Below are 72,089 nucleotides of genomic sequence, written 5' to 3'. Positions count from 1 at the left end.
TTTATTTAAGGTCTAACATTGTTCTGTATAATATATATTTGCACTCATACCAAGCTGGGAAAAACTAGAAAAGGCAGGAATTCAATATTCAGTGAAACATTTTTAATTAAAACTATTATTATAGTAAGATAAAATAGATATAGAATAAAAAGGTCATTTAACATTGTACTGTACATTCGAGATATATTTGGACTCGTACCCAGTTAAAACCCATATTGAACTCGCCTAACGGCTCGTCCAATATGGTTTTCTCAGCTGGGTACTCGTCCAAATATATCTCCGTATTGTACAGAACAATGTTAAATAACCTAATAATATTCTTCGTAGACAGACAGACAGACAGACAGACAGACAGACATTTTATTTCAAATCAAATAGGCTAAAAAGCCCATGATGACATACATTTGACACAAATACAATAGCGGACAGTGTACAAAACAAATATAGTATTTCAATGACACGTACTAATATAGTAACATAAACATCTAGCAAAACTGACATTGAGTTTAATGAAACCCTATTTTCTGAGGAAAGTACATATATTCACCCGGAGAAGGCCGGTAAGAAATAGAAATAAGTTATCAAAAATAATGTCATAGCAGAGTGCATTTCGAATGTATTAACCTTACAGCGATTTTAGAATGTCAACATTTCACCTTTTAGTTACGTTCAATGTTTACCGGAAAGAAAGATAATTACGAGACTGGTAAGCCAATTTCAAATAGCAGTTTCACAATCAGTTTAAGGATATTTATGTAACATATTTGAAATCAATTTTAACAGAGACAACAACAACACACTGTCACATTAGCTATATAAATACAAAAGTACATAAACTACATAGTACATTATATTTTTGTGCTACAATATGGATGCAAAGCCTTGTCGAAAATAAAAATACAAGGCTAGCTATCCTACAGATGATTTACATTAAACAACATTTAGCTTAGGAAGACCTTATACGAAATCATCGAAAAATAAGGTCTAATTATTCTTACTCTAAATAAAACTAATATAAATACTTAAAATTTCCTTTACTTTTCGTTTATGCATACTCAATACCTTGCAATGCATATACAAGTCATCTGTGTGATATACATTAAATTATCTATACGTTCTCAAGTTTCTTAATTCAAAGGCATGATATGTATACATACCTAAGTTTTTCAACAGTGTTTTATTCTCGGAAGTTACTAGCTCTACAAACTTATACATACTAGGATTTGTCCAGAACCTTTTTGGTATATACATTTTTCTAATATTTTGGTATAAAATACATTCAATAACAAAATGATACTCATCTTCTAATCTGTTACAAATTTGACATTTTCTATCGTGTAATGGTATTCTTAGTGGTTTATTCCACCTTCCTGCTTCAGTTAGTAATCTATGGGATGATACTCTTAAACGAGACAAAGCTTGACTAAACTTACTGGTATTAAAACTTTCAAGATATGGTTGAAACTTGAATGATGCGACTGATCTATAAAATAATGCTCTACTTGAGTTATTTAATCGATCATTCCAATTTTGCACGAACTGATCATTTAACCTTTGCTTTACTAAAGAAAGAAACATTTTATCATTACCTACTCCTTGGTACACCCACGCTTCTACCAAACCAAGAGAACAAAGCAAATTTTTAAGTAAAGTACACCAGTTAACCTTGTTTGGATATAACTCCATGTCGTTTCTCAATAACTGATAAACAATATACACATATTTGTCTTGCCTTAATGTCAATATTCTTAACCAATACTTTATAACCTGAAGCATTTGAGTAGTTTTATAAGAAACCCGTCCAAATTCCCCATAAATAAAATCATTTTGTGTGGTTTTCTTTACTCCAAGTAATTTCTTACAGAATTGCATATGAACCCTCTCTAAAGACTGACTTTTTGCAAAACATGTAACTTCACAGCAATAATTTAAAATAGGAGAAACAAGTTTGTCAAACAACTCTAATTTATGTGTAGGCGGAATGTAAGTGAATTTATATAAATATTTATCTAGTTTATACATGGCCTTAAGGGCTTGTCCGGCTAATGTATCTTGCGCACTACTAAGAGATCCTCCAGTAGTAAAAACAATACCTAAGTAGCTAAATTTATTCACTATTTCAACCACCTTACCATCATAATAAAACGTTGTGTTTCTGGGAACGGAACCACCCTTTTTAAATATTACTACTTTTGTTTTTGAAACATTTACCTTCAGTTTCCATGTGCAGCAATAATCATATAATAAATATAAACTCCTTCGTAATTCTTCAGCAGTATTAGCAAAAATAACTATGTCATCAGCATAAAGCAGCATGAATACTTTAAACATATTAACGTTAATACCTTCCATGTTACTATTTATAAACATTTCTTCTAGGTCATTTAAACACATAGAAAATAAAAAGGGAGACAAACACTCCCCCTGTCTTACCCCAAGCATACATGTATATTCATTACTTAATTGGTTACAATGCTTAACTCTAGATTTGACTGATTCATACATTGACCTTATGACATTTACAATATTTCCTCTAAGACCTAGCTTAATTAACTTGTACCAGAGATTATCACGTACAACATAATCAAAAGCTTTAGTATAATCCACAAACAATGTATAAAGGGTTTTTCCTTCATTTAATACATGCGTTATTAAACCATTCAATACAAAAACATTATCGACTGTGCTCATTTTTGCTCTAAAACCTGCTTGTGCCTCAATATACACATTATAGTTTTCGGCCCAATCTTTCAGTCTGTTATTTAAAATACGTGTGAACAGCTTACCTAAACAGCTTAAAAGAGTAATACCTCTGTAATTTTCTACATTGCTTATACTTCCCTTTTTATGTAATGGTATCACATAACCTTCAGACCATCTAATAGGAAAATATCCGATTTCAAAAATCTTATTGAATAATACATATAGTACAGGTAATAATATGTCCTTACCAGCAACAAAAAGTTCATTTACAAAAAGGTCAAGACCTCCAGACTTATTATTTTTAACTGATTAATAGCAATGTCAATTTCTTCAAGAGATAGCTTACTATTAAGTTCTTCAAACATGACTTTAAACTCATTATTTTCATACCTATGTACAAAATCTATAATATCATCATCTGGTACAAAATATCTGTCCTCAGGATTATTTACTGCTCGAAAATAATGTTCGAAAGTTGATAATGAAATATTTGACTGTTTGATTCCGGCAGTTTCTTTTAACATTTTCCAATATAGGCGGGCATTTTTACCTCTACTGTCCAAAAGTTTCTTTGTTTTATCATTATCATAATTAAATCTACATTTTCTCAATGTTGTCTTATATTCTGATCTCGCTGACACCATATTTACTCTATTTATATCATTGTTACATTTCCTATAGTTATCTAAACACTTAATACATTTATTTTTCTTTTCATAACAGTCTTCATTAAACCACGGTTGATGATTGCTTGAATGGGAAATTTCACTATTATTTTGTTTATCCGATCGCTCAATAAACGGAGAAGCCGCATTACTTAATATATTTTCAAAATCTAAAATACAACTGTCAACATTTTCATTAACTGTACATAGATTAATTTCGTCTAACAACTCACTTAATAAATTTGAACATTTTCTGCTACTAAGTTTATCTACATATTCTTGTTTATGTTTAGGCTTCCATGAGCATTTATATTCAATTTGAATCGGTTCATTTTCAGTAGGTACACTTGGACTAGATAATGTATGTTCAGCTTCTTTATCAAATGCATATGTAACAGTTATCAAACAATGATCAGATACAATATTTGGATCACCAATATCAAAAGAAACAATGTTATGAAACAAATCAGATTTACAAAGTAAATAATCTACAATGCTACTACCCCTACTGGTTACACAGGTATATTTTCCCAAGTTATAATCAGTACCTTTTCTACCATTTACAATTCTAAAACCAGTTTGCTTGCAAAAGTCTAATAATAACCTGCCGTTATTGTTCACGTGACCTCGATCACATGACGATCTCTTAATCACAGTATCTGTCTCGTAGCCGTCGGGCAATAAATCGATATTACCTGTATTAACACTGTCATGCTCGACAAAATCTGGCAAAGTTGACGTGCGAGAGTTAAAACCGCCAAAAATTGAATAATAAGAATCATCATTTGCTTAGTTCTCCACATATACAACAGACTCTATCAATCTATCAAATACATTGTTATCAACCATTGAGTTCCTGCTACTATCATCCGGAATAACATAGCATAAACCAATGTAGAAATGTTTTTTGATTGATAATTTTTTACCAGAAAGACGTAACCAAATTATATCATCCTGTGACGCAAAAATTTGACATTCTCCATCAACATATTGACTTTTAACATAAATAATAATACCACCCGAGTTACGTTTCGAATTATATTTAATATTTTGCCTATTTAGAACAAAGTATTCAAAACCATCCATCTGTAACTCTGAAAAGGAATCAGACCATGTTTCTGTAAATAATAGTACATCATTTTTACTAAACAAATTCTTCACAAAATCAGTATTTAGTTTATTTGTGCGTCTACTACACAGTCCATTTATATTCATATACGCGCATTTAATCGTGACCTTCTCCTGTATGTCCTAGCTTTTAACTTCACTCCCACGCTCCTGTGAATTCTGCACGTGATTTTCAGATGTTCTATTTTTAGACGTAGGGGAAAACCTATTCCTATTGCGTCCATATGGACTCGAAGAATGCGTGCGCCGTTGAGTTCGATCTCTAGCACGGGAAACGTGCGTTGAAGAATGACTAAAATTATCATTAACAATTTTACTTTTACCAGCAGTTTGTTTATCAGACACCGTATGCTCATTTATTTGTGTAATTGGCTCTGATACAATATTTTGTGATATATCATTTAACGTTGCGTGCACACTAATATCCTCTATCGGACATGATTGTTCAGCAAGAATGTGCGATGAATCACGAAACAGCGTAGAAGTTTCTATGAAACTGCTCTTGTTCATATTTAGCTGATTTTGATGAAGGTTGATATTTGAAGTTTCAATTCCCGACGATGAATTTAACGTGTTCACTGGCGTACTTGTCAGTTTGAGAATTTGTCACGGCTTGCTGAGCTCTAAAATCACTCATTTGAATACGCGCTTCATTATTATCCAAAACGTTCTCTTGATCCATACATAATTGATTTACCGTATTTACCGTGACCGTTTGCTCAGCAGAGGTGTTCAATCTGTTTAGCACATTTTGCTGCCCTACATTTGCAGGTGCTGGTTCGTATCCCGAGAAATCCGGGAGATTTTGTGTTTGATCAATTTGTAATGAATTTACAGCAGTGTTCACTAGGGAGAATCCGGGTGGAGGGCTTACGTATTTCTGGTTTGTCGGCGTATTGCTCGAATTATTACCAAACTGCTGCTGTTGCTGCTTCGTATACAACTCCGTATATTTCCCGTACATGCCGGAAATACGGGACGTATATATCCTGTATATGCTTGGTATACAGCTTCCGTATATGACGGAAATACGGGATTTAAATAATTTATATATTTCGAAAATACGGGTCTAAAATTTCCTGTACATTCTTTGTTTACAACTCCGTATATTTCCCGTATATGCCGGAAACATGGGATTTAATCATTTGTATATTTCGAAAATACGGGATGTATATTTCCCGTATGCGCTTCGTATACAACTCCGTATATTTCCCGTATATTCAGAAGTGTGTATATTTCGAAAGTACGGGACTTATATTTCCTGTATATAATTCGTATACAACCCCGCATATATTCCTTATATGCCAGAAGTACTGTGTTTGAATTTACACGTCTTCTTGGAAAATACAGGAAGTATATTTCTCGTATATTATTCGTATACGATACCGTATATTTTACATATATTCATAGAAATGTAGCTCTGGTTGAAATAAGGGATTCATTTTTGTGAAACATTGTTTACCTTTTTTAAGGATATTTGAGTTTGCCAAAAAAATATCGATTGAATGATTGAGAAAAAGACATTTTAAGATATAACAGTATTTGTTGTTCTTGATATTTCATTTTTTACCATCAGAAACTACTGAAAGATATTTTAAAGCCTTACCTTTAAGGCTTAAGCACAAACAGTTCTAGCATTCTTCTTCTAACCACGTGATGTTCTTGCGCTGGAAAATGCTTTCCAACTGCTATTTCCATCATAGCTTAGATATTTTGGAAGAGTAGCAAATGTTTCTCTATGTCCGGTTCGATTACCATTTGATACTGTTTGTCGTATCCGTGTTTGATTATTATTTGAAACTGTACCTGTTCGTCGATCATCAAAATGTAACTTAGGTTTTGGTTAGCCTTTTACTGCAGATTGTAAAGGTTTGAATGATGCAGTCATTATTTACTAGTAGAACTTGACTGCCCCGAAGATGTATTCTTGACATTGCTAGATGTAGGTGTTTTCGGAACACTGTGTAATTTACTTACCAAGTCTTTACCTACCGCATCATTTTGATGTGTTATCCTTCTTGCAGATGAGTGTCATTGCATAAAATCAGACCCCCATGTAACGTTTTCCCTCTTCTGCTTTTATAGCAGTCAGGAGTCTATTTTGACGTTCTGATGATTCAGGATACTCGCAAGAAGATTCAGGATGTTCACCTGGTGATTTCTGAGAATCATCAAGTTTAGGTTCATGCAAGGTTCTATTAAGAGTGAAGACAATATTGTTCAAGACTTCCTCTGAAAAGGTTCTACGTGCAATAGTTGATAAAATCTCAGGTGTAATATTTCCATTACTTTCCCTAACTGCCACTATAACATTTGCTAGTTTCAGCTTAATGTCTGGAATAGTGTCAAGTACACCCACAGATGCAAACTTAATGCCAACAGGTGTTGTTGATGTCTTTGCGATTCCGCATTTATTTTGAAGAATATATAGCTACTTTTAGTTGATTTATATAGACAGACCAGACCCGCTACACTCCTTCCTCACAAACAGGAAATACCAGTTTTGTCAAAACTGTCGACGTTAATAAAATTGATCTGCAACATAAAAGAATTTATTCTCTTAATTTATAAATGGTTGCTTATTACTTCCAAATGTGTGGCGGATCAAGTATTCTCACTAGGTAAAGTGGAATATTCTATTTTCTCGGTTTGGCCAAATGCTCTCTGTTGTTCTAAAGAAGACAGTAGGTAGATACCAAATAAAGCTATACGTTGATATTTTAGATCTTGGTAACGGTCTAATTCTGTTTCAGGTAAATAACGATTAGTTTCAATTGTTACCCCTCCCACACTTGTTGATTTTTTTAAACCGCTGCCACCCATATAGTGTTTTTCTACTAATAAATATCAATGAGATCTTGATCATAGCGACCCCATGAACAATTCCAGCTTTAGTCTTGACACAAATAACCTACACGTTCAGTTTCATGCTAATATATCAAGCCAAAAACTGAAGTTATTGGCCAGAAACCCCCTTTTTATTTTACATAACAATGAGCTTGACAACAGTGACCCCCAAAATGCAAGCACAGTCTTCGTCTTGATAATATTACATTCGAAATTTCATTACAATATGTTACGCCATACAAAAGTTATTAACTGAAAACACCACTTCAGTAATTGACCGGAGACCCAATTTTGACGCCTCTGCCCTATGCAAGCCCGTCCGACCATTGATTTGATAATCAAGTAACCAGGTTCTAAATCATTTATCAATTTCCACTGTCATTTCTCGCAGGCAATCTCAACATCGAAGAAAATACAAATGTGAGTCCAGCAGACCAAACATTGACAGCATACGTACATGTTAAATACTTGTTTTAAAGCAAGAGGGTCATGATGACCCTATATCGCTCACCTGTTAAATATTGCACATAAAATATATGTAAGGTGCCATGCGGTTCCACAATATTTCAAGTTTACTACTGCATATATCTATGTAACTCCTGGAGTAATGATTTAAATAAACATGATTGTCTCAGTCCATCCGATAAATGAAATTTCAAATCGATATCTTCATTAGTTACTGAGATATCACAATATGCCTAATACTTATATAAGAACAATCTAACTGTCTATAGTTACATAGTAACCAGCGATATTGACTAAAAAAACAAGCTTTATGATTTTAGGCATTTTTCAACAATTATGAATACATTGTGATTAATACTAATGCCACTGCTAGGATGGACCAAGGTGACTTTTGCAGTTTATTATCAAACATGTTCACACATATTATATAACAACATTACCGTTGGTCCGACTTTGCAGATATTAGATTCCAGACTGAACTTTACCCATCAAGGCTAAAAATAGCATAAAACAGGCGAAAAATAAAACATTTTCAATTGTTTCAAAGTCAAGTGTTACAGGTATAAAATTTCAACTTTATCAGTGAACATATTTTATATGATTCTGATCAGTGATCCAGCCAGAATTTTCAGAGAGCATAGTGGAAGAGGTAGAAAGGGCACCTTATAGCCCAAAAGCGGCAAGAGGAGGAGGATGTGGGAGAAGATGACCCCCTCCTGGGGGAGGGGTTTATATTTTAGTAGTTATTCATAAATATAAAATGCATGCAGGCTTAGATCTAATTTCATATTATAGACAAATTGTCACAAAGTCATACAAGAGTTATTCAACCTTAATTGTCTGAGTCCATTTGATGACAATGAATGAAATTTCAAATCAGACCTGTAACTTAGGAGATACATAACAATTATTGTAATTAAGATCTTTCCCCGAATAAAGCTTTTTGTAAATTGAGGCGACCCTTTTGACCAGTGGTCATGATTGAGGTCGACTAGACTATGCTACATATCTAAGCTATTTAACCATGTGGTTTCAAACAAGAAGATCTTTAAACCCTGTGGTCATGATTTAAAAAACTTGGTAGAGGTCCACTAGACAATGCTACATGCCAAATACCTAAACACCATGCCTTGTAATTTCAGACAAATTCTTTTTGATATATTTTTCCCATATATCTCTATGTAAAAGATATTGACCCAAGGGTCATGATTTGTGCTATCTTGGTAGAGCCAGACAATGCTGTATGCCTAATATCTAAGCCCTAGGACTTGTGGTTTTCGAAAAAGAAGATTTTTGAAGTTTTTTAGTTCAGCTAGGAATAAATTCTTTGAAAACTTTGATAGAGGATCACGTATGAACATACCTGTGAAGTTTTTGAGGTCATTTGTGGAAATTGTTGTCACCAGCATGCATGGATAACTGACGAAAGAAAGGTGATCATAAATGCTCGCCTCGTCAGTATGTGACAGCTGAGTTTAAAATTACACGGTCAAAAATCTATCCACATGTTTCTATGCACAAAAAATATTTGATACCTTTCCCAAATAATTCTTCATACTTCTGACACGCTACTAGGAATCCACTGGATTTATCATGGTTGTACAACTTCAGCTTTTTGTTTTATAATACAATTAAAATCAGCAATGGACATCAGACGAAAGGTGATCAAAACTACAATATAAACTACACACAGTCAAAGATTGAAGTCTATTTCATAATATAGTTCATTATTTTATCATTATTTCAGGTAACACAACAATGAATACATGCAAATCTGAGGAAACTAAGGTTGATTAAGGAACGCGCACTCGCCCGTCTTATATAATTGATTCGTCTTCTCCGATAAAACATGAATTGACTATTCCTTTTATTTTCTATTTATACAAATTTTAATTGTATACTATATATATATATATATATATACATATATATATATATATATATATATATATATATATATATATATATAAATAAACGTTACTTGGGAAATGCTCCATAAATTGACGGCGGTTCGGAATAGATGTAGAATGCTTCTGCTTTTTACCACCTGTTGTACAGTGAAGTAAACAATGATGCATTGATGGGGAATTCGTAAATATTTGTTAATATTTATGCAATATGCTGATAGGATAAAATGTATAAAAGCTCAGTTAAGTGATAGATAATCTCTAGATTCATTATTGTCAGGAAAACGATTACTGGACCTCCTGAAACCCCTCGTAGGACTGTCTAGATATCCAGTTACTGGACCACCAGACCCAGGGTCTAGAGGTCGCGTACCGTAACCCTAGACAATACCCAAATAATTATATTTCACCTGTAAAATGATTATTCATACTAAATGAAGTTTTTGTGAACCATAAATACTTCAAGAGAAAAAATGTGAACAGAAAATGCGACTTATTCATAAATGGTATAGCCAAAGACCTTCAGCAAACAGGTTTTATAGTATTGATAGACAGCTTTTAAAGTCGCAAATATTAAAGGAAAGCTAAAGAAAATTTAAATCGCGACATGAAGCCAGAACTATTTCAGCCATGTTTTAATAAAACATGTTTTTAACTCAGCTCTGTTTTGAAGTCAACATAAACATGAATAAAGGGCCGTGAACAAAGCAAGTTATCGAAACCATATCTTTGGCAAGCTTTGGTAGACTTTATATCTACAAATGGCTTCTTCTTGTACAGGGAATGAACTCTCGGAAAACATGATATTTACAAAATGGCACAAAAACATTTTGTTTTGATAAGGTAGCCTGGTATTTCGATCTTCGCAGCACACCCTCAATTAATAGATCCGTACAACTAGCACAAGTGGACAGAGTCCCGCTACATAAACCCTTAGAGACAAACGTTTTGCATGGTTTTGTCTCAAACATTTACAATGTCAATGATCAGATGATCAACGATGATCACATTGGTCTGGAATCGATATCTCAATTATGTTAATTCTTTTTGAAAATATGTATATTACGCATTACCTGTTTCAGTAACATGTTATTTCATGCACAAGGTCATTATAAAACAACGTGAAATGTAGCAAACGTACCAATACAAACTCCATTGCTGACTGACGAATCTGTCATTGTTCAAAGCGTTCCAAATATTTCTATTTTTAGATAAGTAACAAATTTTCACAACTTCTTATGAAAAGACTTATTTTCAAGATCTAGTATCTTTTCGCAAAAAAAATATTTTTGTGAAAACTTTTTGAATTCGTGAAAATGACGTGAGCAGAAGTGGCACTAACGCGAATTTTCTACTTAATATCTATATTTTTTTCCTCGAAAAGTTTTGTTTTTTCGCAAAAACTTTTCTGTTTTTCGTGAAAACTCGAAACATATTCGCAAAACTTATCTAATAATCGTATGCAGAATTATGCCACCATTAAAATCATTCAGATGATCCCTTTCAGAGGTTTACACGAAGGTTTTAACATATTTCTTCTTGTTCATACTTTAATCTTTTTCCTTCAATATTTTTACAACTTGAATTTTACCAGGGCCTTTTTTCATCGACGTTATAAGACAAATATTTGAACTAAAGTTTCAAATTGCCGTAAATTTTCATATCGATGATTTTCATGCCACTTTTCATTTTAATCTGTGCAATATCGATTTATGTAGGGCACCACAAAAAGATTAATTTAATGTCTTACTTTCAAACTTAAAATGTTGATGAATACGAGCCTTGAAATATATTTTCAATTAAGAAAAATAATCTGTAAAAAGATCCTCTGGAAGCAAAGAATGCAACCAAGAAGAATAATAGCAGACTCGGTTTTATTGAGTCTGTTCATGAGCGGTACTTTAAAACAACTGAAAAAAACATTTGGGAAAAACGCTTCTATACGAGTACATAAAATACCTGTATACATTCGGAAAACCCAGAAACTTATTTTCTTTTAACAAAAAAAAATCATTACATTTTTTCTACAAGAATGCATTTATTTAAATGTTGTTTTTTTTATCCTTATTATCATTATTTAAAAAAAAAGTGTTACAAACTCCACATTTCATTTAGAATTTTTAATGTAAACCTTTATGTCTTTGGTTAAACCGACACGATGGCACATTGCTTTTGGAGGAGAAAAAAAAACAGAAACAGATTTTTCTCCCTATAATTTTCCTATAAAAAGAAGCGTGGAATGGAACTTTAGTAATGTAAAAAAAAGAAACAGATTATAATTTTATTTTGTATTCAAGCATAGATTTTGTGTTTGTGTCACCAAAATAGGTTTAATAATGGAACGGCCGTTATGATACCTTTCTGCATAAGTACTGAGCAATTGCAAACCGAACGTGTACTTGTCAGGTTTGTCTGAATATTGTGATATATCAATGTTATATACTTATTATGTTGATCATTTTTCTACAAGAATCACTTCTTTTCCTTTTTTTTTTGAAAAAAAAATTGTTTCAAATGCCACATTTCATTTAGAAAATTTATGGTCAATCTTTATGTCTTTGGTTAACAAACCTACATCTAGGGGAATAAAAAGCAGAAACATATTTTCTTTCCTATGAATTTACTATTGAAAGAACCGTAGAATAGAATATATACAATAATAATTTTAAATAAAAGAAGAAGTTTATAATCTTCTATCTATATTCAAGCCCACATTTTGTGTTTGTGTCACCTGTGCAGGTTCTGTAATGGAACGGCTGGTATCACAACTATTACCATAAGTACTGAGCAATTGCAAACAACTCGAGTACTTCTCAGCATTGTCTTAGTGTTGTGATATATTAGTGTTATATGTTTATTAAGTTGATGTTGAATCTATACTAAATATGAAATACTTACAACGTTTATGTAGAATCGTAAACAATTGTTATAAATACATCAATATCAGAGATTCTGATGGTAAAGCTGTATACAATGCAATGCTATTCAAATCGTGTACTGTCAAAGTGTACTAAAGGATTTAGACTGAGAAACGAAAGGTTCAACATTTGAATTCCACTTGTTTAAACGTGGCTCCCTACTGTCTTTACAAATCTAGGCACCATCTCAGAATTCGATGATTTTTCTGAATAATTGTTTAAATGAATATCTGATTTTGACGACAAAGCCCTCTAGCGACAACAGCAATTTTGCGCCTTTTTGGTGTTAAACGCTTATAACTTTGACAATTGTTATCCAATTTTGGCGGCAAAGCGTTAAGTTTATTTTATAGAAACCATCTTTTATCCCAATATCTACATTTGATCGAAATTTTACAAAATGAAACGATTATTCTGTTCAAAAACCATTAAGAACTCTTTTTTGCGCATTGACACCATTACGTGGAACATAAGCTTTATAAAAGGAAAAAAGTAATGTTTGTACTTATCCAGTTCTTGTACCGATCGAGCTTACCCACTCCAAATTGTAATTTGTTATGTTTAAACAAGAACATTTAAATAGGCATTTGTTTGTACATCTCGGTACAATATTTCGTTTTCTTCAGAACGTACTTGTAAATTCAGTCGTTCAAGCACATATGACACCCTTTCATGTAACAAAGCCGTCCAGCTGGCTTACAGAGGACTCATGGGTCTACCCAGTTGCCTGTCCATGATGAAATATTGCCTTGAAAAAGCTGAGGTAATCCTCTTCCCTTTAAAGGCGCCTCGTGCCTTTTAACTTTTGTAAGCTAAAAAGTAACTACATTGTTTCATCTCTATATATCTCCAATGCGGAGAAAATACAGCGCTCCTGCCGATCGATGGCGCGACCTTTTGATGCAACACATTGATGTTCTTTCTGAGCTAATCAGACGAGCTTACAATACAAGTTGAACTTTTACAACTAATGCTGCATATGCTTGACCTCACAAATGAGTAGTTACACGTCATCTGTGTCAATGAACAACTGTGATCATACCCTCTTCTCCCAGTTCAGTAATTTAATAAGAGGGGAGACAAATAGAAGACTGTTTCCACATACTTAACAAGGTAATTGGTGGGTTATGTTTATTTAATTTTGTTTGTGTGTACGTCGATTGCATAACACGAGCGCAGCTTTGTGTTTAAGTACTCACCTAGTCAGGTTAACATATGCTTACTTACCTACACCCGTGCTCTTTTTAGGTCGATACACCCTATTCTAATACGTTTAAAACAAAATAACGTGTGGTAATTTTGTTTCATATATGTTACCTTTCGAGAGGATCTTATTTTTGATACTTTAATATATTACGGGAAATTACATTCATTAAAAACGTGCATGTTTAATTGATGAAATCAAGTACTGAATATATCAAAGGTCGTGTTTACTTTCGTTTAGAACAAGATAGACCTATTTTTGATTTGTATGTACAGAAAATACATTACACACGAAATAAGCTTTATCTGTTCTAGCTCTTATTTTCTTTTTAGCCTATTACCCTTATTAACAGAATTTAAACAGATGTAGTTGTTTAAGGAATGTTTGAACTCATGACAAGGCAAATTAAAACAGTCTTGAGTACACACGTTTTAACTCTGTGATACGGGGACAAGGGGAAAGTATTTAAACAGGGATTCGATAAAATGTGTAAATCTGAAAATACAGTATTGGCATATTGGCTGTCCAAACACGCGTATCGTTTCAGTGTAACCGATAAATTTACGTTTCTCTTTTATTTATAAACATTCGCAAGATACAATGACACGAAACAAGGTTGTTAAATTTGCATATGTTTTATGTTTATCTATTTTGGTTATACATAGTCCTTATGTATTCAAGCAATTTGAAATTCGAAAACTCTTCCAGAAAAGTATTGAACATGTTACAAACGACAAATTTAATATTCCGAGTCTGTGGAATATGAAACAGAAAAAGAAACGTGGAGAAATATTAAACGAGGTAAAACATTTTATTGATTGTTATAAATAAGATAGATAAATAAATAAAATGACATCACATGCCTTTCCAACAGTATTTAATTACAAAAATACAACATCAGTTTACATATAAATGTGACGTTACTATAGTAATAACGCGACGTCAATATAAAGGGATGTAATTCTGACGTTATCTGTCTCAAAGGGGCGTAATGAAGTTTGTTATTTGATTATTTAAAATTTAACTGTCACTTTAGTCTGTTAAGTTTTAGTGTAAAGCATTTTATGAAATATATTTTTCTTCTAACCTAGTTGAAAATATTTTTCTTCTTCTAACCTAGTTGAAGTACTATTCAGTTTTTTTTTTAAATGGGAACATTTAAAGTTTTTGGATCTTTATTACTGAAAATATTTATTTGAATAGTTAGTGGATTTTTTCTGATTAAAGGGTCTGTCAATTGTTTTGTGTGAATAGTTCTTATTGTTCTTAAGTTATCGCCAGTATGGCCGATGCAATGTTCTCTACATCCGTTGCATTACATACAGTATTTCTTTTACATCACAGGATGTTTTTACATTTACATAAAATGTTTGTCGTAAAAGTTGTAGCAATTGCTTTCTTTTATGTGTGTGCATAAACTTCAGTTTGGTCTTTTGCTTTTTGTAACGGTGATATTTCCCATTTTATCATACTTTATTGTGAATCTAGCTTTTGCAAATAGTTTTGTAAGGTTTGGTGGTTGCCGTTTGCTTTTGATAAATTCTGAATTTGCGAATATATTTAAGCGTCTGACATTATGTAGGTAAATTATTTGTGATAATTGTGTATAGTTCTAGGTTTATAGGGTTGAATGTAGACACGTAAGGAATCGTGTTTTTATGTGGTTTGATTTGTGTTTTAAGTAGTGTCTCTCTTTGAATTGTATGTGCTTTGCTGATTCCGTTTTGGATGATTGTTTTAGGATAGCTTCTGTTAAGAAACGATGATATATGTTCTTTTAAGTGTATATTCCTAATGTTAGTGTCTGAAGCAATTGTGCAAATACGTCTTGCTAAATTATATGGTATGCTTAATTATGTATGTTTAGGGTGACATGAATTAAAATTAAGGAATTGCTTTGTATCTGTTGTTTTAAAGAGAATGTCTGTTGAAAGATGGCAACCATTTCTCTTAATCAACATGTCTTAAATAGATAAGTGTGTTTCCCCTATTTGTGAATTTTATATCTGGGTGTAAATTATTTAACAGGACAGTATATGTTGTATTAACTTGTATTACATTGACATATAATGTAACGATTAATTACAAACGTTTTATATTGACGCGTTTAACCTTAGATGTAAACGAGAAACGAGCTGTTTTTCTTTCAATGTATCTACAAATCATCATACTGCACAAACATGCGGATATTATCTGAATAAATTGGTTTTACCTTAATTCAGTTTATTGCTTTATTAATGTTGTAAAACAATCAACATATGAAATGATCAAAATTTTAACATGTTGCAATTATTAATAAATTATATATAATTCAGCTGATCTCCATAATCATATTGACAAAAATTGGGCTGAAATGTGAGACAGTGTTTTAGTTTCTTTTACAAGATGTTAATTTACATGAATAGTAATGAAGATTTATCCAGCAGATGTTGTTATGTACATTAAGTGTGAAAGAGTATTTAAAACATAACTTTGACCATATGTATTCATTTAACGATTGAATCAAGCAGTGGCAATTTTAACCGTCGTTAAAACATCGAAATATAATAATTTCAGACATGATATGTTGTGCTTAACTGCATCTATATATCAAATCCTTTTATGTTAGAAATTACTCTGTGCATTTTAAATGTTATTTGCCAATGACGCTCTGAGCATTTAAACAAATTGTAGCTTTCGGTTATTGTTTAAATCTGCTTTATTTAAAAGTACATTTAAAGAATCTTACTGTAGATCTTATAAACAAATCACCCTTAAGAATATACGCATTCCAAACTCTATTGAGTATACATTAATTTGAATTAAAGGAAAAGATTATTTACATCTGATAAGGACGATAGGAGATTTCGTTTTGACTTGTTTCAAGAAACACTATATAAGTCAAAATTACAAAAATAATTTAGTCAAACGTTAAGTACATTATATTTTGCCTCCATACACAACGACTATCAAAATTGTAAAAGTAATATTTAAGTTCTTTAGTTTAGAACTAAAACCGGACAAGTTATATTTAACACAATCGATGTAAACTATCTTAAATTCTAGAAAACGACGAATACAACAACAATGATACATTGCCATTTATCATTCCTTTATGACAGATGTATCGCGAAATATATGTTATTTGTTATTCATTTTATTTTCAAACAATAATTGTCACAAATCAGCAACATAATATGATAGTGTTTCATTTCACGCTGAAAAACTTAGCCTGAAAGAGAGAGATATTTCTTGGACTGAAATAGTGTTGTAGAATGGCTGTTTCAACCTATTACCTGTTAGCGCTAAATACTTCGAAACGATTATAAGTTGATTCAATCCGTATGGTAAAAGGTATATGGTTATATGAATTAACCGCATTATAATTTCATTATATGCTCAATTATCAAGGCACATGCTTCTATTAATCAAGATATGAAAAAAAATAAAAGAAAACGTTCCTGAAAATAAACAAACATTATACATGTAACACCATACATGTGTTCACAAAGTTTCAATATATCTGATAAAAGCAAACATATCAGTCATGTATAGGATCATTTGAGCAATGTACTACCAAAATAAGAATACATCATTTTTCCTCAAACATCCTGAGACATATTTTAGTAACTGTTCATTCTAAAAAACAATAGTTAAACTTATTTGTATATATTGGAGTTTTCATATTTAATTATTTAAGGGGCCATTTCGCATATCTTATCATATTTCGTCCTTTAGAGTTGTATAAACTTCATTTCTCCTCCTGTTGTAAAACAAATGCACGTCAACAATTATTTTTACTGCTAACAGATTGAATGCCTATTTAGCCAGTGTTGGGCTTGTATAGACAAAGATATTGTACTGCAGATTCTTTTTGACACGTTTTACGAAGAAAATTACTATATATGTATGCGACAAGTTCATTATGGCCATATTTTGCCCGCCTGAGTTTAGTTGTTTGCTCAAACCATGCAATGCGTCCCCTCGATGGTGCCAGTTTTAACCCATGGGGGATGTTTTTAAAAATATTTGTAAAGGACTACTACACAATACAACATACCAACTGGTACATGCTGATGTAGAAAACCGCATAGCAGCACTTGAATAATCGGGGTCATGAACTATGTAAGCCTTATCACGCTTGGAGGTTCTAGGTCGAATAGCTCTCAAGTTATTGAAAGAAAATAACGCGTGACGGATGGATGTTCCCTTTGGCGTTGACCCTCTAATCTGTTAGTCTTTTTATCATATGAAGATTGAAGACTCTAGGCCAAATGGTTCCTAAGTTACTGGTTTAAAATGGATTTCCATTTAATCGAGTTCATTACTCTGCATGTCCAATCCTCCTATAAATTTCAATATTCTTGATCAAGCTGTTCTGAAGTTATTGATCGGCAATGGTTCTCTATGATCAGATCCCAGTGACCTTGTCCCTTAATACAGTGACCCAAATGTCAATAGGGGTCACCTACTCTGCGTTTCCAATCATCAAAAGATGTTTCAAAATCCCGGGTCAAGCTATTCTCAAGTCATTGATCAGAAACTGCTTTCCATGTTTAGGCCCCCGTGACCTTGACATTTTATGGAATGACCAAAATAACAATAGGAAACTTCTACTCCATAAATCTTACCACCCTAAGAAGTTTGAAGATTCAAGGTAAAATGGTTCTCCAGTTATTGTTTTGCAATTAAGTGTGGTATAGGATCATTAAATGATGCTACATACAAAAGACTAAAGCCCTAGGCAATGTGGTTTAGTATAAGAATATGCTCAAAGTTGTTTCTGTATTTAGTTTAATATAAACCATGTGACCCCCGGGGGCGGAACCACATTTGACCCTAATGATATTGTTTGAACAATCGTGGTAAAGTTTTTCCGTATATATATATATAACTATATATATAACTATATATATATATATATCGTAAAATTATAAAATGACTTCACACGCTCTCTTAGTTTTTCTTAAATTTTAATATAAAAGTCACAAACTAGTTTCGCCGTGAATGGCTCATCAGTGTGTCTAAATATATAACAATAAGAGAAAGGAAATTAATTCAATAGATTTGACGTTGACGTCAAGGAAACAAGGGACGTAATTTCGACGTCAAACAGGGGAGTTAATGACGTTATAATGTTATTTATCAATCCGTATCATGTGAAATATTCCGCATGTTCAATTTCGGTTTAAAACAGTCAACAAAGTATTTTTCTTTTGTTAATCTAGCTGATAAACTGTTAGTTTTCATTTTATAAAATGGGAATATAGTAAATTTTGGCTCTGTTGTACAGCAAAAGACTATATGGCTACTGACAGGTAAATGTGTTAACATGTATTACTTATTTATTGTTTTCGTTGTATAGATATATGTAATAATAATAAGCGTATGGAATATTCAAATAGTAAAATTATAATTTATTTCCAGCTGATATTATTATTTCAATCCTATTTTTCTCTCATTTCGAGTTAATGTTTGTCTTCTCTCATTCCTTTTTAAATTCAATATTTAATATTGCAAAGAACTGTGTAACAAGCGTTCTTGAATCGTGCTGTCCTTCATATACTCCTGCTGCATCTTTGTGTCCCCGCGTCCTGGTCTGTCTTGGTTGTTTTCTGTCAACTATCTTATGCATCCGTAGGTCAGTCTTCGACCTCACTTCCCTGACATTGTATCCTCATAAGTAACTAATAAGGAGCATTGAGAATGGCGATCAGATTGCATTACCTTACTGGGCGTGCTTGTATAGAAACTGAAATTTTTACTTACAAATTTTGTTCGATTTTTGCCAACTACCTGAATTTTCTCTATAGAAACATTATTATTAAATTACACCTTGTAATTCAAAATTTTCATATATTGCTTTCATTTTCATGTACGTTTCTTTGATTGACGCTTCTGCGCGTTCAAATATTGACAATTGTGATGATTCAAAAATGTACCCCCTATTCTTAATCTTAGGTAATATTAATTATGCAATGATCATGCGATTAGTTATTTTTTGGCTTGTGATGTCCATCCCAATTCTGGGCCTAGTCAAGAATCCAATGTTTGTTTTTCTGTACTACCTCAGAATATCAGGAGTATTTGCAACAAGTTGGATTATAGCAAAGACAATTTTCTTGGATTCTTTGTTATCTGTTTTACCGAAACTATTTCTGACTTGCAGATGAAACTTGAAGGATTAGAAAATATGTTTCTGAAAGATGTTTTATAACATTCAGGTGGTATCGTAGTTTATTGTAATTCAGGGTAAGAGCCAAAACGATTAAATGACCTTGAAATTATTTTACCTGAATCTCTGTGTATTAAAATAAATGATTATAATAAAACTTTATAATTTCTACAATCTATAGGCCGCCAAACACTGCTATCGACTTCTGGCAAAGATGTGATGTTCTTGTTGACCAGGCCTTAGAAATATCAGATAATAATTTTTTATTTGGCGATATAAATGAAGATCAGTTAAATATAACAAGTCGCAAATTCAGAGACATACTTATTCTTACTAATAAGACAAATGTAATTAATAAACCAACTCAAATAACAGTTCAAGCAGTTTAACTGATGTAATTGCATTAACAAATACTGTAATAAAGCTGGATTCTGGAGTTTAGTTTTTGAAACGCCGTCAAATATTAGTGATCACTTTGGCACATATGTTTATGTAAAAAGCAGTTTCTAGACGTAGCCACATCTTTTTTCGAAAAAAACATTTTTAGATCTAGCTAAAACATGCACTCCTACTGAAGTTGTACAAATCCGCCCCAACGACAGGCCTTGGTACAACTCACTTATTTGTACTACATCTCGGAAACGTAATGATTTAAAGTGAATTGCTTTTCAATCCGAGACACCATCAGATTGGCAATGTTATAAGAATATAAGAAATCGTGTTAATAATATGAAAAAACACATACGCGTAGAATTTTATAATACTCTTGAATATTCCGTGAATGATTTAAGGTTGAATGCACCCAAAATGTTTTGCCGAACATTGTCCTGATATTTACACTGTACAAAATTCACGATATATTCGATTGAGTTACGGTCTAACTTTTTCACCAAATTGTTCGTGCTTTTTGCTATTGTGTCACAAACATGGACCCTGACGTCAGTTTTCCTGCAACGGCGAGTTCCGAGTCTTTTCGGCATTCTTCCTTTCCTGCGCTCTGAATGTCATATAAATCAAACATACAAAATAATTGTCACTCTGTATTCAGAAAATGCTACTCAATGTTATAAAATTCAGTGAATCGAAATTGACGCTTAAGACGTCAATGACGATTTAGTGACGTCAGAACGGAAAAAATCACACCAAGTTTGGCTTAAGATTTTCCCTTAAAATTCAGTCTATTACAAATCGGCTCGATTAAAAAACGTATAATTTTGGTGTGTTGTTTGGCAATTTGTGTACGTCTAGTAGACACATAAATACCTAGGGGTCACCGAATTCAATTTTTCGCAATATAACGTAACATAACCCTCACCCCCAAATGGTTTGTGGCTATATCACGTTAGAGTAAAAATAAATGTGTTTCAACTTACACAACTCACGTTCGTGTTTAAACGATATGCATTTATTGTAAGAAATGTACACGATATATTCGATCTCAACTTCAGATGCCATGTCCTAGTGAAAGAAAACACCTTTAACAAAATATATATCTTGTACAATTGTTCGTAAGTATATGACCTGGCACTCATTAATCTTCGCTAATATTTTCGGACGTTTTCGTTACTGTACGCAATATTGTATTCTGAAAATATTTATAATTACAAAAATAACCTTTATAGTAAACCGTTCGACTTCCAAGCACGTTACCAAGGGTACGAAATTACCGCAGACCATTTTCTAAATTTAATATAATGTAGTTTTACCGTATTTGATTTTATTCTTACAATGTCTTTTGCAACGATTTTCGCGAACCTTAATTGTATTCTCTTGTAATATCTATTTTTGGGAGTAATTTGTCTTTTTATCTAAGATATCTTTAAAGATTTTTATTTGACACTTACTACAAAATATCTTGAATACAAGGATATTTCTTTCAATAATTAAACCATAAAAATAAATAAACAAGAGTATTAATATTTCGTCCTGTAAAATTTGGAGATAAAATTTGAAAAAAATAGATGTTTGACTGAGGACTACAACCCACAACTTCGAGATTGATGGCTAATCGTTTTGTCCCCGCAGCCACTTGCACATGCGATATTTTTAAATCATAAAGAATACTTACCCAGTAGTTATTTCTCTACTGAGGGCTTAGTCAATACATATGAACAATATATCCATTTTTTTCTGTCCATTTGTTATTTCTATTGATGGTGTCAAAATGCAGATTCAAAGCTTGAAGAATAGATGTCTTTTATGTTACTAATCTTCTCAGTCTAATGCAAAATGCTAACTTAGCTTTGTAAAAATGCTACTATGCGGTCAGTTGACGATTTATTTTCTTGAAAATATGTACTTAAACATGTTTTAAACATTTAGAAATTTCGTTCATAGGTAATTTTATGGCATGAGGGTTTACCTGGTTTTACCAGAAATATTTATCGACACATGTCGGACTGTTGCTCCATTTCAAATGTGTATTTAATCAGCACGAAAACAGTATACCAGATCTTATACTGTAAAATCATTAAATTTCGTGGGCATGAAATTTCGTGGTTTTGGTCAAAACGGCAATTTCGTGGGGATATGAATTCGTGGATTTCAACTTCTGAACATAAAATGAATGGGAATTTTACTTGTTCGTTGGGATTAAATTTCGTGGATTGACTCAACCACGAAATCCACGATAATTAGTCCCCCACGAATATTAATGATTTCACAGTATCTGATATTTTTTTTTTCTCGGATTAATTTATTGTGAATCATGGAACGCATTCTACCAATGTAGACATCAATCTCCACAACTCAGTCGTGCGAGATTACGAGTTGAGAGAAGAGTCTGTCCTATACGCATAATGCTGAGTAACTGATTTTATCCTTGGTAAACGACTAGCGATCAAAGTCCCGACCTTCCGCACGAGAGAGACAAAGACAGTGAGGACATAGTAAGGCAGAGTAGCTAGTCCAGCGAAAATGTTTTATTCTAAAAAATGATCTTCAGATAATTATAAAGTATTGTAGCTGGTCAGAGGCAGAGAATTTATTCTTGAGACAGTGTCATTATATTACAATCATGCACAACTCTGGTCAGATGCAAATAATTTCTTGGCGGGAACCTTCTGATCAAGTGTAGTTACAAGCTCTTAATAATGAATACTAGAAAATATTTCATAACATCCTCACCAGTTGCAGCTTCCATATTTAAGAAGTATGGGAAAGTAAAAGCCATGTCTGTTTCTCCGGATGCCAGGGATATAGATGTATAGATGTAGAATCTGTAGTTTCGTATTCACACTCTGACAACTGAATTTAAATAATTAAAGTCATATCTACGAATCAACACACATAATACATGTTGATTAACGAATAATCAAAAGTCTTTTTTTTTTCGATAATATCCTTTGATGCGAAATGTCGTTAACATAATTTACACTCTTTATTAAATCCTTATTAAGATATTTCATATCTACACTTCTTTTCGGAACAGGTCCGTAATCATCTGAATGTTATTACATGTTTTTTTTTTAAAAATCGACTTTTTTTAACACTTTTTCTTAGCAAATCTCGCCATATGTCTCTCAATACTTTCATGTCGATTCATTTCATCAATTCATTCCGAATCTACCGTTAATACATGAAGCTTTGCATATTCTTTAGATTATTTTGTTAAAAAATGACGATTAATCGTGTCATTTCTTAATGGGGTAGGGGTAAAATATTGTCAAACATTGAAGAATTAAAGTAGGTGACCCCTATGTATTTATGTGTCTACTAGACGTACATACACGGCGAAACAACATACCAAAATTTTACATTTTTTTATCGAGTCGATTTTTAAAAACTTGATTTTGAGGCAAAATTTGAAACAAAACTTTATGAGTTTTTCCGTTCTGACGTCACAATATCGTGTCTGACGTCTTCATCGTAAATCTTAATTCACTTAATTTTATACCATTGAGTAGCATTTTCTGAATGCAGAGTGACAATTATTTTATATTTTTCATTGATATGACATTCAGAGCGCAGGAAAGGAAAATGCCGAAAGCACCCGGAACTTAGCGTTGCACGAAAAGTGACGTCAATGGTCATGTTTGAGACACAATAGCAAAAAAAACGAACAATATGGCGACAAAGTAAAACCGGAGCTCAATCGCGTATATTTTGAATTTTGTACAATATAAATTTCAGGACGAAGCTTGGCAAAAAGTTTGGGACGCATACCACCTTAAGTTCTACAAATCCTAAACAATATTGGAAAACAGTAAAAATGCTAGTCAAAGAAAATTCTAAAGCCGTAGAAGAAATTTTGCCCCTTGAAATCGAAAATCATGACACTGCTATTTCTGACGTAGATAAAGCTACATTTTTGAACGATTACGTCGTGTTAGTATCAACTCTCGACGATCCCAATTCTGTTCTACCTGACTTTGCTGCAAAGTCTAATGCAACTCTTTCCACCTTTACATTTTCTGAGCACGACGTAATTGACGTTTTAGATAACTTAGTTGTCAACTAAGCCTGTGGGCCTGATAGTATTAGTCATAAAATATTAAATGGATGCCTTGGGCCCTCTTTTATTTCTTGTATACGTAAATGATATTGTTGATTCTGTTATAAGTACCGCTAGACTATACGCTGACGATAGCTCACTGGCTATATCTTCACCAGACTCACCGTTTATATAGAAACTGTTCTAAATTCAGATCTTGAAACAATTTCTAGTTGGGCGAAACGGTCGCTAGTAAAATTCAAGCCTTCTTAAACTGAAGTCATGTTTTTTTCTCATTTAGAGATATAGCTCAAACTTCGTTAACCTTTGATAATAGCCCTCTAAACTTCGTTGACGATCACAAATCTTGGTCTTACAATAAATCATGATGACTCTCGGCACATAATCAATATCACTTCCTCAGCTTCAAAAGTACTCGGCTCGATGAGAATGTTAAAATTTAAAGTTAAAACTCTTAACAACATTTATTTATCGTATCTTAGACCTCTGCTCGAGTATGCTTCAGTTGTATGGGATAGCTGTACCCAATATGAAAAGGACACTTTCGAAAACTTCAAAATGAAACAGCTCGCATTGTAACTGGTTTGACTCGTTCCGTTTCCATTTAAAATTTACTAACTGAAATTGGCTAGGTTTCTCTTGCAGATCGTAGAATTATGCAGAAATTAATATTAGCATATAAAGGAAACAACGGACTACTTCGGATTACCTTATAGACACCAACAGTTCATAATTCTAACAACTATGAACTTAGAAATAACACTAATTTTGTTACATTTCCTAGACGTCTCGAAATTTACTCAAAATCAGTTATACTCTATTCAGTAAAACTATGGAATAATCTTTTAAGAGCAAATTGAAGATTAAATTTAAATCTCCAATTGTTCCGTCTTTTTATCTAATTGGAGAACGATACTATAATGTAGATAAAAACGTTTTAGAAACCGATTCAGCAACTTAACCAATGATCTATTTTATAGCCATTAACGAGACTATCCCGGTTGCTCTTGTGGACATGGTATTGAAGATGCGGAACATTTCTTTTTTTAAATATAGCCATTATGCCAATGCTCGTCGATTGTTATTTATTAATACTCGAAAATTTCATCCTCTTAGTACTCATAAATTACTTCACGGCATTGATTCACTAACTGATGAGGAGAACAAATCTTTGTTTTTAGAAGTACAAACTTATATAAAAAACACATCGTTTCTCTAACACTGCCTCCTGATCGTTTGAAAATACACCGATTTGAAAACTCTGGGTTGGGCTGGACGTTGGGATTCGGCAGCCTGTGGTTTCGATTTAATCGTGAACACATCATGCACAGCATATATACATGATGGGTAACAGGGTTGGGCTGCAAGTAATTACAATATTAGAAGTCAGCCCTTCCCAAGTGCGTGACATAAATGGCAAATAAAAAGTGAACGAGTGCATTCCTTAAAGATATTGTGATCCATTTTATGCTAACTGGTGAAGTACTGTGTGCTATCAGTGCGATATAGGCCATATCACTCACTGTAAATGTACTTGTTCAATGTGTATAATTTTTTAATTATTTGCTTAAAACAGGATGAACATTGTAGTCGCACTTTGTTCTTTACAGTATATTTCTCGAATCAATTTATTTTACTTAATGAGAATTCATAAAGTTATGCAGCAACAAATACAATAAAGTGGAACTTTATGTTGTGTGCTTCTTTCTAACGTCACAACACGTCTGTCGTCATATCCCATTTACGCGCATCTTTTTCTCTTACTGAGATTAAAATTGGTTGCACAATGCTCATCTCAACGTAATTAAGCATAAAACAAAAAGAAAATTTGTTTGTCTTTCGTGAATATGGAACATTTCTCACCTCGGAGTGAGAACATTTTCACATTTTCACTCGCGCTAAACGCTTGAATATTTAAACTGAAATTTTCTCACTTCTCAGTCAGATATATTCCATACTCCATATTCACTAAAAACAAACAAAAGTCCTATATATGTTTCATTGATTACAATGATATGAAGGAGATTAGGAAGAAGTAAAAAGATAATAATAATAATAATAATAACACTAATGACAATAATAGTAATTACAATAAAAACTACATGATGGTAACTGATACGTTTTTGAAATAGTGAAGGTTGTAATCATTATAGTTCAATGCCTCTTGAAATGCATATGAAGGAATTTAAACTTAACGGATATAGAAATAAAAATGAAGAAGAGTTGTATTAAATTTAGATTGCTGAATTCACCTTTTATGTGCGTTTTTTAAAGATTTTTTTCTATAAGTATATTATATAAATGGTTAATAGAATGGTAGATAGAATGATTATGCCGATATGATCTAGCATTTTAGGAGAAATAACAAATGAAGATAGAAATTCATATAAAAAAGTACTAACAAGAAGAAACATTATTAAATCAAAACTTGATCAAATAGTTAGCGATGATTATAAAAGATATGCGACTGATAAATTACAAAATGTTATAGATCTTTATCTTTTTGAAGGCAGTATACAAAGGGATATAGATTTATTCGAATGGGATTGTGGTTGTTTATTAACAGAAGAGCAAACTAATGTAAGATTATGTGATTGCCCCAGACCAAATAATCATCGAAACAATCCTAAAAAGATAATTGCAACCGATTGTGACACTAATGAAGAAAAAAATATATAGAAGCACTTACACAGCATCTAAAGACCTTGATATTAATTCTGGGTTAATAAAAATGTGCTGTAAAGGGAGAAACAGAGTAAAAAGTAGAATATCATAAACTAATTGAAAAATATATAAATTTAAATATTTAACAACTGCAAGCAGCCGGTGATTGGAATCCACCGCTTCGTAAGCTTTATTATTTTTTTATTTATTTATTTTTTTTTTTTGGCTTAACGATTTTTTCTAAAAATAATATATAGATGACTGTTAGAGAAATTCAGAGGTCTATAAATCAATATATTAAGAAATTTGAAATATCTTGAATAGCTTTGTTTGATTTTTTTTAATTCAAATATTACATCTCCTTTATCTAATTTAATTGCCTCTATAAGAATAATTAAAATGCAATTTTGTTTGATTGTTACATTATTACCATTTTGAACTAAACCAGGACTAGCATTTACAACATTATATTTAAATAATCCCGCAGCATCTTCTGTTGCAGATGTTAAAAAATGAGGTTTTCTTACTATTTGTCTTTCTATTTTATTTACTTTTTCATTTATATTATTGAATATTCCCATTATATAAAAACAATGGAAATGAACTAATTAACTAGATAGAATCTTACATAACTTCCTGGTTTTATAGTAAATCTAGCACCAATTTTATGCATTTCTGGCAAAATATTAAACCATATTCCTTTGCTTAAATTAATTTCTTTTTTTTTTCTTAAAAACGAATGTTGTATTTTTAACCTCAGGCATTATATACTCTATTCCATTTGTGTGATCATCCCACCAGCTAAAATAAAAACGATTTAATTCTTTACCATAGTATTCAGCGTATTCAATGATAATATTCATTTCAATTATGTAATCCCCAACTTCCTGGACTTCAACTATACCCCACCACCCTCAATAAAACTTTTATTATCTATAATCTTATTAACTCGTATTCCAAATAATGCAAACACTTCTTTGGTCATTGGTAACTTTTGTTGTAACTGTTTATCTTCAATATCATATATCCCTATATTAATAACCGTTACATGTAGTTGTCTGCTATTGTAATATTCAAAAAGAAACACTTCACGTTTTACTTTTTCTAGTTCTTCTTCTATTGCTTTATATCTATTTTCATGTTCAAGAATTACTTCAGCCAAATCGTCAACTCGTTTCGTTGTAGCTACTTCAGAAGCCGACAAATTGTCAACAATATTTTTTGTTCTAGCTAATCGTGTTTCTTGTTTTAAAAGAACATTTCTTACTTTTGTCATTTCTTCGGCATTAGTGGCAATTGCTTCAGCATAAGAAATAATTGATTCTCCTTGTTTAACTAACATTTCAACTACAGTCCAGATCATTTTTTTTCAATTTTAGCATTAAATTTGTTAATATCTTTTTGTATTTTTTCTGTAAGTGTAATTAATTCTGCGTACTTAAAATTGTGACGTGTGTCGACAATACTTATCAAGTCCCGAAGTTGTTTCTTGAAATTTTTGAGTTAGAATATAACTTATAATTAAACTCTTTTCTAAGGTTATCTTATGCTGTGTCATGATCATCACCTCTTTGTGAAGCTGCCTTTTCAAATTAAGATTTATATTCTGCAAACTTATTTGAAAATGTATCTAACAAATCTTGATACTTTTTTGTAAAGTGTGTATTTAGTTTATTTATTTCTGTTCTGACTTCTAACTGATACATATTTTGTAAATTATTTCGGCTTCAATAATCTTTTCTTTTAATTCTTCATGTTTTATCATACTATTTCTTAATTCCTCGTATTTCCCGTATAAAAAAATAAGATTGACTCTGAATACTTCTTTTAAGTTGTCAGCTGTCAAATCAGATTTCTCTTCAAGTTCTTTAATAGAATCAACCATAGCTTTCACTTCTTTTTCAAATTTATTATGCATCTCAATCATTACCTTTTCATTGTTTTTTAAGTCTTTTGGTAATTCTTTAATATTCTTGACTTCTTCTCCTAGTGTCTGTTTAAGGAGGTAGGTTACCTTGTTACAAGGGTAAATTCAAATTAGTTGAACCGCAGCACATTTTTGTTTTTCGGCTAGCATGAAGTTTTAACTGCTACAATCTCAGTTTCGTTTGTCTCTGTCCCTTCAAGTTCAATTTTTATCCAGGTTTGAAGATCATGACCCTCCAAAGGTATTTCATATTGAAAGAAGAAGGAAAATACGGATATTTAACACTTTTCAGTGTATTTTAGTTTCATTGATATCCGTAGAAGTCTGCATAATTGATAAGTTTACTAGTATGCACGTTAGCTTTTTAATATAAGCTTTAAATGTATATGTCGCGGGGCTCGTGTTTCCATGGTAACGCATTTTCTCTCATTTTTAAACAACTATGTATAAAAATAGGGGTTTTCGATGGCTTCAGTGCCATTCTGTTAATGACCAACATGGAATATTTGGGTAATATTATTAGCAAAATACCAAGCACTTTACATGGTACCCTATTTTTCTTAAAGTTTAAAGTAACCATGGCAACAGAGATGTTTAAAATAGCTTATATCTTGGTTTTTGTCGTAGTTTCTTATAAAAAATATTGAATAAGATTATCTTTCTAGTTAAAGTAGCTATAAAACATATTATTGTTAACGTAAGTTATATTTTCGTGTTATTTGCATTTATTCAAACTAATTTCACAGCTTAGAATACTTACAGCAGTACTCCTCGTCTGGCATTTTTCATGGGAAAATCGTTTAGCATGCTGCTATTATTCTCATGGATATTGTTGAAATGAAAATAAAAAGCCGAAGCTGTGTTTCTTAAATAGACCAGTGTCAACGCTTTTGAATTTTACATTTAGATACATAGGTCACGGGCTTCGTTTCCATGGTAACATCAATTCAATTCAAGAAACCACAATTTTCTACCGAAATTTGAACAATTTTAGATCTTAGTGTTAGTATATAAGTAACAAATTATCAACGGAACCTGAAAAATAGGTATTACAAATCAAACTGCTAGATTTTTTATTTGAAAATGGCCGTAACAAGTAACCTTCCACCCAACTATATTCCAAATAACATTGGTTACCATCATCCATTTTCTTACATTCCGCATATCGTTTCAATATAACTACATAAAAGAAGCAAAATATTGATTTTTATTTAGAGCAAAAGACTCATAAAAATATTTCAGCAAATAATGGTTATTTGAAAATAGTTAAAATAAAAACAAATCACAGAATTACGTACTTTCAAGATAAAAACTACTAATTTTGCGTGGTAACTGACACGTAACGTCATGACGTCAGTGACGTCATTTTAAGGCAACATTGTTTTGAGGCATTTCTGCGACAATTTATTCATTATTTCTGCATTATTAAACCATAAAGCATCAGATCGAAGACAGGTTCATGATTTGTTTTCAGAAGAATGAATATACAAACACATTTAGATTGTCGTAAACGTCGTCGTAAATCGTCACGTTAGCTTCCGGTTGGACATGCGCACATACAAATATGAAGGTAACCTACCTCCTTAATAGATTTGATGTCTTCAAGATTATAGTCTTCTATTACACTTTGTTTTTTTTAAATATAAACCGTCTTGAAACTGCATCACTGGGTTTATCTGGATTTCCTAGGTTGATTATTACATTACCTCCCATATTTAATGGTCTGTTCAAGGTGTTATCAAGTTCCTTATTTTTATGAAGATATGAGTCCATGTCCTTTTTTAAGCTTTTTGAATTGTTTTCTAATGGCATAATCACTTAAATCAATATCAAATTTAACTTTATTTATACTGTCGGGTTCACATATTTGTTTTACATCATTAAAAAAAACCACCTATATAATTCCCGTAAAGTTTTTTTCTTAAAAACTTCGGGTATAACTTATCATAATATATATGAGGTTTTCGTAGCATATGCCTTAATACATTTGTTTTTCCCGACCCGGAATATCAACATATTAACATTCTAAAACATGAATCTGGCATAAAAGGTTTATGTTGCTTAAAGTTATTAGATTTATCACTTTTTGTATCATAATTAGGAATTTCCATTATATAATAACATTACATTATCTTACATTATTATATAAATGTTAGCAAAACTTAAAGAATTAAGAGAAATAAACAACCTAGTTGAACAAAAAGTAAGAGCCAAAAGAGGAGAAATAATGAGAGCAAAAATTAGAAAAGCTACGGGCCGAGAAATGTATAGTGAAATTTATAAACCAATTACAGAAGGAATAGAAAGTCAAAAAGAAGAATTGTCAAGTCAGTTAAAAGCATTATCTGGAATCAAAGAGCAATTAGCGTTACTTCCGAAAAGGATTTCAGAAGATCTGACACAAAGTATTACTGAATTAACTAAAGGATTGCAAGAAACAGAAAAATCCAAAATACAACAAGAACGTATACCAGTAGATTGGGGATATGAACCTGTTGAATGGATACCTGAAGATGAGTTTAAGAAATTAGAAGATTACGGAAGAGAAAAGATTAAAATAACTGAAAAACTGTTACCGCCATTAACAAGAACAAAAAACTGAAGAAGAAATAGATAAAAAAATCAAAAATTAGAAGAAGCATATCATAGAGAACAAAACGAAGAAAAAGTATTATTTGAAATATTCGACGCAGAAAATGAGTATAAGGATTTGGATGAGTATGAAGAAGCTAAAGAATTTCCTGAAGAATTTTGGGTATATGAATTGGACCCAGATGAAGGTGTTAATTTGGACTTATTACATGACAAATATCTTACACCGCAAGAAGTATTTAACTTATTTTGCAGAGGAGAAATAACTCAAATGGTATAGAAGACATTATAGTAAATAGAAAAATACTAGACGCTTAATATACTGGAAAACAAAATAAGAAAATCCTACAAAAGCTGATCTGGAAGAAATAAAAGATTTAAGAGATAAAGCAGATAATATGTCGAGTTAAAAAGTTTCACTCAGTGATGTTAGTACTAAAACAAAAAGGTATAAGAAAAGGGGAAAGGGAATAAGACAACACAATCCATATAAAAATTCACCAAATGGGCAATATGGTAATTTATTGATTGATCTTAATAAACGTTATGGTCAAAACAAATTGATTGCTAAGGATCAAAGAACTGGAAAAGAAGTAACGTTAAGGTAGATGATGATTTGATTGATTTGATTAATAAAAGATATAACAATAATAAAAAAAACTTTCAACACTTTCTAGGAAAATATTTAAAGAATTAACAGAAAAATCTGGAAGCTTTAGAGTAATTGTAACTAAATTAATTTTGTGGGGTCCACGTTTAATTTTTAATCCATATGGATATAATTTAATTTCTGAAAAATATATGAAAGTAAAAAGTTGGAAATACCTCCGAGAAATGATAATAGTTTTTAGAATAACAGCCGGTGTAAAAAACACGAACATGTGTTTGTTTATTTACAACAACATGATAAAAGTAATCCACAAGAACATAATTCACATTTATTAGATACATTTAAACCTAATGCAGCAAATAATGATTGCAGGTTGGAATCTCGCCGTCTTGAAGTTGGTAAAGGTGTTTGTTTTTTTTTATCCTGAAACGGAATATAAAAGTATATCAAGAATTTATGATGATGTTCTTAATTATTTTCATAAACAAATTAATAAAACCACTGGACGTCTCTTAAATTTATCAAATTTTAAAAAAATGTTCGGATTTGTTCATTTTAACTTAGAATTTAAAAAGGAAGGAATTACAGAAGATCCTAAGCATATTACATTAACAGCTAAATAAAATGCTCAGCCAGCAGCTAATATCCGTGTTTATGCAATTGTATTGTATGAAGAAACAGTTGAAATATATATATATAATGGCATCAAATTATATTGAATATACAGTAAATTTAACAGTTGGACAGAAAAAAAATGGCAAGAGCTTACGATAATAAAATCCCATATACTTTTACATTAAAATATGAACAATTGCGTGGAAACTTTCCTTTACTTTTAACAAAAACACAGATTAATCAAATTGAAACGTCTATTAGGAATAAGAAGGGATTAGAAATTACAATTTCCAAAAAAAATGTCCACTCAAGGTCAAAATGGAGGATATTCGGGAGCTTCGGCGGGTCTGTTAGGTCGAACTGTACTTCCGGTAGCTGCAAAAAATAGCTTCAAAAATATTAGGACCGTTAGGCGTTGGAGCAAGTACTGGTGTCAGTAAGTTATCTGGAAATGTTATGATTTCGGTAGAATGATAAAAGAAATATGATATCACCATATCTTACACCTAATCAAAGCAAAGAATTAAGGGGAACTGGTGTAATTATATCAACACAAAAACAAAAACAAGATGATGGATTCTTGAGTCTTCTTGCGAGTCTCGGAATACCTTTGATTACAAGCTTGTTAAGTGGTAAGGGTGCTGCAAGCAACCGACAAGGTCAGGGTATACAGATTGATTCTCAACGAAGACCTTACAGACGAATTCCTATTGCCAAAATAGAAGTAAAATTTATAAACAAACCTATTTCTAACTTTAAAACTGAACAATGGGTAAAACAATTAACAGTCTCTGTAATGAATTAACCAGCTATATAGGGAATTTAGCAGGCATGACTTCAATTTTCCTAAGAATTTGCATATTGCCATTGCTTGATGTGTACTATATCAATCGACTTCTTTTTTATTGATATGCGCTTCTATTTGCCATAGTAACCAACATGTATATTCTATGCTAGGATTCCAGCATATTTTTGGCAAGAAATCCAATTTTTTAACCCTTGTTTATTTTCATGAACAAACAGAAAAAAAATGAAAATGGGATTATTGTGTTAAAATACATCGTTTTAAAAGAAAACAATGACCGGTCGATAATATAAATGAAACAGTTGTGATTGTCAAGCGTACACTTAGAATTGTGTGTGTGTGGGGGGGTGGGGAGGGGATCTATTTTCAAAATGTTGTTACCATGGAAACAAAATGTGCATATTTCTAATTTTCAAAAAATAAAATAAATAATGATTGTCCAGACCATAACTTTGACATGTATGAAGCAATCTTGTTCATATTTAGACTGAATGTTAACCTCAGTAAGACTAAGTTTCACGTGCAAAATCCCTGGTTCCTACCTCAAAGGTCAAAGTCACAGTTGGAGGTCAAAGATCATATCAGATCTTGTCTGGCCCGTAACTTTGACATGTGTCCAGGAATCTTGTTTAAATTGGGCATGAATGATTAACTCAATAAGACGGAGTGTCAAGTGCAAATCCCAGGTTCCTATCTTAAAGGTCAAGGTCACAGTTAGGGGTCAAAGTTCATTTTAGAGCTTGTCCAGGCCATAACTTTGATAAGTTAGTAGCAATCATTTTTGTCTTTGGCATACATTTTCAACTCAATAAGACAAAGTTTTGTGTGCAAACCTCAAGTCCGTATCTCAAAGGTCAAGGTCACACGGGGGGGGGGGGGGGGGGGTCAAAGGTTATTTTAGAGTTTTCTGCAGGCTTTTACTTCGCTATGCATAAAGCAATATTGATTTCATTTGGCCTAAATGAGTGTAGACTATTATTGGTTCAGAGAGTATTTTCATGCTGTTGCATTAACACCACAACAATTTGATATATTTTGCACTGTAAATCTGCTATAAAGTAGTGCTTCCCTATATACTTTTTGACCTGAACCCCTAATAGAACAAACAGTACATTATGTATCAGTATATAAATGTAAGCTGTTGTATGCAGCGTAATTTGCCTAGGCCCTCGTGAAATTATTCTGCAGAGGTATAACCCCTTCATAATGTTTCTATGTTAATGTTGATGTTACTTCAATGGAGCACCATGTATGTATCAAGAAACAGCGCTTCAAATTTGATCAAATATTTTACTCAGTAAACATGTTCTAAAACGAAATATCACACAACACAACTGTCTTTATTATTATTATTATTATTACTATACCACATTTATATAGCACTCTTTACATGCAGGTGTACACGTTCAAAAGTGCTTCACCGAAAAAATACAAAAATACTAACAAATACGCATACAAAAATAATGCATTCCACATTAACAAAATTCATAGATGTAAAACGTATAGATTAAACAAGATAAACATACATACATATTAAAAAGTATCTAGGTTACCCTAGGATAAAATACTGTTCTACGCAGTTTTATGAAGATGAAGAAAAACAGCATCAATGTATCGGTCAGTTAACAAAATATTGTACAAAGAAGTTGGTGGTTTTAGCAGGCTTTTGAAAGCAGCTAGCTTGTCAGCTTCCCTGATCTTGACGGGAAGGAAGTTCCAAAGCTCTGGAGCAATGTGCATGAACAGAAGCAGGAGCTGATTTGTTGACCTGACAAGAATTTATGTCTGGTAAACCTTCCTGACAGTCTTATTCCCTCCGCTGCCACAAAGGGGTCGACTTTGTTAATGTCGCTTTATCAGTGTTAAAATTCTTTCATGAAGTATTTTTGTTCAAAATTAAGCTGATTCTACATTTTGTTTCTTAAATTACTCATCCTTACACAAGTGTAGTATTACTATCAGCTATACTCTTATTATTGCTGGGCAAAGGAGGAATTTCTTTTGAGTGGAACATGTTGAATAAAGTATCGGAATACACATGCTTAGACTTTTTATGTTCAAGTCATTTTGCTGGCTTCTATAGATGATATGCGTGTGAACAGCTTTTATTGTTGAAAAAGTCCTTGTCCTAAAGACACTAGAATACTTGTGTTGATAACTCTGCAACTGCTCCTGAAGATCAAATGAAATTACATATAATTTTTTAAACGGAAACAATAGGTTTCCTAATTCCATTACATATACCACTTGAAGTTAATTTATCACAAAAGTTTCGGAGGACATAGTATTACGTGGAATGTATTAATTATATCACAGGGCTAGGGTGTCTTATCAAAGGTGATACTGGAAGTACTGGCCTGACAGCTTTATGCCCAGAGCCATTATCTATTGGTTTTAAATCAGGATACTGACACTTGTTTTGTAGAGTAATATATACGCTATCATTACAAAAACTACAAAACATGTGTCAGTATACTGATATAAACATTGAATTCCGGAAAAGGACTGCCTAAAGGGGTCCATCTTCCGGACAGTCAAACGCCTTTAAAAACTCACCATTTTCAAAGAACTGTTGCACAAGTTTGTTTTGATGCATTTGCAATAGTGTGCGAGTGTTGAAATTTCACATAACTAGGTGGAACACAGTTTTCAGCAATTGTTTATTTTTATTTCTTTACAAATGGCATTCATTTTCAAAGGGGGACAACTTTTTCAGAATATTTTAAGTACGGGACAGTACGGCAGAACATGTAAAGTAAAATATTGGTAACGATGTTGTTCGTTTATCAAACATTTCTGTGTTTTGGTGGTATACTCCTAAACCTAAAGTTGCCATGGCAACCAAAGTTGTATATTGAATTCAATTATTTGAACACTTTTCAAAGAAGACCATCCAAGGAACATCTCAGTCAAGTTTCATCGCCGCCGTTTCATCAAAATTGGCTTGATTGTTTAGGAGGAGATGTTGTTTAAAGGAAAGTGTAGATGGACGGACGACAGACGGACGGATGCCGGACAGTAAGCGATTACAATAGCTCATCCTGAGCCTCTGGCTCGGATGAGCTAACAAGAGCCTTTGGCTCGGATGAGCTAACAAGAACTGGTAAAAGGCAGTGCTTTCAACTGTTATAAATCCTTCCACACAATATCTGCTTACATTGTATAAGTTTGAAAATGTAAGTCAGAGATGAGTTCTGAATGGTCAATTCAAGATGGCAAAGACTTATAAATGAAGAGTCTGAAAGCGTTAATTACATCAGTTCCTGAAAAACCTGCTTATATGGAAAAAAAATCCACAATATTAACACTAAGTGAAACCCGGGCTTTGACAAAATGTCAGCTTGAATTACAAAACCTGCTCTGTGAGTCATCCGAAGATAACATATTGTAATGATGACCCTGAAAGCAGTTTCAAACAGTTTCGTAGAAACCTGGTTACATGAAATTTCTGCAGAATTTGATCTTGAAACTGAACACTGAAAGGGGCATAAAAGAATACTAAGGTACCGTACAATAAACAAAGTGATATGGTATTTCGGATAATGATAGAGACAAAATTAAAGCCACGAAATTGTTGTTACACATGAACATATATTGTATATGTAAATTTACCTTCCGATATACTGTGGTCTGTCATATGCGGAATCTCTATCAAAATTCTCCTACGGTTTGGGGAAATGCCTGAAAAAAATGTTTTAAAACTGTCATTGATGTAATAATGTCATGTGTTTTATTAACATCACACTATCTAGGACACAGATTGTTGTCATTTGACATGTATATTTCTGTGCATGCACATCAAGTCATACAACACAGTAACACATGAAATCTATAACTTACAGTATTGACTAATACCACGCGAGTACCTTAGCATACTGCGATTGTGAGTACACATTGAAATACCGGTACTTCATTTTTTAAATGATTATGCTCATGAAAGTATTGTAGCAAACCTTCAATAACTAAACTAAAGCTGCTTTTGAGAAAAATGCATGTCTCCCTCATCTGCCTAATCATCTAGTAGTATATGAGTCAAATATTTGCCAAGACCTAAACTCTGTTTCATGTTTGTGTACAAATGTTCCAAGTTACATCATATTCCATGCTGTATGAAGAAGAAATGCTCCAGACAAAGTTATTCTTGTATGTGACCTTTGGCCTCTAAGTGTGACCTTGACCTAGGGACCTGGTTCTTGCGCATGACACTATGTCTCATGATGGTGAACAATTGTGCCAAATTACATCATGCATGAAGAAGATATGCTCACGACAAAACTGTGGACGCCGGCAGTCCGTCGTCCACCAGGGGCATTCCCATAATACGTCCTGGTTTACAAATGGGCATGAAATATTTTGACAAAAAATTGAAATGCTCCCATGGCTTTGTACACTTAGCTTATAAATTGTGTTGCTTACAGGGAATTTAAAACACATCTTGATTTTTAAGACAGGAAAGTGTGCAGAATGAATATTATACACTGTTTTAAAATGTGAAAATATCCTGTAATTTAATGACAATGGGGCTAATTTTTTTTTTAATTGAATGGCTGCATGATCCGTCTAAAGAAAGTAGGAAAATCTTCCTTTGTAGTAAATGAGAAGTGTCCAGGGGTACATTTTATCCTTACCTCTAGTATGTGATTCTAGAGTCCAACAAATCAAATATGATTTAACCAATATTCAACTAAAACATGAATCTTAACTGATCACAGATTGATAATTATTTTCTTTTGAAATTTAAATAATTGTCGGGACAGAACATAAATATTGCCAATCCAACTGGCACAAAATACATTAGGCGTAAAAAATTGTCTGTTTCCGGTATCCCGACCTACCCTAAATATTTGGCCCGACACTAAATGTTTTTATGGCCTTTGAGAATACATTTTGTCAACTTTTTAGCAAAAAGTTGCAAAACTGCACTTTTATACTTTAAACACGGCCATTGATGTTAGAAATCAACTTACTGGTGCTCTTAAGGCATAACCCCCTTATTTGTATTCATTTTTTGACACACAAATAATTTCCTAAAAGTATCCCTTAATAAAAAAAAACAAATAAATAAATAAATAAATTCCGACCTACCTACCCTATTTAATTTTTTTGAGCAGTTACAGGAAACAAAGTTTTTTTTAGGCATTTGACACAATGATACTAAATTATGCTGTGACAGATCATTTAATCTTAATTATGGTTCCCGCATATCTGGTGCTGGGAATGTTTGAAGAACAGTTCCTCCTACACATGTAGTAATGGCTATTGGTTATATAGGAAATTGTTTCATGTATATTGTATCTCTGACTATCTATTGTAATATTTAAAACAACATATAGATATTTAATGGATATTTTTGTCAATTTATTTGTTTGTTTCTCCAGCTGAATTTGATACATCATTCATTCGACGGTGGAAATGCTTGAAACGCTTGTTAATCTTTTTTCAGAAGTACATTTAACAAAAAATTAAATGGTACTGAGCAGCATATTAATTCAGAGTTCCTTGTTTATTTTTGTTTTCGAAGAAAATAGAAATTGGGTAAAATTGGTAGATTCAAGTTTTAGTTGAATATTTATAAAACATATATTTGATATTCATTTTCTACAAAATTAAATATGTAAATAATCAACAAAATCTTTAAAATAATTAAAATAAAGAGCTGCGTTCAATAAACGATTGATGCCCCGGTGGCATCCTTGTCAATACAAAGCAACCTAAGTCCAAAACGAGGTCAATGTCAAGGTCAAACGGGGGTCAGGTGATGTTTGAAGATGAGGAATGGTCACAGGCTACATCTGCATTAGTATCAATTCATTCTTGTAAGCGGTATTGATGCTAGACGAAACGGTCCGATTTGGTTAACCAAGATATAGCCAATATAAAGCAACCTAAGTCCAAAATGAGGTCAAGGTCAAGGTCAAACTGAGGTCAGGTGATGCCTAAAGATGAGGAAAAGTCACAGGTTACATCTGCATTAGTATCAAGTAATTCTAGTTAGGGGTATTGATGGTAGACGAAACGGTCTCATTTGGTTAACCTCGTACGGACGGACGAACGAATGGACGGACGGACAGACAGGACAATCACTGTATACCTCCCGCATTAGTAGATTCCGGGGGCATAAAAACGTATGGTCACTTTTGCACACACAAAAAATTAAAATGTGTAATAATACTGTATATGTCAAAATCTTGGACATGACTTTAGCTGTTTAGCAGCCTACAAAACTTTATCAGTAAACTTTTTGTTCAAAAACAGGACTGATTTGTAAAATATAAGAGTCCACGAACATATTTTTTACCTTAAAATCATAGTCAAACAAGCAAATTCAATGAATTTGTATCCCCCGCCGAAAGGGTGTGTGGTGAGAAATGGCAAAAAAATATACCCGGCAAAAAGTTTAGGATGTTACTAAGAAGCAAATAATTTCATTAGTCAAAATCATTTTAACAGAAAATGAATGCTTATGTGTGTGTGTTGGTGGGGGGGGGGGGGGGGCGCAACGGGGAGGACGGGTGAGGGTACAAAACTTCACATGTTGATTATAAATATTTATGGAAACTTAAAAATGAAAAAAAATGGGGGTGGAGGGATGCATGATCAGGGTGGAGGGCATGACTGAGTGGAGAGTGAAGTTGGGGAACGGTAAAACTTTGCATGTTGCATATTCATAGAAAATTTGAAAAAAAAGAATGATTTCTTTTTTGGGGGTGAGGTGGCGGGACGGGGGAGTGGGAGGGGTGTGACCAAGGCAAGGTGGTGACCAGGTGTGGGTACACAACTTCACATGTTTATAATAAATATTCATGGGAAAAAATGAAAGCAGTTTAATGAAATTCTACCAATTGGTTGCTTTATTATGTACAAAATTGTGGATGTTTTAACAATTAAATGGCAATAACTGTAAGGGAAACTGAATCAAAAAAAGTTAAAAAAAAATGACGGGCATCATCGCAAGTTCTATGAAATTCTATCTGATAGTTACTGAGAAATGGCTGCAGACGGACATTTTTGGGCATTTTTCATTAAATCAAGGGCAATTACTGTAAGGGAAATTGACCAATCCAAAAAAAAAAGATAACTTGACGGACATCAGTGCAGTATGCTGGTTCATTTTTATTTCAAATTTCATAAAATTCTACCTGCTAGTTACTGAGAAATGGCTGCGGACGGACATTTTTGAGCATTTTTCAGAAAATAAATGTCAATAACTCTAAGGGAAATTGACCAATAAAAAAAAAGTTGACAGGCATCATCGCAGTATGTTGGTTCATGTTTATTTCAAGTTACATGAAATTCTACCTGCTAGTTACTGAGAAATGGCTGCGGACGGACGGACGCACACACGCACTGACGGACGGACAACGCCATTTCAATACCTACCTTCCAATTTCATCGGCGTGGGATAATTAATTTGACGCAATCCTAGGAAGTATCGAGATAATTGTTTTGTATGGGCAATACCTCCACTTGTGTCAGTCACTGTAAGACAAAATCAGTGGAGAAAGTCCCGATGAAATTTTCATCACAGCCGACATGCTACAAGCTACTATCATCATTATATTTTTAAATATGTCACAAGTTGGCCAAAGATTCAAACAAAACTTACTTAAGTATCAAAAGGGGATTCAATTCCTTCTAAATCTCATTGTTTTATGTAAAATGTATCAAATAATTTCCAAAATTACAATTTTTTGGTGATTTAAACCGATGTAGGTATGTAATGTACATGATCAATGTTTACCACATCAGTCATCTACACAGCATAACGCGCAAGCGGTAAAACCAATAACATTACACGACTGTGTACTGTGGTTTATCCTCCAGTACTTTGGTCCTTCGGAGTACTGTCAGTTACAAAGCTAAATAATTCAGCTTCAGTGATTTTATATGCTGTTATGGATCTGTAATGGACGTGACCATCAGAATAAACATTGTAAAAATAAAAGGGGTACGGCACATGTGAGTGACTTGTTTTATTATTTTAGCTCTAGGACCTAAAAACATGTCATTAAACCAAGTTCACCCAAATTTAAACACAATTCAACCATGTGCCGGACCCTTTTGATAAAATTGGCGTGAGTTAAGTTATGGTAGCCAGAACTAATGTTCTGACTGCCCCGTCACAAATTTATAAACCAATCTTATCGTCAAGTTATCTTGACTACATGTCATCGAACTTGAAATATTGCGGTTGTTGAGGTATTTCAGGTATTTCCTACAAACAAAACATAGAGTCTGAATACAAACTAAAGCAGATAGTACATGAAAACTTTCACATCATAAACACTGTCACTAATAAAACATGTAAATTGTAAGGCCGGTAATCAAAAATTATAACGAGTACCTTACCTGTGCCTGTGTCAAATATAACTTCGATTGCTAAATTAATTGTCAACAAATTTACTCCAGAGATCTGTCGCTCATATTTTTTCGTAGTCCCTGAATGTGTTTCCAGAATAGAACACGTTTTGGAGTCTGTTGTAACTTTTAATTTACGTAAATGATTATCACAATAATAACCAGCTCCGAGTACATATTAAGATCAATGCAACCTGAATCTGATAAATATGCACAAGGTTCGTCTTCTGCAATGATTCCTAACGATATACCATTTAGATAACACAGCAATGACACTGAAAACTCTAAAATCTCGTGGCAAAGACAGCTTTCCGCCATAATATTTTTATTGTTGCCTATATCTCCTCTGTGAAGATCATCAAAGGGAGATAAATCATGCAGGAGAAAAGGGAAATAAGCTTTATATTAAAATTACGTTTTTGGGGAAACGGGATAGATTCCCAAATATGTGATTGATGTTTATGTAAGTTCAATTTTCTGCAAATTTAGCCTAATAAATCAATTTATGCAAAACAGATGCATATTCAAATAACATTTACCAAACGTAAGCACCTTTTTAACACTTTTTTGTTACTTTTAAGGGCCTTAATGATGTATTATAAATCGTTTCAGCTGATATCGTGAATGTTGCGTGAATGCTGAACATGAGTTGATGCATATTAATATAAACAATATAGATGTTGAATGATATTAGGGATAAAAATCAAATTACTGTACCACGCGTCCGAGCAGCTGCTTCGGGCATACATGTATAAATGATAATTATATGCATTATATAATTCAGGAAGAGGTATTTACTGTATGGCCATATGTATATATATTTAACTATAAATGGCTCCTTTACATATCTATCAAAACCAATCGTCATTTCATTTTTAATTAGTAATTTCATCTACAAACAAAAAGGAAACTTAATTTGAGTGCATGTGACATTGACCTTTGCACATGTCATATTGTTTATAATGATGAATATTTAAGTGGCGTCGGTGGAATATACCAACACAAGTTGCAAGTCAATATATGTATAATGTAAGGATGATGTCGGAAGTATGTGGGAGTCGCTAAAACATGTGCATGTACTTGTAAACTCATGATTACAGAACAATATTCAGTATTGTCAAATAATTCGTTTATGTGAAGTTAGCAGAATAGAAGCATAGGGCAATGAATTCATATAAACTTTCGGAACTATTTAACTGCGTTCCTGTATGAAAACTCATCTAGGTTATCGGTATATAACACAACATTTACTTGTTTTTATATAGAAGCTTTAAAAAAGGTAACGTTTCTGTGGGTAGTGGACGAAAGTCCCCACCTGTAATGGATGGAACAACTTATTACCAGCGGAGCCCATGGCAGGTGTGATATTTACCTTTCCAGCATTCAGTCGAGGCCGATAGTGCTGGAAACAGTACCAGTACTGAACACTAGACGGGATCTCAGCCGCGACCTTGAATCAAACCCGGAGCGCTGGAGTTGTATGCTAGCCTGCTGACCACTGCACCACTCACTCTCTATCAATAGAGAGTTTTAATGAACAAAGGACATAATCCAATTAGGTAACGCATGTACCAATAAGCTGCATCTGGCAATAGAAAGCTCTTTAAAGCATTTGTTTATAAAGAACTATTCAAAAGTCATTTAGAGATGCTTGTTAACTAAGCACTGAAACTTAATGCTCATTATGTAATTTTGAAAAGTTCGTCAGTCTTAAGTGTTATAATGTAACGTAGATTTTGTGGAAATAAATGGTACGCTAAACAAAGTATGTTATACTAGTACTCAGTGGTAGACAGTCATTGCTCAAAGAGTGGTAAATTGTGGGAGGGGGCATTTAATTCATTAAAATTATGTAAAAGCGACTTGTAATAAGAACTCGTAAATACAAAAAGAAATCAAATTATACCTGTGTTATGCAGTACATGTTATCAAGAGTAAATATAAGAATCGGAACATACGTATCCATGAAAGCATGCTGAAATAAAACAAGAGCACCGCCTTGCGGGTGCAGATGCTCATCTGATTTTTTGTCTGTGTATAATAAATATATTTTGTCATACCCATGATATTTTAAGTCCAAAAGGGATCGTTATTCTTAAAACAAATGTAGAGTTACTGTACTTGCTGTGCAGAGTCACCTTTTAGTGGCGAATAACTGCTCCAAGTTTTAAAACAAAAGCTTTGACGGTTAATGAGAAAACTTGACCTAAACGCAAAATGTCCGCAAGAAATCTGATATTTTCCAAAAGGGATCATAATTCTTTCAAAAAGCAGGATGGAGTTATGTTTCCTGCTTTACAGAGTCAGCTTTTGATGGATAACAAGTGTTGCAGGTTTTAAAGTAATAGTTTTGACAATTTAGGAGAAAGGCTTACCTAAACACAAAACTTGGACAAGAAATCTAATATTTTCTATTCCAGAAGGGATCATAATTCTTGCAAAAAGCAGGATGGATTTACAAGTGTTACAAGTTTTAAAGCAATAGGTTTGATAGTTTAGGAGAAAATTGACCTAAACATAAAACTTAAATAGGAAATCTGATATTTTTTTAGTCCAAAGGGGGCCATAATTCTTGCAAAAAGCAGAATGAAGTTATGTTTCTTGCTGTGCAGAGTCAGCTATTGATTTTGAACAACTCTTGCAAGTTTTAAAGTAATAGCTTTGATAGTTTAGAAGTATTATTATTATTATTTTTATTATTGTTATTATTATTATTATTATTATTATTATTATTATTATTATTATACCAGATTTATATAGCGCCCTTTTCATGATCAGTTTCACGTTCATGTGCGCTTTACATAGTTCAAATGCAGCCACACAGGGCGCATAATTCATCCTCTACTAGTACAGACACAGAGCGATCTGACCAGAGGGACAGAGTGAGACAAAGCCCCCACGACAGAGAGATCAGAAATCAGATACAGGCTTGTCCGGCTAACTTAGCCTAGCTCGTTGCGAATAGACAGCCTGGTTCTTTAACGTGCCCAGTGTATAGCACTGATACATGCAAGGAAAGCTGACCTAATAAATTCCACACATCACTTTTAGATAACATATTATTTGTATCTATAGTTGACATTGTCTCAACGTAAATATTTAGATAAAGTTCATGACCTTTGACCCTAACTTCAGACATTGTTTCTATTTGTCATGTTCTGTTTAAGCTTTGCATAAATTCTGAATGACTAAAAAATAGTTTCATAATACATTTAGGGCACAATTTTCCAGAAAACTCGCCAGTACTTGATCGTTGAAATAAAGCTACACAAAAGAATCACAAAATCAGATATTTCATAACATGACCTTGAGACCCCTCTATTTACATAAAACATTGTTATATTTTGGAGACAGCTATCAAAGTAACCGGTAAGGTTCAAGCTTCAACAAATATGTTGTCTTCGGGCATTAACATGACGGCCTTCATAAAATAATTTCTAGAGGACTTTTGTCACTAAACCATCTGACTAATCCGATATATTCCGTCAAGCTTTATAGCCACTAAATAGCTTGTTGCGACAAAAGACTCGATATTGATCTGAGAAGTTCTGGTTATCAAATAAAATCAAATTACAATAAAAGGGGTACAGTATTATATATGGATGGTGTAATGAGAAATAGCTATATACCTAGCTTTATATAAGTGGCTAATGTTGCTGACTTTGCATTGTTTGTCTCTTGCAGTATTGCTTTCGAAACCTCGCCGGTAGTGTATAATCTTTTTATGCGAGGAAGCTTTCGGGCTGGTTTACAGAAGGCGATTAGTTTTGTCCAAGTGCACGTCTGTGGCTGAGTTAATACAAAGATGGAAACTTGAGGTCGTTTATTTTTAAAAGAATATAATTTTTCCTATTGCTGAATATCACGTCCGGTAATTAAAAAGTATGTTGGAGCAACAAAGTAATGAAATGCTCTAAGTTAATATGTAATTAAAAGGCTGCCATTATGCATTTGGTTGTAGATATAGATTTAAGTTTTGTTTGCAGACATTGATATATAAATGCCACGCTGATGTATCTGCATTTGATGATTTATGAAATCTGATTATGTGCCTCTTTTTCATCAAAACGGAACCCGTGGCTGATGGAACGATTTTGTATAAATGCTTAAAGGGCCCCATTGGATTGTATTGAAATGTGTTCTGTTTTATATCTATATGGTATTTGAATTATACCTGACAATTTTTTTCCGAAGTTTTCCGACGTTTTACCTGCGTATGTGATATATGAAAACTGTATATACCACACCTTTACGGTAAGTCCCGAGCGAATTTCCGGAAAAAACCGACCTTGGTTTTTCTGGTGTGACGTCACACGCAGTACAGCTGATATATTTTCAACATGGCCGCTACTAGTGAAAGTGAAACAGAATGCTCTGAAAACGAACTTTATTGTTCTTCACACTCAGTGACAGATGTTTCGGAGAGCGATAGTGAGAATGGTGAAAGACTTTAATTATATAAATCGCTTTAGTTATCATAATGTTTAAATGTACATATTTTATATAGATACCAGCATTTCATTAGCTAGTTTTTCAATTTTAATAAATTGTAAAAGTTTGTATTTCTTGTGTATTTCATTTTTAGTGAGCATTTTAGTTTTCAATAAATTTATGCACCATGCAGTTACTCTCATCATATTCTCATTAGCAGTTTTTCAAATGAAAAATGTTCTTCTTGATGATACGGACAACGAATCTCTGTCAGTGAAAGAATCAAAGAATCTCTGTCACAAGTCAGTGTGTCTCAACTTGTTTTAACCTTATGCTCGAAACAGTTCATCAACCCTTATCCTGCTAAATTTCTATAATGAACTTGTCCATTTTCAATTTAGATATTACCATTTACAGTCAAGCGGGGTATTTACAATAAATACTGCCTGAATAGCGAATGTTGCAGATCATGATCAGACTGCACGGATGTGATCTATAGTGCATTATATTTGACCTTGTGGGACGGGGTTTGGCAAAGGTACACTACATAATTGTGCATGGTATGTAGTACATGTAACCAAAGCAGCGTTGAATTTTTATCGTTGGTTATTGAAGATTACGGAATTAAACAATTCTATTGCTCTTTGTTAATTACAATTATTTGCATAAGTTATTAAAGACCTGCTCCAGTCCTCCCTTTTAACCTTAAAATGTATATGAAAAAGCATGAAAATCCCGACTATGAACAGTGACGACTGTCAAAATAGTTTATTTTTTATATAAAATTCTATATAAAATACCTGTGGTTTTGCGTGCTAAAGTGTGGCGCATGGCTGTTAACGGTTGCCTATTGTAACCTTAGGTTGCATATACTCAATAGAATTTGAACAGCCGCGAAGGGCTTTAACTCCGCCCCGTCAGGTTGTATAAAATGCACTATACACTGGTCACGTTTCAGTATACATTTAGAAATGAGAAAATAATTGTTTTAAATTGTATTACGGTACCCAATACAATACCACTTTAGTTATTAATGAGAATTATTTCTGTATCTGCTTCCTTTTATAACTGATGAGACCAGTCTTAACCACCTCCTTCCATATTTCAGCTCACTGCACCTTTACCACTTTATAGGTTATCCATTTATTGTGATGGTCAGCTTACCATACAATATTCAGGGAATTACAGATGCAGGGAAAGAAACACAACACTGTAATACACAAAAAAGTATTGTATTCTAAATCTATACGTAACAAAGAAAAAGATATAAGTATATGAATATGTAACAATAAAAACAACTGACATTTTTGTTTAAATACAATATTTACAGAAAGAATTTCACAGATTATGAAAATCACCTTAAAGGGCTAATATTTCTGAAATGCAGGCTAGAAATAAGTCAGTACACAACATTTTTCTTCCTTTGCCTTGTCTGACACAAACTCCCTGAAAATGCTTTCTATAACAAAATATACAGTGTAACAGAACAAAATTAAAAAAACACCTCCAAAACAATGAGACTTAATTCCAAACAAGGCTTCGTGTAAATGTTGCATACCAAGTTCAATTGGAACTGGATAGAAAATCTGAAGGGGTTGATTCACAAGGAAAATGTTAAAGGTTGTAATAGAATCTAGTCATAAACAGGGCCATAAATGCAGAAATAATGAGAGCTCCTAAATTACGAAATGCCCCTTGATACTTTCAGTTACTGCACAAGAACAGAAATTATTTGGTCACTGTGCTCTGGACGTTTGAAATACTGACCTGAAGTCAATATTTACTAGTCATAAATGACCTCCGTATTAAACTTTATCTTACACCAAAACATTTTATAGTTATTTAGCTAAAAGTCAAATTCAAAAAATTATGACCGGAAATGAAAATGCATCAATTTACCATACCCATGCCCACTTCACACTACCGTGTACACCTAGTTGCATCTTAATTGGATGAGAACAGACAACGCATGTTATTGACTAGCTCCTACACTATATTTTTTTCAATTCCTTGTTTATAAAATGGCCACTACAGAAAGTCTTACGATAATATTACAATCAGTTGTCAGAGAAATTCGCAAAAGTAGACTGCCCTTTATCATTACTACAAAAAATAAAAGCAAAATTATGAAATTTGTGACAAATTCTTTATTATCGTCTCGTGGCTAGTTTATTTTTGTTATATGACTATGTCCAAAAAATACTGGCAAACAGTTGCAAAATACGCACTTCACAGCAAAATACTTTATGACTTTTGAAATAATATTACGTAATAGGTTAATATAATCTGAAAAGTAGATCCCTCGGAAGCACCGAGAACAATGCAAACAGTGAAAATTGCAGACTCGGTTTGATTGAGTCTGTTCATGAGCAGTAATAGAAAATGCAACACTGCTCACGCCCCCTAGCACCGGCTTAAGCAGTATTCAATCTTCAAATCTAAATGAGTTGAAATCAATAATCCCGAAGGACCAGAAAATATAACAACACTGAGATGAAGTCGGGGCGACTTTTTACGGCCGCCACAGCACTTAACACCCGCTGTTCTAAAGTAAATATAATCTGAAAAGTAGATCCCTCGGAAGCACTGAGAACAATGCAAAAAGTGAAAATTGCAGACTCGGTTTGATTGAGTCTGTTCATGAGCAGTAATGGAAAATGCAACACTGCTCACGCCCCCTAGCACCGGCTTAAGCAGTGTTCAATCTTCAAATCTAAATGAGTTGAAATCAATGATCCCGAAGGACCAAGTTATGACCAAGTTTGGTGAAAACTTTATAAAAATTTCGCAAGTATGAAAGTGTTCACTGTCAATTTTTTAATACAATAATGTATACTGATATACAAAGTTTACACAGGCAGGCAGGTGGAACGCTACATGCACCACTTGGTACAAAAAGAGTCAAAACAAAGTATCTTACAAAAAGAAATAACAATTAGTCTAGTAAAATTTGACAATTCTAATATTTCTGTTGGAATTTATATAAGTACGTTTATACAGTTTCTCCAAGGTAAATAATTTAAAGAAAAACTCTAGAAAATATTTCAATGACATTTAAAGCTGCTTTCCACAGTCTAGTCAAATTTCATTATAGAAAAAAATAATTCTACATGTACACAGTCAAAAAATTTTGGTTAAAATAGTGAAATATTGATAATTCTTAAAATTGGCATTCTTTTAAAGATTTCAATAGTAAACTACTATCTGTCGTCAACGACACTTAGCAATAATAAAAATAGCATTTCAATTATGAAAATAACACCATTAACCTTGGCGCATGCGCCTACATAACAAATATGGTGAAGAGCACACTAGTGCTTTTTGCAGCATTGTGAGCTGTACAGGACAAGATATCTTAGTCTTTTCCATTTCAGTTTACTACATGTTGCTGAATATTTAAAAAAAAATATGTGTACACAGACAGGTCTCCATGTGACATGCAATTGTGTTGTTATCAGCTGGTTGGCTTGACGTTAAACCCAAAGAAAAATTAACAGTTCTAGAAATGTACAGGCTATAACTGCATACTAATTGCTATCAAGATTTTCTTTGACACAAACTTTATACCCGAAGTATGGCATAAACTCATAGGTACTATTAGTAATATATAGTTAATTTCAATAATTGTATATGATCTCTTCCTTTAACTGACATTCATGTGTGGAAGTTGACATTTACGTAGAACACAACTATAAATTGCTATATAATAAAGCTGGTGGAGTAGGAAGACACCTTGTTGTTCCATGTACTTGGCAAAACTTAAATACCTGGTTTAAGCCAATCTCTGTCTTTGAGTTTTTCATGTTGGCAGTATGGAAACTTGCCCCTGTGTCCATGATGGACGTTTTGAATGTGACTGGCTACTGACTTCCACTTGTCAACAATCAATTCCTCGTCACCCTCTTTAGAAGACGCTGCTGACCAGTACACATGGTTTGTTATGCTTTTCACCCAACTGTAAACAACACCACAGTCTTTCTCTTTTGCAATGCCAATCAATTTCTTCTTGATCCCTATAAACACAAAAAGTATCTAAATAAAAACTACAACTAGAGATGCTTTTGAGGAAAGCGCATGTCTCCAACAACTGCCGAATCATTTAAATAGTAATATATGAGTTACCATGTACCAATACTTCAACTGCCTTATCAGCATTTGAGTGCTTTGATTATCAAAAACAAGTTTCAAGGGCCATAATTCATACGTGCATGGGCTGATTTGGCTTTTTATCGAACTTGGTCGAGGACTAATTGGCAAACACATTTTGTTCAAGTGAAGATTGGATGAGAAATGTTTGGCTTAAAGAATGCAGACAAGCTTTGTGACAGACAGACACACACACACAGCCAGGAGTAAGTCAATATGTCTGACATATAATTATCACAATTTATAACAAAATCCCTATAAGCATAAAATGCATCTTAACGGTCAAGACTATGAACTAGGGCTCACCATTTCAAATCCTAGACAATTCAATATTCTATGCACTATTTGATTTCAAAGTTTAGGCTGAATTTTATAGAAATGAAGCACCAGTAACTTCAGCTGCATGTTCATACCTTTAGCAATATGCCATACTTCAAAACTGTGACGGGTCTCAGGCAGATTTTCCCTGATCCATTTCTGAATCTTTAGGTGGCGGTCTGCGCTGATATCCACAAGAGCACTCCTGTCTTACAGTTACATAACTTCCCTGAACCTGGCTTTTTTTCGGATGAAGAGGAGTGACAACATTCTGGGCAAACTTGGAATAGGGCCAGTAGGTTTTCTTCAAAAACAAGGAACTTTCGTTGTGCCTTTGGGTCAGTCCTGGAACAATCAGAGTGAAAAAAATATAAAGATTTAGCAACAAAATAGGCATAGATAAACAAATGTTAACATGACAAAACATACTTGTCAAGTTTATTGAAGCCATAAATAACTAATTAAATGACCTTTTGATAATTTCAAAATAAACAAAAAATCTGAGTAAGTCATGCAATAAGAACATTCTTAACATCAACTGACCACCATGTATGCACTGTTAAATTTTTAAGTGAAATGAATATTATTCCGGCGCCTCCAGGGCAGAGTGGTTTTGCTAGCTAAATCTTCAAATCACTTGCATCTCATAGATGTGGGTTCAAGCCTCACTTGGGGCCCTGAATTCTTCATCCATCTGGCTTACTAAAGGTTGGTGGGGTCTTCCTCCGCCATCAAAGCTATGAAGTTGCCATATGCCCCATAATTGTGTCTGAGTAACATTAAACCCAGCAAAATAAATAAACGAATATTATTTTTGACGGTCCATAACTACTGCTTGGATTTTGTCTTGTGCTGTATACTTTTAGGTGTACAAATATTCTGATGCAGTCAAGAATTTTTTAGAATAAATGCATAAATTCATATACTGCTTTAAGTAAATAGTTCTAAATGACCCTATCCTGTTTGCACGACCGTATATCTTGATTTGAGTAAGTCATAGCGTATTGTGTCATAAATTGACATAAAAGAGATAAAAGGTCGTTAGTTGTTTAAAATGTTCTCTTTATAGCTCAGGCAACCTATAAGTGCACAAATGGTTTATTTCTGACCAGCCCTGTCAGAGCTTGTGATGAAGGACAAATGTATCACTGGCCATAGCCCTACTTGGAATGGCCTAGGTATTATGTCAGTACAACCCAACACATATTCTTTTGATTTTAATTAAATGTGATTACATACTCTGTTAAGTTCTGGTCAATATCTGGATCAGGCTCTGTTCTAAATGTATCATCTGCAGGATTGTAGTCTGCATCACTCTCGTTATCCCTAAATGTGGTTGTAAGTGATGAAAAGGTAGTGTACAGGCCAGGGGAGTTCAGGTTAGTCTCTGGAAGTAACTGTTTCACAGGTGTTGAGCTAATATGACCCACATCACTTTCATTGTACTGAGAGGAAGAAAATACCATCTCTGTATGGTGCTTTCTCAATGTCTGTGTACCTGTTTAATAAAAAGTTTTATTCTCAACTGCTGAGGTTGTTTTAGAAATATATGTCTTAACACACAGTGCAACTTGAGAACTGTAATGCGGTTTTAACATACTAATCTGTAAGTATATTGAATCTGTACTTGTCTGTAACAAAATTAGGAATGCTTGTAACTAACACAACAGTACTCTGCAAAAATTGTCTAAAATCCACCAGTCCAAGAAGAGACTTGTACTTTGCAGAAATAGCTTTAAAAGGATCTTACAGTAACAGTGTTATGAAGTACAACAGAGTTCTGACTCTGTTAGAATACATATATGTCCCCGACAGAGATAAAAACTTACGTTTTGTATTGGTCCCTGGCTTCTTTGTCTTTAGGTTCACCTGTATACTTTTATGACGTAAAGTGCTACTCTTTACAACCTGAATATCAAAAAAAATAAAAAAAGATGTATATTATTCTTATTCTATGAGTATGAGCAATATATTAGTTGTTCTGATTTACTTCCATTCAGTCATTCATTTTCAAGTTGGAAAGTTGATACCTTATAACCTAACCTGTGCTGTTTTGACAAAAATGGCATATATGATATATCCTTCAAAACAGACAAAAAATTCTGAACGAGAACATTATTACTGTTACATGCTACTACGAATGTGCAATGTGTTGAACTGTGTCATAGAACTGTCCTTAATTTTCCTTCATTATTGATGCATTTTTGTTTAGTGCCTACCAAGACATTAGTAGTAATTTAATCTTGATACATATATATATTTTTTTTTGGGGGGGGGGGGGGGGGGGGGGGGGGGCTGGGGGTTGTCACTGAGAGGCTTTGGAATATGGGCTTATGAGAAATACCAGTACTACTAGCAGATTCTTCGAAACATTTGAAGATATAACTTTAAAGTTTGCCATCAAACAGCATACAATGACGTATACCTTGCTTGCAGACTTCCTGGTAGGACACGCCTCGACAGAACAGGAGTCAGTAACCTGAAATGCAGAGAACAACTGTAAAATTCTCGTGAAAGATAATATATTGAAACTTTTTAGGTCTTGCCTGTAATAATTAGCCACAGTCATTAGGTGCCTCTAAATATTTCCTGGTTTGCTTGGGTAATAAGTCACACATGCATGCAAAATAAGGTCTAATAGTAACTTCCATCTTTATGCCCAACCACCAGGCATTTTACAGGGTAGAACCGCAGAACATTGACTAGCAACCGAATGATTATTTTAAATGAGAGTATATGCAGAACTCAAACTTACAGAGATCAAAAAGAGACATGCGGCTCAAAGTCAGACATCTTAACAACTTAATATAAACGTAACAGTGAAAGGTGGATCAAAGTCAGATCCCTTAATAACTTGACAACAGTTGGTGAAACCCCGACAGGGGACTACTTTAAACGGTATTTTTTTTCAAGATGGCCGCCACATGAAGTTGATATTTGCCTTGAACAGACTTATACCGAGTTCTTTTTGTAAATTTTGAGGAAAAGATACCTTTTAAGATGTTTTGAGTTTGAAAAACCTATTTTTGATACACAAAAGACTGGTTTCAAAATCCAGTATGGCGTATTTTTTTCAAGATTGCCGCCGTTTTATGTAAGAAGTACTAATTTGCTATAAACACTGACTTTCTAGTTAAATTAATATTATTGTTATTGTCAAATAACATATTTAGAGTGTTGAAGGAAAGTTTTTGTCTCGCCTGCGATATTAGGAACTGACGGCGGATTAAGGCGTAGCTTTTCCGACGGTGACGGCAATGACGACGGCGGTGGTAGCGTCAAAGTTAAGTTTATATGTTAAGTGTTTTTCTCAGAAACTACTATGTTTATTGGGTTGAAACTTCACATATGCCTTTGTGGTCATTTGTCGCTGTACTAGGCCAAGTTCCATAAATCTGAGATACATTTTAAAGAAATTATCCCCCTTTTTTAACTCAGAAATTTCAACTTTAAGTCTTTGTATTAAGTTTTTTCTCAAAAACTACAAGGTGTATTTGGTTGAAACTTCACACATGCCTTTATGGTCATTAGGCACTGTACCAAGCCAAGTTACATAACTCTGACATGAATTGTAACAAAATTATCCCCCTTTTTTATCAGAAATTACATCTTAAAGTTTTCGTGTCTCCACCTGGAATATTGTTAATTATGTCCCTTCATGGCCGTACCTGCTTGATTGGTACTTGTGGTCAAACTTAATATAAGGCGGAATTTTTTAACACTAATGCAGACACATCAATTTTGATAAACAAAAGGCCTGCTTGTGTCATAGGTAAACGAATGCAGAGCCACTGTACTGTTTCCTCTGGAAGGCATGTCTTAGTATTTAGTTGTCACATTTGCAGCTGCCTAGATCTGTACACGGGAGTCTAAAACGATAGCATTTATACCTGCAACAACATTCTGTTTTACATGAACATTTGGTTAGTTCTTTACAGCTACCTGCAACTGGTGGAGTCGTTGTCCAGTGTATCTGCCAAAGGTCACTTTGTTTCTCCCATCCCCATTCAGCAGGGTTCCCGACATCCATTTGGCAAAATAGTGCCTGTCCCCATATGCAACCAGCTTGGTATGCAGCACGCTTTGTGTGTCCAGCAAGGGCTGCTTGAGTTGGGGGAAGAGCATCATAAGACCTCTGTTTTCGGGCAAACGTGTCGAGTCTGACGCCATATATATCTGCTATAGAACTTGACCTAACATTCATAAAGATGACAAACTTTTCAAGAACCCCATTATCCTAATTATCCCTGGCCGATATACACTTAGGTTATTAAAAACATCTGTCACTTCTGAACAAACATTCCAAATTTGCCTTTGACCTTTACCTCGGAAACCTGACACTACATAACAACCTGCAAACGCTTGGGAGAAAGCAATTATACCTTTCGCTTTCTCATGGTCGATTGATTGAATGACATCATGTATGGGAGTCCATCTCAAATTTGTTCCCTCTCCGAAGACTACCAAACAGTTGTTCAAGGCCTCTCAGCTAAGAAAATACTTGAACAGCCATGAATAGTGATGACAACAAAATCTTTGTCTGTATCTTTAATGACACGCTGTTTATGACCCTCCATAACAGCATGTCTTGCGTGCATGAACATCCTTGTATCAGCTTCCTCTTGACGGCATGATGTCAGACCTTTCCTGATTGCATACAGCCTTTTCTTCTCTGTTCACAATTATAGTACTTTATGTGTGCATTTCAACATGTCTGTCGGTTAAAAAAATTAAAGATCAGTCTTGTTATTATTATCCCTCAAGACTCTTCGTCTAGCGCCATGACCTCATTTCGTTCACACTTCAGACTACATTGACGAACTACTGTAATTGTGACCAGAGAGGAAATGGCTGTAACCAACCAGGAAATCTGTCTTGAAGGTCTGACGCCATGCAATCATACGGAAGCCGATATACGGATGTTCATGCATGCAAGACATGCAGTTATGCAGGGTTATAAACAGCTTGTCATTAAAGCTACAGACACAGATTTTGTTGTCATCGCTATTAGTGTATTTTCTGAACTGAATGATCTTGGCCTTGAACAGCTGTATGTAGCCTTCCGACAGGGAACAAGTTTTAGATGGATTCCCATACATGATGTCATTCAATCAATCGACCGTGAAAAAACAAAAGGTACTGCTTTCTTCCATACGTTTACAGGTTGTGATGTAGTGTCAGGTTTCCTGGGAAAAGGTAAAAAGGCTATTCGGTAAACTTGGAATGTTTGTCCGGAGGTGACAGATGTCTTAAATAACCTAGGTGTAGACCAGTGCTAATAAGGACAAGGGGGTTCATGAAAAGTTTGTCATAGTTATGCATGACAGGTCAAGTCCTATAGCAGAGATTTATGGCGTCAGACTGAACATGTTTGCCCTACATACACTTTAATTTTAAAAATGTCCGCCTTATGTAAAGTTTGACCACAAGTTCCAATCAAGCAATGACGGTCATAAAGGGACATAATTAACAACATCCATGTAGATACACGAGAACTTCATGTTAAAATTTCTAATTTATAAAGGGGGATAATTTTGTTACAATTTATGTCAGAGTTATGGAACTTCGCTTGATACTGTACCTAAATACCATGAAGACATGTCTGAAGTTTCAACCCGATAAACCTAGTAGTTTCTGAGAAAAAGACTTAATACGAAGACTTAAAATGGTGAAATTTCTATGTTTGAAAGGGGGATAATTTGGTTAAAATGTATGTCAGCGTTATGGAACTTGGCCTGGTACAGCGCCAAATGACCACAAAGGCATGTGTGAAGTTTCAACCCAATAAACATATTAGTTTCTGAGAAAAAGACTTAACATATAAACTTAACTTTGACGCCACCATCACCGTCGTCATCGCCGTCGCCGCCGTCAAAGCTTAGCCTAAACCGTCGTCAGTTCCTAAAGTCGCAGACGAGACAAAAACTGTTCCTCAACACTCTAAATATGTTATTTGACTATTACATAAAAAATAATTTAACTAGGAACGTCAGTTTTAATGGCAAATTACTATTTTTTTACATAAAACGGCGGCCATTTTGAAAAAAGACGCCATATTGGATTTTGAAACCAGTCCTTTGTGTATCAAAAATAGGTTTTGCATACTCAAAACATCTTAAGAGATATTTTTTCCTCAAAATTGACAAAACAGAACTCGGTATAGGTATGTTCAAGTCGAAAATCAACTTTCTATGGAGGCCATCTTGATAAATGGCCGCCATTTTGAATTTTTAAGTGGCTAACGGGCTTTTTGAAAAAAAATAGGCTCAGGCGAGTTCTCATGCCAAATTTCATGCTTGCATCACCAAATGCAGTATTGTTTCAATAATCTGCCCAGCTATTTCAAATTATATTTCACATGCGGATGCTTACTGGTATTTGAATTATCAATTAATTCAAAAAGAAGAATACAACTTCTCTTCCTAAGTACTAGATTTGAATAAATTTTGGGTTTTGAAAAGCATGGACTAATATTCTAAGCAGAGTGCAATTCATAGGAAAGGATATATTAAGTAGAATGAATGAACAGTTGTTGTTATCAATACGTACTGATCAACGGATGTTATATTAGTGAATATTTGATCTGAAATTCATTATTCCTCCACCTCTGATGTGTTTACGGGAGATAGTTATAAATATTATATCAAACGAACACTGAACTTGTGGATGAACGATCTGTAATACTGTGATGTAATGGTGTTAAAACAAAATGGGAATTTGCAAATAAAGTGTTAATACGTTTTAGACCTGATCCCCGTGGCCTATCCCTCCTAATAAAAAAATCCTTTGACTGGATATCTCCTTATACTCCCTAAAATGTATTCTTATATTTCAGGTATAAATAATGGAAAGACGCGTTCAGCATCCTCAAAAGTCGTCAAGCTTGTTGTAGGCCCTAATTAGTAACAGTTTACTTTCCGGAATTTTACGCAAAAAACTAAAAACTGTCGTGTGCGGTGTAGGAAATTGATACTAAATGTAGACTTGACTTAGAGGTGTGCCGTAAGACGACATTGGCATACTAGGAGAGGTATTGGCCCGACGACTGTAGCCCTCGGGCCAATACTAGTCTGTCATGCCAATAATACCTTAATATGATTAAAATATGTTGTACAGCATCACTGAATGTTCGTTCATATAATGCACGGGAGCCTCAATAGAATTCCTTGCCTCTGATATTTCTGTTGTCAGTGGGATATGCGACTCACTCTCAATTAAAAACAAATCAATGATTCAAATGATATGCAAATTAGTAACCTGACGTAATATTAATCAATGCATACCATTAAATACCTTGTCAAGTTAAGCATTTCCATACTTTAAAACAAGAAGACCATACTGTCTCATGATCGCTCAACTGAGTTTCAAAGCCACTTGGTAAGGATTCGCCAAAGAAACAGAAACAATTTAAAGTTCTCAAAACGATTTATACTACATTGTTTCTTAGATTTTTGAGAACGTTAAAGGTACTACATTTTTATATTTCATCACCATTACTAAAAATTTCATTATTAAGGTAGTTCTGCGCGTTCGGATCAAACTTTATCTACAATGTATAATTTGATTAAACACTGATTTTTCAAATCTTCAGAATATATTAAGAAAATTCGGCAAATAAAAAAGATAGAATTGAGTGGTCGATTTTCGCTACTAGTAGACTGAGTAAAAAAAAACTTTTGACCTCAGACAAGATTTCATAATGGAAGTCATGATGGAAAATCACAATTTTGATACAATGTAACAATTTCGCAAATAGAAATTTCCGATAATGTAGATTTTTATGAAACTTCTCAAAGTCGTAAATAAATATATGACCAATAATATCATTCTTTTTGAGATATTTGCCCGTGATTAAAGAGATTTGCGCATTTCAGGCTAATTTTAAGACATTGTTTGGAATTATTTCACGTGTCAGATGATTTGATATTTCAATTTAAAAAGATTGGAACGTTGCCCTTGTAGAAAATTTACTCCCCGTTTGCCATTAATTCATTCAATGATTTTCATTTCCGTATGCCGAATCCTGGCTTTATCCTACATTTTCCGGATAAATGACGTTACACCATTACTTCCGCTTTATCAAACGTGCAGAACTGCATTAAGAAAGATATTTTATAAACCTATCTGCTGTATTTTTCTTTCTCAAATGGATCATTACTGATTTTTTAATTTCTGACTTTCCTTTATATGTACTGTATATGATTATGATAAACTGATATATGAAACACTTATGAAAAAATCTAAACTTTTCATTATTTCAAAGGCAACTGTGTGCTGTTTTAACAGTTTATAATGTTGATTCTAGCATGAAATCATCTTTACACGTCTGATAACACTAGATGTTAGAAAACGATCTATAATAAGCATCAAACCTAATGCTACTAGACGTTACTGAGTAAAGCACAGTTTTGTAGTTTTAAATAACAGTAAACTTTACATTGACCAAAAAGTAAACGTATATGTCAAAAAAGTTACGTGTGTACCAAGTTCGGTGGTAATAATGACAAAGGTAGGCATAAAGGATACAATGTTCTTTGAAAACAGTTAATTCGATGTGCATACGAAGGGCTGTAGTTTCAAGCAATCTGACGGTCTTTCGGCACCGTAGTATGATGTTCTACCATTTTATTCTCAAGTACTTTAATCCATGTCTCATGGACGGATAAACAAATCCAAAACAATGTCTCCTGGATAATAGATTTGTTAATGCATTTTTTCCCTTTGCAATGTTACAATAGAAATATGAAACGATGTATACTAGCATGTACCTGCTTTACTCTTGTTGTTGTTTTTTTCGATGCATTTTGCGTTTTGTGTCAGAAGTACAGGTGTGGTACTGGCATTGACAACGGTGTCCAGTTGTACCCAATGTCGTCTGATCTTGGTCTTCCTGTTACCTTTAAAGAAGAAAAAATACCGCTTTACAAGGCTTTGTTTTGACATAATGTACATTATTATTATTATCATTATTATTATTATTATTATTATTATTATTATACCAGATTTATATAGCGCCCTTTTCATGATAAACACGTTCAAGGGCGCTTTACATATAGCAAACGCAGCCACACAGCGAAATTCATCCTCTACTCTACTTGTACAGACACAGAGCTATCTGACCAGAGGGTCACAGTGAGATAAAGTCCCCAGAACAAATAGAGAGAAATCATTTTAGACACAGGCCTGTCCGGCTAAATTAGCCTAGCTTTTTGCGAATAGACAGACTGGTTCTTTAACGTGCCCGGTGTATATATACATATTTTTTTTGGATTTAACGTCGCACCGACAAATGATAGGTCATTTGGCGATTTTCCAGCTTTAATGGTGGAGGAAGACCCCAGGTGCCCCTCCATGCATTATTTTATCACGAGCGGGCACCTGGGTAGAACCACCGACCTTCCGTAAGCCAGCTGGATGGCTTCCTCACATGAAGAAGTCAACGCTCCGAGTGAGTCTCGAACCCACATCGATGAGGGGCAAGTGATTTGAAGTCAGCGACCTTCGCCCGGTGTATAGCACCGATAAACGCGAAACTGTCTTTCCTGGGAAGAACAAGTACAGGCCTATTTGTTAGGTGGGAGACACTCAAGAGCATCTCAGAAATTTCCAGTGCCTGGACCGGTATTCGAACCCCGGACCTCTGGATTGACAGTCAAGCGTGTTACCACGGCCCATCGTACATGTAACAAGTAAGAAAGGATAAGAGTTGAAATTTATATAATTAAGGACACGCGCCGTGATTTTAAGTTAGTGTTGTTCATACATAACTAAAACAAGATAACTAGCATTCAAGTGTCAGGCAGGTTTATAGACTGAAAGAATACATATTGTCAGCTTTTATGTATTTTTGGGTCCATTCTGTGCAAATCAATGACACGATGACATTACAAGCACCAATTGCTGGTGCAAAGTTAGACAATATTGGTCATTTTATACACGAAGAAATTTTGATGGTATCACTCAAATAAACAAAAAGTAATAGGAAAATGTTCATTCAAATTAATATCAAGGTAAAATATAACATGTTCTTCCTATAAAAATGAAATGGTTCATGTTAACTTTCAATGTAGGTGAAGAATAAGGGTGCACTTATACTGCTCTTGCTTTAAGAGCTAGCTTTTATAGCGGTAGAGCGTCCGCCTTAGGTGTGAGAGGTCCCGGATTCGATTACCGGTCAGGGCTGAAATATTTTATTTAGTTTATAATCCGGGCGAAATACACATAATGGCGGGCCGGGGTCGCGGAGCGAAAACTAATCAGCGAAATATGAAATGGCACGAATTATCAACCATACCTTGGAGCGTCCCACGGAGGTTCAAACGAAGGGGATGTATGTAACAGGGTACAGTATAAGGGTGCACTTAGACTGCTTTGCTTTATCAGCTTGCTTTTATAGCGACGTGGTAGTGTCCACCTAAAGAAGTTCCGGATTCGATTGCCGGTCCGATCTGAAATATTTCAGACCCTTACATATGTTATTCGTAATGTGAGATTGCATAAATCACATGGATACAATCAGTAAATGGAGTCATATTCTTTAACGCCTCAGTATTTTTCGCTGAAGATATGTTAGTGGAATGAGTACATTGGTGTTTCCCTAAAATGTAACTTCTTACCATAGCTGAATTTTCTACTTGGATTTTTCCAAAATAAATTTCCACAAAATCTTAAAGTGAAATATTAAACTGTGTACTTACACATAGTTTCGTCTTCATTGTTTGTGCCGGTCTCCACCACCTCTCCATAAGTATCTTCCGTATCTGCAAATGAGAGAAGCTCGTTACATTTGACTGACAATATCCTCCAGTATGTACAGTTAACTGGCGGAAGTATTAACAAGAGTTATTTGGATATATTTTAAAGAGTATATAGTACGTATTTTTTTATAGTCAATGTGTTTTGATACTGTCATTTGGGTTCATTGGTAAAAATACAAATATAATTACACCATAGCCGCATGAACGGTAACTTATTTTGGCAAAAGCTTCTGAAGATACACATTAGAAAGGGAAAATGAAAATATATCGCGCATTACGTTGATACAACTGAATTGCTAGTTATGAGCGTTACGCAGTATAGCTCAGAACGAATGTCCTAACTCGGGCGCACACAATCGTGGTTACATTTTGTGCAATGCAGTGACGCGGAACGTAATGATGTAAGGCGAGCTATTGCACGGTCAGAGTGTGAAGGAAAGGCCGTACCGGCGACAGTAACCATCAGAACAAATCAACACCCTTTACAATATTTACAAATTTATTTACATAAGATGATTATTAACAATGAATAGATGATATGAAAAAAAAACTGATTATAAAAAAGAAAGAAAAAAAATCAAAGTTCAGTATCACCAGATACAAAGTTCTTACAGTTCCATTTTAATGTGACGTGGCACAGTTCTTTCATTTAATTGCGAACTTTAAGTAGCACAAACAATACATGACGTATCTTTAAATCAAGTCCCTTTAAACCGTGAATACGTTGATTCCGTATTGGCTCCCTATGGTGGTAGGTGATTGCATCCCTGAGCTGACTTCAGAGGATAACAAAAATCAGCGTCTTTGCGGTTTACGGCACAACCAAGGGACGAAAGCTCTGCGCTGGGAAAATCACATCCAGGCGAGTGAAGACAAGTGAACCTCGAGCATTGTACTTCCGGGTTATGACATCACCAGGTAAAATCGTCTGGCGGAAGAAGCTAAAATATATAACATATGGTAAGCACCATAGCAAAACAAATAAGTCAGGGCATAAAACTGCTCCTTTGGGTACACCATACCTCCGTAGACTCCCATAAATAATACGTGCTACTTATACAAAATATATGTGCTACTAAGTTCATACGTCGCGTGATTAAAATACGTCACTAATTACTTCCATTATTACAAAAATTAATTACTTAAAAGTCTAACATTTAAGTATGAAAAAGATATGAAAAGTTTATGATGGAACATTATAGATACGGAAATGATAAACTGCAGCTATTATTTACAACTACAAATTAACAAAATTCAATGTAAATCAAACGTTATACAATAATTTGTATCAATATAATGTCTAATGTCATACAACAAAACGGACATTGTATGTATATGCTATAGACTGGCACACAATTTCAAATTACAATAATATATTACATACATGGTACTAGACTTGCCATATAGATTTATACATTACAGTGCAATGCAGTATCGGCGTTCCATAACAACGAAATGTTTGACATATGTTTTTGAAACAGAGTACTTTATAAATATCATGTTACAAATTTCAGTACAAATTTTACATCATATATAAACGAAACATTTTAGATTCCTCTTTCAAAATAATTTACAAAAGTCTGAAAAATTTAATAAATTATCCTGACATACCGAAACTAGCTAAAATCATATGCCGAAAAGTAAATGTTACAGAATTCTGTAGAATGCACAAAAATTTACCAAATAAAATCGTAATGCAAAAATCATACAAAAATCTTACAAATAAATTTCTTACCTCGATCGAGCATAAATTTCTAACAATGAAAAATTAATCAGACATAGATCCGTCTATAATGTCGGAAGGTGGTGTGCGCAAGGCATATCTAGTCCAATCTATTTAAAGGGTAATGTCCCGCCAAATACTAAATTTCATGGGATTCACGGCCTATTCGTGTGCTATGACTATTTGAATTTCCACGGGATTCACGATATATCCGGGAAATCTAACTACTTTGGCGCTGATTGAAATTGACAATTTGAGGCCCATTATAGTGGTTTTGGGGATAAAAACATAAATTACTGAAGTTTATAAAATATCAACTTCCTTATTACTGAACCGAATTTAATGAAATTTACATGGAAATTTAAGTCATGAAATACAGAAAAACATGAGAGGTAATTTATGCGTGAAATCTGACATTTACCTCAATAACTCAAAAATTTACAAAAAGATGATGCAATACCTGCATTTACACTACAGATAAAATAAAGCCCGTATGTCAGTTTATGACACAGAGCCGTGTGGATCAGTTCTATACAGCCAAACGCATTTTCGCTATTCAAATTCGGATAAGTTTATTTAGTAGGTTTATACATCAAGATATTACTAACATTATTTTAATGTATGGTGCTATTGTTTTGGAAGGGCGTACAGGGATGAGACCCAACATCTAGTGTTATGGCGTAACTCGCCGATGACAAATGGGTTGAGGTTCCTGAGTTTTTTTTCCCCTTTAAAATAGAAAAGTTTTACTTCAGGTTTTTCTCGGCCAGTCGACCACGTCTGAAAGCGTTTTCATAACCATGTATGGGGTTTTTACAACAAGCAACATCAGTTATAAATTTATTTTGTAGTTTTTCGACGAGCAAATTAACAAAGATTTATCAGTTGAAGTTGCAGATTTGTCGATACAGAATAAAAAAAGAAAAATTCATATTCAGTTGTACAAGGTTTATTATTCTGCGTAGACTACTCGATGTTTTCATATAGAATGTACTTCTTCATATTTAAGGTTTCACTAGATCGCTTGTTTAAAATCTTATTTTGGGTATACTTGAATTTATATTGATAGTATAACAGTAATGCTTTACAGAATTATTTTTAAACTAGCTATTGTGTTATCACAATTTTTTACCGTACATGTACATATTTTGTGCGCATTCTTGCAAACCGGAATTTGTTGTTGTGTGTAGTTAGGTTAAGACTACGGTTATAATACACTTTAGCGGTCCCTGGAAGTTTACAATGCGCATTCGCAGCAAGTTGGGTGTGTGGGGCAAAGCGGGGATGTGGGGGCAGCAGCCCTCAAACATATTCATCTAAAAAAAAATTACCCATTATAACTTTTAATTTTTAAGACAATTTTAAACTACTCCAAGCTCCAAGACTGCAACAAACTACACTTCATAGTCTAAATTATGTCACAAATCATCGTTTCAAGAGCATGATGCGAGTGGTGCCTAATGTCATCGATGAGGTTCGATAAATGATTTTCATTGTGGAGACAATGGCCTGTTTCATATTTTCGAGGATTTATGGATATAGTAGCACAAATAGAGACCTGAAATATTTTTAGAGGGATTATTTCTTTATTTAGGTTAACAGTGTGTCATTTTATCTTTTTCAATTTATTTGTCTTGCGTGTTGTTGTTTATTCAGAAAATGACAAATTTCACTTTCAGTGTATTCGCATGTAAACAAAGTAGATTCTTAAGTTCTGGAGTCGCTCCCGATTTAATTCACATGAACTTCTAATTTAGAGAACAGTGTTCAATAGCGGCAAGAAATTACCGTTTGAAATATAGATTTACCTTTGGATACTTGGTAGTTCTGGTTACCATATCTTAACTGACGCTAGTTTTATTTATTGTCGTGATAGTATATGAAAATCTGTGATGCCGAAATATTTTAGATAGGTATTTGGCAAAATAAAAAGTCGTTGTAGTTTTTGTCGCATCACGTAGAAGTTTGGGTAAACATCGGGATGAGACAGAATATATGGTTATGTAAAATGGTGTAATATGTTATGTTTTGAAAATAATTAGGTTGTAACTTTGCAAATAAAAAGCTAAATAGTCAATGTTTTGTTATGGTTAATGACTTTGAATTTTGAACTTACCACATTGGCTACTCTACGTTTTCTCAAGCTCGAATAAAACACTGAATGTGAATAATAAATATTACAGTAGAATAATAAAATTTACAATACATACCTCCATCCTAAAAATATTCTTTTGGGACCTTTATTGTTTCTGCACTGTCTAAAGCTGTCGGGGCGTTGGTCATCCATCTCTGATCATGAACATCAAAGCGAGCGGTTAATACAGTGACATAAATATATCATGACGTGACTGTATTTGCTTATGGATGACGTCATTTTCGCAAACGTTTTAGGATTTATACATCGGCCACCGTTATGGGTAATATGAATCGGCCGTCGTTGTGGAATCAGCCATCGTTGTGGAAACTATGAAAAGGCCTTATTTGTGTATTAAATTCGGCCACCGTTGTGGAAATCGGCCACCGTTGTGGGACTGGCCATCGATATGAGACCTTCAATTATATGAACTGAAAAACTTACATTCAAAACAGGCTAATCCATGGCTGAATTATACTTCCAGCTTCACATATAGGAGCGTTACCCCCACTAAAAACTATTCCTTCGAAAACAATATTATTCAACTACTGAACTATTGATATTAAAATAATCATAATATCTGCTTTTACAAGTGTTCACCCTACTCGTGTAATGTTGCAGATCTGTACTCGTAGGGATATAGATATATATTTTTATATCTCACAATGAAACATATTTAGGTTAAATGAACAATTAAACATATATACAAATGAATATTGATTTCATAATTCCGGAAGAAAAAAACATCGCAAGACTCCAAGGGACATAGCAAATTCTGAATAAAAAAGGCGAAAACAAAAATATATTTAAATAAACGGCAAAATATTTCTCCTTGAAACTCAACATTTTATTAATTGACAACTACTAAATGAAAATTCATGATCTACAAGGATCTACGTGACTTTTCTTTGTATTTTCTACAGTATAATATGAATGATTATTGCTTTAAAATCTCATATGCATTTATGTATAATAATCTGTATATGGAAAAAATATGGAAAAAAAAAACAAACGCAAAAATTGTCTAAAGGATGACAAGTAAAGACATCTTGGGGTAACTGATTTGAAAATTGATTGTTCGCAAGAAGTAGATGTTTTGTGTACTTGCTGGATTTTTTTAATCATCCATTCTACAATAATATTCCGTTACAGCTTCTTTTCATGTTGACCTAAATTGCGATGCTTTGATTTCTAGCTGTGTTTTGGATGCGCTGAGCTTCCGCGAAATCTTCCCTTTCTCTTTTTCTCTTAATAACGTAAATCTGACTTCCAGTACGAAATGTAAACGTTTCCTGTTCTTGCTCGAACAACACTAAATATTCTGAATATTGTCAAGGAGGCAATATAGCGTACAACAATTGCCATTAAAGTTAAAACCATTTTGGCAAGTTCATTAAATAGTTCATTCAACCTGTCTCAAAATATACTCTTCATAGACGATATAATGTCATGCGGGGACAAGGTTTCCGCTGCAACCTGCGTGTTAAACTGTATAATGAATAGTTCATACATTTCCCAATTAACATATCAAAGCATTTGTAGTAATACACGAACCAGTAGACAATACTTCCATCCATCTAAGAACTTTGGATATTTTAATTATGACATTTTATTTCAGGCATTTGGAACGGTACACCCGAGGGTTATTTTACAATACGGCCAACCACGAACCGCATCTACGCTGCAATTTCAAATTTTATGCATGCTTGTATCCGTTCTCCATGAACATGAGAAAAACACTGTTGGATGCTATTACGATCCTAAATTTGATAAAGGCTATTTAAAGCGATATAGCGTTATTAAAACGCATAAATTAGACAAATATCTTAGCATCATACCATCCGATTCCTGGATATTTATAACTTCAAAGCGGGATCAACACAAGAACGACGAAAAGAAGATAAAACATCTCAATCTAACGGTTCGTTTTATTGCCGATATATCTTTGGCGCTAAATCTCGGTCATTTGATTGTTTATAAATATCAGACGATATTCAGGACATCAGACGAACAAACAGAGCATGTTGCTGAATACTTGAGATACTGGGAAATACTTAGGATGTGCTGCGGACGTCAAATGTCAAAGAAATGGCGAATATATCTTTGGAATAAATCACATGATGCCTACGAACAGTCCACATGTAAAGAGTATAACATAAGTGAAATTGAAAATCTTGTTATGAAAACATACATATTCAAAACATTTACAAATGTAGAATCAACCCATGATGTTATCGGAAAGCCTTCACAGGTAGACGGTGATTTAAACGGGAACTATTGTCAACGTTGTAATGAAAATATTTCAAAAAGAAGAACGGTCTTTAATAAGCCATGTGTATAAGCACGAAGCAAGTAAAATTGCGCGGATATTAAACAATAAAAACATGAAACAGAAACTGAATAAGTTGATTAAACGCCTATTTCTATACAGTGATATATTCAATGGTGTTGTACATAATAATAACAATAACAGTAATAAAAAAGACAATATTAATTGTATCTATCATAATAGCCTTATTTAAACAAAAAGCCATGACCAAACCCTTCCCCCTGAGGTTATTTTACCCTTATTGCAAAAATCAGTGCTTAAAGCCTTAAGTAGTACGCCCAGACGGGCTGTAAATAAAGGTCCAAACCCCTTTGTTAATGGTGCCACCACAGATTGTTTGATTAAAAGGAATACTAAACAGTACCCTTCCCATAGAGGCTGTACCAACAATAACTTGGAATTAAAAAAAAAATGTAAAACAATGACACGAAGACTCTGAAATACAGTGTCTTAAGACTTTCTGTGAATGTGTCAAGTGGTTTACTGTTGCGTAGTTCTAACGGTAGTTTATTCCACAGTTTTGGACTAGTAGTACATAATTTTCTATCACTGAATGTTTAGCACTTGTTGTATGGAACAACATAACGGCATTTGAAATTCTCTGACGATCTCCAACCTTGTCTACTAGCAGTATACTGTGTAAGCATTTCTATTTAATAGATTGGTGCTAGCTATACATAAAAGAAAGTAGCTTGGATTTAATCCTTGATTTCACTGCTTTCACTGGCAACCTATGTGGGACATACAATGCTTGTTTAGAAATTAGTTAAATTTTCTCATGTTAAGGAAAAGTTTTGCGCACATTTTTTGAATACGTTGCATCTTACATACCTCATCGTTAACTATACCATACAGTACGACATTGCAGTAATCCAGATGTGAATTACCCAGGAAGTTATAATTTAAGTGACTTCTTTTGTTAGTTACTTTTGAATCTTCTTTATTCGTAGTTAATTCAAAATAGCTGTAGGACATTTGCGATTTACATGATCGTTAATTTTCAAGGTTTCGTCAAGAAATGCACTAAGATCATCACAAGCAAGTTTAATCAAATTCGTTAAACATTTGTTCAAATGAGGTCTGAGTAGTTAGGGAATTAAGATTATAAGCACTATTTGACCTAATTTTGGCCCTAAACTTTGACCTAAAGTGACCAATCTGACCAGTTCCAACAAAACTCCGTTTTGATGGACGTAAGTCCCTGGGACCAAGGTTTACACAATGTAAAACCCAGTGAAGAAAGCATATATTTTATATAAAATATATTTTATTAAAAACCCGGAAGGAAACTTTAGTTCTGAGTATTTGAATTTGTTTTTTGTACTTTCTTAACAATTAAATTACCAACGCAGGTTTGTTAACGTCATTACGAGCGTCCACAGCGGGTTTTTTTTTTAAACTTTTAATTGTTTCTGTAATTTTATCAGCAGCTAAGTTTCCGACTTCCGTTCCAATCTTTTTTGTTCCACTTTCACGCGCGGATTTTCCTACAGTTTCCAGGGCTTTTTTCCAGCACTACCAATTGAAGATGCAACATAAGATGAAAACAATTTTGTAAAAGTGTCAAAGATACCTGAACCATTTTGAGCGTAAAGCTCATAAGGAACTGACATTACTGACCAAAGATCAACATAAATAAATATTCCTTTATTTTTACCATAATCTTTTTTTGTACAATATATATTTATATTTCTTTTAAAATTAGTGTAAAACTTTATTTAACTCCATTAAAATTAATTATTCTACCACATACATGTGTAATATATATTCTAATTGAATTGATAACATTTTTATTAATTTCAGAATATCCGACTCTGTTTGGCTCATTTGTAAATGGATCAGTTCTTGTTAAATCTGCAGTACTTAAAGCACAGATAATATCACTAAAATTACCATCAACAAGTGAATTATCAATAGGATCACAATGAATGTAAATTGTATCCACAAAGTTAGTTATATTTGGTGTCGTAGTTCCCCATTTGGTATTTCTCAAAGCTTTTTTCTCAAATCCAAGCAATGTATGAAAATTTGACATTCTCAAATCCAACATAAAATTATCATAAATTGAAATTAGGATTTTAAAACTACTTCGATCAAATTCTAAACTTATTGGGGCAATGTTTGATTTATCAAATTCAAAATCACCATTACTTATTAGTGTTTCCCATATATAATTGTTTATGTCCGTATAACTGTAAGAACCATTTGTAAATATGATATCTTTCCAATCTTTACCATTATTATAATGAATTCTTTTATTATCATATTCGTCACTAATATTATGCCAAGAGTAAGTCATAGTGTTAATACTATCCAAACCAGCAGCATAAGTTTGTTTTTTTTTATCTAAAATTAAAGAAAGAATGAATCTGAATGTAAAATCGCTTGGAGTATTTTTTATTATCGTTTTAAACAGCTTCAGAACTTAACACTATTTTTTTGTTCCATTTATATTCAAGAAAAATATTTTTTATATAACATTTCATGTTCTTTTGGTAACAATTCATTCATTTTAAATAGTTCATCAATTATGCTAATACCTTCATTTTTTAGTTTTTCATTATTATTTCCAGCATCAATTGAACCACAAATAAGTTCTAAGTTACTAACCAGTTCTTCCGGATAACATGGATAAACGTAATAACCTTGACCCCTAATTACTTTTTTAAATTTCATAGATCTTCTATTCATAGGTAATCCTGATTTTTCTGTTAATTCTTTAAATATTTTCCTAGAAAGTATTGAATGTTTTTTCCATTATTGTTATATCTTTTATCAATCAGATCAATTAAATCATTATCTACCTTAACGTTTATTACTTCTTTTCCAGTTCTTTGATCCTTAGTAATCAACTTGTTTTGACCATAAAGGTTATTAAGATCAATCAATAAATTACCATTTTATCCATTTGGTGAAACTTTATATGGATTATGATGTCTTTTTCCCTTTCCAAATACCTCTGAGACTTTAATCATTTTTGATAAGCGTTTACTGTATCTTTTAAGATTTTCTCTGTCTAATACTAACTCCGAAACATTCTCGCCTGCAGCCATAGGTTCTGCATCTGTAAAGTCAATTTTTTTCATCTGGTTCTTCTTTACTATATTCATTTATATTACGAGTACAGTTCTTTAAAGTTCGGTAACCTCTTTTCTTGTTTTTATCCAATAGTCTTTATCTTTGCCTATTGCTAAATCTGATAATGTGGGTAATTCATATTCTGCTAATACATCTTTATTGATATTAATATCTAAATTTGCCCTCAATACTTCTTCTGATTTTTCTTCTGATTCTGCATTTGAAAATTCAATTATTTCATCTGATTCTTCTTTTGATTCGTTTGGCCTTGCTCCCAATTTTTTTTTATAATCTTCCAGTGTTTTTTCAACTTCTTATTAAGTAGGTTCTTTGCTTTTTTCTGTAATTTTTCCTTCCTTGTACTTTTTATATTCCCTCACTATTTCTTTTCTTTTTTGACTTTCTATTCCTTCTGTAATTGGTTTATAAATTTTACTATACATTTCTCGACCAGTAAGTTTTCTTTTTTTTCTCTAATTCTTTCTCCTCTTTTAGCACTTACTGTTTGTCCAACTAGGTTGTTTTTTTCTCATTTCTTTAAGTTTTGCTAGCATTTATATAATAAAGTAAACTAATGTAAGATAATGTAAGATGATGTAAATAATGTAAAATAATGTAAGATAATGTAAGATAATGTAAAATTATGTAAGATAATGTAATATTATTATATAATTGAAATTCCAAATTATCATACAAAAAGCGGTAAATCTAATAACTTTAAGCAATTTTATCCTTTTATGCCAGATTCATGTTTTAGAATATTAATATATGGATCTTCCGGATCAGGAAAAACAAATACATTAATGCATATGCTTCGAAAACCTCTTATATATTATGATAAATTATACCTATATGCTAAAATCCTGGAACAATCTAAATATCAGGATTGAATAGACCACTTAAATAAAGTTGCAAAAAGAATTAAAGCAGATCCAAATTAAATACTTGAACATTCTTATAATGAAATTGAACCTTGTGAGAATCTTGAATCAGATAAACAAAAAGTAGTAATATTTGATGATTTTATATGTGAAGAAAAAAGGTTTCAAAATGAAATAACAAAATACTTTATTCAAGGACGTCACAAAAACTGTTCTGTTATTTATTTAAGTCAGTCTTACTATAAAACACCAAAATATATCCGAATTGACTGTTCAT

General features: G+C 33.3%; 1 protein-coding gene across 1 annotated transcript; it reads left to right on the top strand.

The window, feature by feature from the left end:
- The first annotated feature begins 14,342 nt into the window (after nucleotides 1-14,342).
- LOC128547806 (uncharacterized) lies at nucleotides 14,343-70,523 on the top strand. Its single transcript, XM_053521014.1, has 2 exons — nucleotides 14,343-14,638; nucleotides 67,143-70,523. Exons 1-2 carry the CDS (start codon nucleotides 14,438-14,440, stop codon nucleotides 67,863-67,865), a joined length of 924 nt encoding a protein of 307 aa, XP_053376989.1. The 5' UTR covers nucleotides 14,343-14,437; the 3' UTR covers nucleotides 67,866-70,523.
- Nucleotides 70,524-72,089: the final 1,566 nt, after the last annotated feature.

Source organism: Mercenaria mercenaria, chromosome 13 (genome assembly GCF_021730395.1).
Source record: "Mercenaria mercenaria strain notata chromosome 13, MADL_Memer_1, whole genome shotgun sequence".
Taxonomy (NCBI): domain Eukaryota; kingdom Metazoa; phylum Mollusca; class Bivalvia; order Venerida; family Veneridae; genus Mercenaria; species Mercenaria mercenaria.
The sequence above is the reverse complement of the archived record's forward strand: the minus strand, read 5'-3'. Positions and strand labels throughout refer to the sequence as shown.

Coding starts and splice junctions, on each gene's coding strand:
- LOC128547806 (XM_053521014.1), top strand. CDS start 14,438: ATGACACGAAACAAGGTTGTTAAATTTGCATATGTTTTATGTTTATCT. Junction 14,639..67,142: donor GTGGAGAAATATTAAACGAG/GTAAAACATTTT, acceptor ATTTTATTTCAG/GCATTTGGAACGGTACACCC.